Source organism: Pistacia vera, unplaced genomic scaffold (assembly GCF_008641045.1).
Source record: "Pistacia vera cultivar Batoury unplaced genomic scaffold, PisVer_v2 Contig221, whole genome shotgun sequence".
In the NCBI taxonomy this organism is placed as follows: domain Eukaryota; kingdom Viridiplantae; phylum Streptophyta; class Magnoliopsida; order Sapindales; family Anacardiaceae; genus Pistacia; species Pistacia vera.
In genome coordinates, this window is record NW_022196026.1 from 520385 (window position 1) to 592473 (window position 72089).

The 72089-nt window shown below is 37.3% G+C and overlaps 1 protein-coding gene and 1 pseudogene across 1 annotated transcript; one reads left to right on the plus strand and one right to left on the minus strand.

Moving 5' to 3' along the window:
- The first annotated feature begins 9776 nt into the window (after positions 1 to 9776).
- LOC116130464 (F-box protein CPR1-like) lies at positions 9777 to 10868 on the plus strand. Its single transcript, XM_031416208.1, has one exon. It carries the CDS (start codon positions 9777 to 9779, stop codon positions 10866 to 10868), a length of 1092 nt encoding a protein of 363 aa, XP_031272068.1.
- A 39193-nt stretch (positions 10869 to 50061) lies between these two features.
- On the minus strand, positions 50062 to 50813 carry LOC116130466 (annotated as a pseudogene).
- Between the last annotated feature and the right edge of the window lie 21276 nt (positions 50814 to 72089).

Here is a 72089-nt window from a genome sequence, read left to right on the forward strand (position 1 = left end):
CAATTTAGCACTAAGATGAAATGTGTGCAAACTGATTGGGGAGGAGAGTATAGAAGCTTGGTATCCTACTTTGAATCTCATGGCATTCTTTTTAGACATCCATGTCCTCATACTCACCAAAAAAATGGTAGAGTTGAAAGGAATTAAGCATAGGCAAATAGTTGAGCAAGGCCTAACTTTACTTGCCCAAGCCAGCAAGCCTATCAAATATTGGTGGCTTGCTTTTCAAACTACCACCTACCTCACTAACCGACTTCCCTCAACTGTTCTGTCCAATCTGTCTCCTTTTTAGGTTTTGTTTAAAAAGGTTCTCGATTATTCAGTCATTAAAGTCTTTGGATGTGTTGTGTGCTCTTTCCTTAGACCATATAATTCACACAAATTTGATTTTCATACAACAAAGTGCACTTTTGTTGGTTATAGCTTGCATCACAAGGGTTATAATGTCTTGATCCCAATGGTAGGTTGTATATTTGTCAAAGTGTGAAATTCGATGAGTCTGATTTTCCTTTTAGTTCACAATCTTTAGCTGCTACTTCATCTGATTCTAATTCTGATGACCATAGATATCATAGATCTTTACCAACTTGGCACATTCCTCATCCTGTTTTATCTTCTAATTTTGCTTCATCAAATTCAAATATGTCTTCGTTACCCTCCAATCCACTAGCACATGATCAGCTAAATTCTTCCTTGACAAAGGCTTTACAACCTTCACACTCAAATACTTCACCTTCTTCATCCAACACTTTACCATCTCCTAAGCAGTCGTATGCACCTATTCACCTCACTGTACAATTACCTTTCACCAACCCTTTTTCTCAACCCTCCAATATACATCCTATGGTTACTAGATCTAAAGCCAACATTCATAACTCCATTTTGGTACCTTCCAAACCACCCACAACTATCTCTTCATCAATACCTTCCCATCTTGACAAAACTGAACCAGTAAGTGTTAGTGAAGCACTCTCTTATCCTTCCTGGCAAGCTGAAATGAAAGCATACGATGCTCTCATGTCTAACCAAACTTGGGATCTTGTTCCTGCTAAATCATAAATGAATACAGTTGGCTGCAAATGGGTTTTCAAAATTAAGTATAATCTTGATGGATTTGTTCAGAAGTTTAAAGCCAGGTTAGTGGCTAAGGGTTTTCAGCAGACCCTTGGAGTCAACTACCTTGAAACTTTTAGTCCAGTAATCAAGTCTTCCACCATCATAGTTATTTTGAGCTTGGCAGTCACTTATGGTTGGGACATCCAGCAGGTGGATGTCAATAATGCATTCGCTAATGGGGAATTAGCTGAAATGGTCTACATGGTGCAGCCTGCAGGCTTTATTGACTCTGCCAAGCCTCATCATGTTTGTAAACTGATTAAAGCCTTGTATGGCTTAAAACAGGCTCCAAGAGCCTGGTTTGAGAAGCTCAAAAATGCTCTACTAAGTTGGGAATTTGTTAATTTAATTGCAGACTCCAACCTCTTCATTTATAGAAAACAGCAATAAGTTCTATATGTAATGGTGTATGTAGATGATATACTCATCACCGAAAGTGATGATAGTCTCATTCAAGATGTAGTTCAAAACCTCAACAATCAGTTTGCTCTTAAAACTCTTGGCTCCCTTAAATATTTTCTTGGTTTGAGGTAAGTAGAAATGAATCAAGGATGCATATGAGTCAAGAAAAATATGCTAGAGATCTACTTGTCAAACTAGTATGATAGATTCCAAACCCTGCTCTACCCCTATGGTTGTCGGCACTAAGTTAACATCTGACGACGATGAGCCCTTTGATAAACTAGCAATGTATAGAAGCACAATTGAAGCTCCACAATACCCGACCCTTTCTACACCTGACCTCTCATACTAAGTTAACAAACTAAGTCAGTTCCTAAAGCACCAACTTAACTACATTGGCAAGCATGCAAGAGACTCCTCGGGTACATTAAAGGGATACTAAATTTTGGTGTTAAATTTAGTAAGAGTCAAAGACTTAACCTGGAATGCTTTACTAATGTTGATTGGGCAACAGCATTGAGGATAGGAAGTCTACAAGTGGCTACTGTTTGTTCTTAGGGTCAAACCTAGTGCAATGGATTCCAATAAACAAAAGTTTGTTTCCTTTTCTTCCACTAAAGTTGAATATAGAGCATTAGCTCAAGGATCAACTGAAATTGCAAGGTTTCAAAGTCTTTTTTTAGAAATTAGACTATATTTGCCTGAAATTTCAGTGATATGGTGTGACAATCAGAGTGTTGGATCACTTGCCTCCAACCCTGTTTTTCATGCTCGAACCAAACATGTTGAGTTGGATGCTCATTATGTCAGAGAACAAATTGCAGCCTACCAGCTTAAAGTCTAATATGTGCCTAGTGAGCATCAAAAGGCTGACATCTTTACCAAAGCACTGTCAACCTCCAAATTTGAAGTTCTAAGAGAAAAACTCACAGTCAAAGCTTCTACTGATTAATGCTTTTTAGTGCAAGTTCAAGTTTGCATTAATTTATTTTGTGGTTTGGTTGCTGAGGTTACTAGTATTCAAGTTTGATCTAATTTAATACTGATTTAATAGTTACTATTTTTTTTTTTTTTTTTTTGGTTGATTTGATTTAGTAGCTCAGTGAAGTGCAGATCTAATGCATAAGTTTAGCGTCGCTATTGATCACTTTATTGCTATTTTTGGTTTAATCTAATGTTGCTTAGTCAAACTGATGTAAAATACTGTTTTGTCAAATTTGGTGATGCGAAGAGCTACCTTGTAAGGGTGTTGTAAAAAGGCATGTAAAGTGTTGTTTTTGGTTTCAAATTTGGTGCTGTAAAGAGCTGCCTTGTAAGACTGCTATAAAAAGCATGAAAAGTGTTGTTTTCAGTTCAAATTTTGTGCTGCAAAGTGCTACCTTGGTTACTTTGATTACTGGTTGCTACTGGTTTAAAAATTGATGATGTTGTTACTATACTACTGCTTTGATTTAAGATTTACTCTACTACTACCTTAATTTCAAATTAAGGCTGTAAAGAGCTATTTTAGTTCAAATTTGGCGCTGCAAAGCGCTGCCTTGGTTACTCTGATTACTTGTTGCCACTGGTTTAAAAATTGATGCTATGATTACTCTGTTGTTGCCTTAATTTCAAATTAAGGCTGTAAAGTGATGCTTTGGTTCACCTTGATGCTGCTATGACTAAAGTGAAATTTTGTCTTGGTTAATGTGATGCTGCTATATTTAATTACTACAATTTGATTCTGGTATTTTTAGCTCATGGGAGAATATTAGTGAAGAAAGAATTCAATCCCATTTTGTCCTAAGGGGGAATGTTAGTAAAGAAGGTAATCAACCCCAACTTAGTTTAAGGGGAAATGTTAGTAAAAAAGGTAATCAAGCCCAGCTTAGTTTAAGTGGGAATGTAAGTAAAGCAGTATATTAACCAATTCAGGTTCAAGAATGTGTAACTGTCGTTAATGTGCTAATTGCACTCTAACTGTTAACTATGAACTTTAACAATTGGTTACTGTTCATCAACCACTTTACTCTTTGTATATAAGCTCTTGTACTGTTCTAATTCAACAACAATCAATAATAACATTTCTTTCCAGATTTTTCTTTCTCTTTTGTTGTTTAATTCGATCTCCTTTCATCAATAGTTTCAAGAACATTTTTCTTATTAAGAATTATAGGAGAAGGACAACGTATGTTACCAACTAAGTGATCCTCCAGCTCATGAGCACCAACGACAAACAAAATTTGTGATTGCCATAACCGATAATTGTCTCTAGTAAGCTTAGTGTTTACTACTTGTAAGCTCGATGAAAACAGAGATGACGCAAAATTACTGGAATTGCTTAGATTGTTTAGCATCTTCTCAATGTGATGAACTTAGGAGGACCGAAATTAACTACCATTGACGTTTGTCAAGGCTCTAATACCATGTGAGGCTTTAGTGAGAAAGAGATTAGAACAAGAGAAGTGATGAGAGAAGAATCGGGAATTTCATTATATTTTTTAGTTGAATGCGTGAGAACTTTGGTTAACAACACACTTATATACAATCTATTGAAATGAGAGTAACCTAAGCTAAGTTAAGCTTCTGTAGACTCAAAGACGACATCATTTGGAGATAGGCTGAGATGGCATCATTTTGGCTTTATTGACCAATAGAACCACCATTCGCTAGCTGTGACTCGTGCATACCACCACAGTTGGGATTTTATCTAGCCAAATTAGTTTCGATTTGATAATTATTGAAATTGACTTGGTCTTTGATTGTTTGGTGCTTGTTTGGGTTTATTTTTTGGGTTGTTTCCCTTGCCAATGACGACCATTTTCTTCTCCTTTGTCGACGCACACCAAGTGCTCGATGTTTGCCCCACTTAGATTGCCCCTGTCTTAAGCACGTGACCAATGTGTGCGATCCCTTCCAACATGTAGCCACTTTGCCATCACCACACTAGATTTTTTTTCTCCTTTTGTAGCCGTCGGCGATTGAGGAGTGATTGTTGTTGGGGGGCGGGGGGGTGTGAGAGGCGTTTTGGTGGGGAGATGCTAGTGAGTTGAATGGTGGTGACAAGGTCGATTTCTAGTGCCGACATTCGGGCTAAGGCACTCAAAACTTTGATTTGCAATGCCCAACAATTAGAGGTTTATCTTTGGTGGGGGTATTTTCATCTTCACAGTGAATATTATTGAATTTAACGGAAATTATGAACGGAATATAACATTTGGGTAATAAAATTGTAATTTGAAATGTTTTTTATGAGAAAGTGTCATTAGACCATTATTTGGGTGGGAAAAGCCATTTCCTCTTTAAATAACATTGGTCCACCAAATATGGTTAATTAAAGTTTCAATGCTCCATTATTGCTGAGTACATAAATGGAATTAGTATTATTAATCAATCAAATATGGTTAATTAAAGTTGTAATCTGAATATGGTAGTAGTTAATTAAAGTTGTATCTAAATATGGGAGTAAAAAACAAATTATGATGTTCGTCCATTTATTGCACCATACCATATTTAATCCCAATTACTAAATATATCTTAGCCAAAAAATATAAAATCCAAATCTCATTCATTATCATCGTATCTCACTGTTTTAAGACAATTAATAACCATTATTTTGGTATTTACATAATTCAAATAAATCTTTGAATTAATTTTTTTTTTTTTAAATGGAGTTTTAAATTTATGATCAAGTATCTTAAACATAAAAATTTCATGTTTAACATAGTAGTGTCGAAATAATGAAATCAAAGTAGAGTCTAAATATATTAAGTTAAGATATTATTTTATACAGTAATCTATAAATGATTATTGTGTATAGCCTAATTTATGCACGTAATTGTTGATGCGAATTTTCGTACCAACTAAATCGCCGGGACGTAAACACGCGTCAACCAAAGATACTCGATTGACTCTTGGGAGAATTGGGTAAGATGGGTGCATGATTCTTGGGAATCAACGTAAGAGACGCGAATGATGGGAACGAGGTAGGAGTCGTGAGAGGATTGCGTAAACAACAGAGAGAGATTGGGAGAAAGAAAAAAAAAGAAAGAAGATTAGTGGGAGATATTGAGCAGAACTATCTACACATTATGTATCAAAAAATCATTGTAATCATTCTCTTTAGGGAAAAAAAAAAAAAAAAAAAAAAAAAAGGGATACAATGGACATAGGCTAATTGTTGTGTGGGAAAAATCTTTAGTCCGGACTGAGCAAAGAAGCCCAGATTAAGTAGATGAGCCCAAGACGCCTCCTAGCATCGACTAAGCATCAAGCCCAGAAAGGAAGACTGTTCAGTGAAGAAACGCGAGCACCCAGCATGGAAGCGCGGACGAAAGGTGTGACGAGATAAAAAAAAAAAAAAAGGGTCCACACCAGGAAAATATCTGTCCCCTTGGACAAATCAGCTTACCACATATAAGTTGCATACTCCGACTGAACGACACATGGCCATACAAGCTCCATGTGCTCTCCATGCAGCCCAGCCAAGAGGATACCTGTAAAGACACCAACTGTCAGAGGGGGGCTGAGGGGGAAAAAGGAAAAAAAAGGGATAGACAGAGAGAGATAGAGACAAAAAACATAGAGAAGAAAGCAAGAAAGCATCACTCTCTCTCTCTAATCTTAGGCCTCAATGCCAACTAGAAAGATTTTTTCATCCCCAACACCACAAAAAGAAATAATACATCAATGGACATAGGCCTCATTCGCTTTCCCAACCGAACTACTTTAAACACGTCTAGTTTTCTCATCGTCTATTGGGAGGCACTGTAAGAATAAGTCTTTGTTTAGGACTAAACGTCCAACTGTCAAAAGATGTGGACCTCTATGTAACATTATTGAAACGATGTGTTTCAGTAATGTTCCTTACTTAAGCTGATCGAGTTACACTCTTCAGCTAACACTCTCTTCATCAGTTCTCTCTCTTACTGTCACTTTACTCTTTTACTCTCTTGTAAGCTCACTATAAAATGGGCTTTTGATTGTAAAAGGTTCTGTGTTAATCAATGAAAAATTAGATTTAGTTTCTCAGATTTCTTTTCAATTGTTCTCTTTAGTTGTTATAGGCACATCACCACCTTGAGCACCACTACATGCGACATGGGTCCCTTACGCTAATTCCCAGGAATCACGGACCCATCTTACTCGGTTCTCCCAAAAGTTGACCGAGTATCTCTGGTTGGCGCATGTTTACGTCTCAACGATTTAGTCAGTACAGAAATTCGCATCAACAGTAATTAACTTTATTATAAGAATAGTAAGCGATGTAACACGTTCAAATTTTGTATACAAATTGGTTTCTATAATTTGATATAGCATTATCATTGTATTGGACATATTGTTCATTTGAGTTGTAGTTAACTCAGTCTAGACACCCATTTTATTCAGCACATACACATACAATATTAAAATTTCAGAAATGATCATTGTTATCAACTTGCAACAATTTTTTTTTTTTTTTTTGATTTTATGCTAATATATATATAAACCAATAACTTCAACCATATAAAAATTGTATACAAGTACATATTAAAGATAATATCTGGCATGGCATGTGAGATATTAATATCACATTAATTTTTCGGAACTTCTATGGAAAAATTACAGTGTGTTTGTATATTCTTACAATAAATATTTGCGTGAGGTGGACTCAGTGTTAATTATAAAACAAACTTGAGACTTAAAAATTCTTAAGAAGACAAGAAATGTTTTGGAAAGAGATGCATATATTTGCAAAATTTAAATAAGACCTCATTATATATTTATATATTTACATAAAATTGAATAAAAACTTGAGATATATCTATATTATTATTTTAAAATTATATATATCTTAGTAACTGCAGATTTGTATATTATTTTAAGTTAAAATTAATTTATTAAGTCAGAAAAAACCTTAATTTAAATTGTTTTTGTTGTTTTTTTTCCTTTTTAAGGGCATGAACCGAATAGAGACTTAATGCGTAGTTATCTAAATAAACTCACTCTCTGTACTGTAGTATCATATTTGGCAAACATGCATTAAGACAGTGTAATTTCCATTTAGTTTCCCTGTCTTTTTCTATTTCGTAACTCCTATTTCATTTGTTGTGTGGACTCCATTTTAAAAATTGGATTTATTTAAATCTTAACCCTTCTTATCTCAACCTTCTCTATTCTACTATAAAAAATTGAGACCAGCTATCCAGCCAGGTGCCTCACATCTTCCTTAGAGTTACTAAAACTCTTATCTCTTTCTCTCTATTTCTGTTTTTCCTCCCTGGAAATTGAGTTTCAGTTCTAGATCAAGTTTCAGTTTTGCTCGGCAGGTATATTTTCTTTAAATCGATCTCTCTCTCTCTCTCTCTCTCTCTCTCTCTTTAATTATTATTATTATTATTTTGTTCTATCATTTTTCTCAATTTTATCATTCCAATTGTATCATGACATTGCATGCTTTCGATAATACTAACGAAGCATTAAAATATTCCCATACTATATTCATTTTTCTTGTACTCTCTATACATTTTTATGGTTTGTACCTTATTCATGTATAATGTCTATTTTTGTGAATCATTTCTTTATTTTTGTTTCTGCCTGATCTCTTCAATTTGTTAATATGTCACTTAATTACTAAAATTATTGTGACTGGTAAGAGTGAGACGGAGTGCGTAGTTGAAACTAGATAAATAGTTATAAATATAAAGGTATTAACAGTAGAATATTATGATAATAGTTTAGTATCTATTGATTACAAAAGAGAGATATAATGAGTGGTTGAAATTAATGATTGATAAATAATTGTTATAGATATAATGGTCAATATTGTAATAACAGTTTAAAATATACTAATCAATGAAAAGTGATGAAAGAGGTGTTAAAATTAACAACTTATAAGTAGTTATAAATATAACAGTATTAACGGTAGAATATTATATAATAAAGGTTTAGTATATATCTACTAAACTTAGAAAAAAGAGTGAACAAGTAGTTGAAATTAATGATTGATAAATACTTAAAGATATAACGATATTAACGGTAGAATATTATAATAACAGTTTAAAATCTACTAACACGTAAAACAAAGATCAAAGAGTGAACAAGTTGTTAAAATTAATGACTTATAAATAGTTATAAATATAACGGTTTTAACGGTAGAATATTATAAAATTACTTTAGTATCTACTGAACATAGAAGAAAGAGTAAATGAGTGGTTAAAATTAATAATTGACAAATAATTAAAGATATAAAGATATTAACGGTATAATATGATAATAATAGTTTAATAGTTGAAATTCATTATTGATAGATAGTTATAGATATAACGGTATTTAACGGTAAACTACAATAACAATATGAATTGTACTTGTATATATCAATTTCTTTTCATATATTTATTTATAAAAGATATATTCTTATTAATTTTTATTCAATAAAGTCCTATGTTACTGATTGTTATGTGTGTAAATCAACTCTGACATAGCATATTATATTACCCCTCTTAGATAGCACATTACCATAGTTTTTCGTCCTTAAAACTAATTTAATTACTTTCTTTGCCTTGACTTATTTCTGGATTATTTTTATTTTTTATTTTGAAGATAATTTCACAAAGCTTCCTTACCAATATTCAAATTTTATCAGAGTCCTGGGAACCAAAACCATTTGCGATGGAAACTGTTAATAATTATACATTCACAAAAGCACTTCTTCAATTTATTATTATTACCCAAAGTCTATGCCTTTATATTTTTATTTTTATTTTTTCGTCAAACTTTGTAACACGTCCTTTCTTAATTATAATCCCCTTCATTTGATCTCCTCGCGCTATCTACAGTCAAATTTAGTCTCAAATAATCCTTGCTTCCAAGTTGTAGATGTGCTTGCGTTTGTACTGTTTTCTTGATGATTAAACCTAAATTTAGGATTCTGGTACTAGTTATATTTTTGGTAGTTTTGAGCGATAAAAATAAAAATAGGGTCTCTTAATATAGTCTTTTTAGTACTTAGATTTTTTTTTAGTCATATTACATATATAAACTAAGCTCATACATATAAACTGATGTACTGTAATAAGATTGGATAATCTAAAATTAAAAATAGTCTAAACAAGCTAAAATGAATAATGATTGATGTAGTTTGTATATGTAACATTAACTAGATTTTATTTATCTGTTTTGCATATGAAATGCACATACAATGTTCATCTATTTGCTTTCTTATGGTACAGAAAAAAGAAGGATAGTCCTTTCTAATCCTACTATTTAATCCAATGATGAGTAAATTGAGAAAGATAGAGATGGCAAAAATCCCGCTTGAGATCAAGTCCAACATATTTTCAAGACTTCCTGTGAAGATTATAGGCAAATGCAGGTGCGTATCCAAAGATTGGTTGGGCATATTAACTGATCCCTATTTCTTACAGCTACACCTTGAGCGAGCTCAGAAAGATCGTCAGTTGCTGTTTCTTGATCAATCCGCTGATCATGATGACGAGGAAGACAATCGGAGACAAGTTGCTCGCTTCTTCACCACAAACATGGAGGGCGTAATGCAATTCAGAGCTCGTGGACTTGTCGTTGGCTACATGTACATGATACCATCGGGCCATGGCTTGGTGTGTCTCGTTAACAGAGGGATTTTCTGTGCCTTCAATCCCAGCATGAAGAAGATTGCAAGACTCCCCAGGGCGCAACCTTCCACTTGCGGTGGAGTCGATGCAGGATTTGGCTACATTCAATCAACGAATGAATACAAGCTAGTTCATCTCTATAACATTAAAAATGAAGAACCGTTGGAGTACACCATCAAATGTGAGATCATGACTTTATCAGATGGCGGCGTAGTGAGTTCTAACTCATGGAAACAACTCGAGAATGAATGCCCTGTCATGGTTTCTGGTTGGGGCGTTTTAGTGGACAAGAAGTTTTACTGGATGGCGTGGGAAGGATGCAACCCCACAGAGTATCAATTAATCTTGTCCCTAGATTTGGAAACGGAAACGTTCGGTTTCATTCCTCATCCACATGCGACTTCTTACGTGGAAGGAAACGACATGTTTTTGGTGGAACTTCAAGGGCAGCTGTGTTTGGTGGACACTTTTGCCTATCCTCCGGTCACAAATGTGTGGATTCTGAAAGATCCAGTGAAGAAGATATGGGAGAAGGAGTACACCATTGATTTGACTAAGTTGGAAGGATTTGATGATGAACTGACACAAATCTTTATTCTTGGCTATATGAATGGAGAGCTTATTATCAATTCTCAGCAAGAAAGGCTGGATTTCTACAACATTGGAAGTCGATTCTTTAGGAGAGGTCCGAATCTGAATTTACGAAGGGATACTGGGATCTGCATTTACACAGAGACCTTCTTCTCATTGAAGGACTAGTTCAAGTTGGGTGTCTTAGTTTAATTGTTCAAGTTGGGTGCATCTGTCTTTCGTTTGCAGCTGTTGGTGTTGTCGTGTTGAAGACATAAATGGACTTGGTATTATTAATTAATAATATATGGTTAATTAAAGCTGTAATCTAAATATGGGAGTAGTTAATTAAAGCTGTAATCTAAATATGGGAGTAGTTAATTAAAGTTGTAATCTATATATGGGATTTCAAATTAAATTATGATGTTGGTGCTTTTATTGCAACATACCATGCTACGTCTCAGTTTCTAAATATAAGATTCTCTCTTTAGCCTTATCTTCTATACACATTAGTGATATTCACAGCATAATATGCCACGAAATGCTGCAAGATTAGTGTTTAACTAAATCCAGTTCTTTTATTTTTAAATTTAATAAATTAATTAATAAAAACATATATTCTGTTTTATTAAATACTTTTGTGAAATATAATTTCTCAAATATGCACATATACGATATAACTTTTAGAAAGCACACCAATTTGGAAGTAAAACTTACCCATGTTGTGTCTAATTTCCTGGCAGTCAGATTTGTGCCATGCGTCCTTAAGGTGTATCAAAGCCTGACAACCTGGATCCTCCCACATGTCGTAACATATATTCTATTTTATTAAATACTTTATTGAAATATAATTTATCAAATATTCACATATATGATATAACTTTTAGAAAGCAGACCAATTTGAAAGTAAAACTTACCCATGTTGGGTCTAATTTCCTGGCAATCAGATTTGCACCACTCATCCTTAAGGTGTATCAAAGCCTAACAACTTGGATCCTCCCACATGTCGTCCCATCAGTGCTTACCTTCTCCCACAAGGTGACAACTGGCATGGGTTAAGCTACCATTAGTATGACCTGATCTATCACAAGTATGGGGATTACTAACTCAGATCCTAATTAAGGGGGTTAAGTGTGCAAGCAACCTTGTAATATCCACTTTCAACCACTATCAAACAGACCAAGTATAAAAGGAGGCCACAACCTCTATTTTAGGTGACAGATTCCAGTTTTAGTAAAGTTCGAGAGGAAAACACACTCATGCGTGTAAAAGAACGTTAAGTGAGAGAAAGTCGCCAAAGTTAAATGTCCTCTCACGTCCATTCCCCTTGTAATTTCTCTCAATCATACAACACCTCTAAGCAATAACATAACAGTGGATGTAGGTTTGGTCTTGGTACCACCGACCACTATAAAAATCTATTTTGTTCTTTACTTGTTTACATCGTTTTATCAACCTCACTGGTTACCAATAAGCACGAGCACATCTTACTTGGCCCCTCTCGAGGTCGACTGGGTATCTTTGGTTGATATAAATTTTCACATCAACAACCAAAATTCAAATTTATTATTTCTTACCAAGTTTTCACAGGACTATAGGAGTGTAACTAATTGTTTTAAATAAGAGTAAACTATTTTTTCCCACCCAAATAATGGCCTATTGACACTTTCCAACCAAAAACATTTTAAAATGCAACTTGGCTACCCAAAGCACAATTTCATTAGTAAATTTCGTTATGAAGAAGGGCAGGATGGTAAAAAATCCATTATAAGTAAAGGTGGGATGCTACTCCCCTCCCATCGTTCACTGGCCACTGCACAATTAGGGTCTTGCTTTTCTAGCCAAATTCCAGCTGATTCTAGCAACCAAAATTCAATTTGACATCACTAGCTGAACCACCGTTCATTGGTCGTGACTAGCGCATACCACCGTGGTTGGGTTGATTTTATCCAGCTGAATTAATTTCGATTTGATAATTTTTTAAATGGACTTGGTCTTTGATTGTTTGATGCTTATTTGACTTTGTTTTTTGGGTAATTTCCCTTGCTGACGATGACCATTTGCTTTTCCTTTGTCAACACACACCAAGTGCTCAACGTTTTGCCCCACTCATATTTCCCCGACCTTAAGCACGCGACCAGTGTGTGCGATCCCTCCCGATGCACTTGAGCGCACAGTTGTTTTGCCATCACCTCACCAGATTTTGTTTTCTTCTGTTGCAACTACCAGCGATTGAGGAGTGATTTTTTTGGATAAATCTGGTAAATATATTGAGAAAAAGGAAATTACAAGGAAAGGGAGGAACCCTTAAGCTTGCAAACCCTTGAACAAACCCAAAGGGCAAAGGTAGAACACAAAACGACTAAACAATAGCCTATACTCATAGCCCAGACAAAACGACAAAACGATTGAGGAGTGATTGTGGGTGGGGGTGAGAGGATTTTGGTGGGGGGTGCCGGTGAGTTTAATGGTGGTGACGAGGTCAATTTCTGGTGTAGAAAGCAACCAAAATTTAGGCTGAGGCGCACAAAACTTTGATTTACGGTGGTTGACAATTAGGGTTTGATCTTTGATAGAATTTGAGGTGGGCCTGACTCCTCACCCAATAAGGCTTTGTTGAATAGGAGGATTACCCCCTTTTATAAACTAGCAGACTTGAGCGTGCTTCACTAGCATAAGACTCTAACACTCTCCCTCACGGTCATGCCTGTTAATGGAGGTAGTTGCTAGCTCTAACTCCTCCCCCATTGGTCAAGACTTAGCTAACTGGGCTTAGCTCTGATACCATGAAGATATTTTCACAATTTGTAATATAAAGCAAAAAGGAATAGAGAAAGAGAGAGAGAGAGTAATTCTAATGGTGGCTACGTTCACTGCTGGTGAGAATGTTTCAAAATAGTCAAGGCTAGGGGTTTATTGAAACCCCTTGGCTACTAACCTGACTTTATACTTTGGTTTGTAGAAGTTGATAGTACTAAAGAGTACTTTAGTTGCTTGTGATTGCAAGTCTTGATTGTGGTTTGCAAAAGTTGAGAGTACTGAAGTTGCTTGTGATTGGAAGTCTTGATTGTGGTCTACAGTAGTTGATGGTACTGAAGGTATAAATTTGTAGTTTTGAAAGCTGGTATGTATTGAAAAATGCGGTAATGTGTAGTGTTGAAAGCTGGTATATGTTGCAAAGTGAAAATGTATCTGGAGAAGAAATGAGTCTGTTGAGGAGATTTTTAGAATGAAGAAATGTTTTGTTTAAAGGGAAATATTAAGTAAAAGCTAAGAGTTTGTTGAGGAGACTTTCAAGATGTAGAGATGTTTTGTTTAAGGGGAAATATTAAGTAAGAGTTGGTTAGTATAAGTAATGCGAGTCTGGGTACCCTAGGATTTTTGGAGGAACTAATCGGTTCCTCAAATTAGGAACTAGATAATTATCATTGGTCCTATTACTTTACAAAATGACAAAAAACCTATAAAATTTACAAATACACCCCAATTTGATTAAATATTCTATAACAGTATAACTTTTTCCTTATTAATTAATTTCAATATTTCAAATAATTTTAATATATAGTGTAAGACTATATATTAAAATTATTCACAGCTTCTTCATATCCAAAATCCAAAATGTTTAATATAATGATATATAGTCTATGACAAACACATCAATCATTCATAGCTTCTTTATATCCAAAATCACAATGTTCCAATTCCAAGTTCCAACTTCTAAGTCCTAAAATAACAAAGTGTAAACTGCAGCAAGTTTCAGTTCAAGCGTTTCGATTCTCAGATATCAAAACTTCCTGCACTTCTCTCAAACAAATTGCAAGTGGATCAAAATCAGTTGAACAAGTTGACAAGTTGCAGCTAATATTGTTATGCAAGTTGACAGGGTTGTTACTCATTTAAAGTCGATAAGTCGTTATCCATTAGTTATGCAAGTTGGTAACGTAAATAAATCCAATGGTTAGTGTAGAAACTTAGTGATGAAGAATGGGTGGTTGAGATTCCAAAAAGCAGAGACAGCACCTAACTTACCTCTTTATAAATTGCAGAAGAAAAAGTTGAAATGTATTCAGAAAAATTTAGAAAGAGATAAATGCTTCAGTATTGATTTTTTCACTCTCTGTTTCAGAGTCTTTATATTCTGTCTTTTCTTCTTTTTTCTTTTGTACGTTTTTATGGTATCAGAGCCTTAATTGACAAACGTCAATGGCTGATCCTAAGTCATCTGCATCAACTTACATCAACACTGATGGAAATATCTCAAGCTCGGTATCATCTTTTCCTCTAGCAAATGCTCTACCAACCATCACCGTGAAACTAGGAGAGAAGAACTATGCCTACTGGAAGTCACAAGTACTCCCTGCATTGAAAGCCTACGAACTGGAAGGTTTTGTTACAGGTGATAAACTGTGTCCTTCACCTTACTTAATCTCTCAAAATGATAATTCTGGAAAAGCTGTCAACACAGAGTACGCCATCTGGAAAAAATTAGATCAATTTCTATTTGGCTGGTTGATCTCTTCCATTTATGAAACAATGTTTAGGCATGTAGCAAATTGTGAAACAAGTTTTGATGTTTGGAAAACTTTAGAAATGCATTTTCTTACTGATTCGAAAGCTAGAATACTGCATCTGCGAAATCTTCTACAAACAACCAGAAAAGAAAATTTGAGCATCAATGACTATGTACTGAAAATGAAAGAAGTTGCTGGATCTTGAACTGCCAATGGAGTAGTTGTTAATGATGAAGAGTTACTTATGTACATTCTTGATGGCTTGGGAACCGAGTATGATGCAGTTGTAGCAAATTTAACCTCACGAAGTGGAGATGTTTCTCTTCAAGAAGCACAGTTCCTATTGCACAAGCATGAGATGAGGTTGGAGAAACAACACTCAGTGTATATAGGTTTTCATGAAGCAGCAGTCTTTCTTGCAAATAAACAGACCATGAACTCTCAGCCACATCAACAAAACTCAAATGCAACAGCTCACCAATCAAACCAACTCGTGTATGGACCATCTCAAGGACAGATAGAGTCACAGAATGTCTACTCGAGTGGTCAGGACATGCATTCAATTGCTGGAAGTTTTGGAAAAGGCCGTGGCAGAGGTAGAAATTTTTATAAACGAAGAATGATATGTCAACTATGTGGGAAAACTGGACACATGGCACTTCAATGTTATCACAAATTTGATACAAATTTCCAAGGTACTCAGAATCATAGGTATCAATCTGCACCAAATTTTTCTTCTGCACAAGCTTACTTTGCTAACGCATATTCTGCTCCCTACTATAAGAACCAATCTCCTTTGATTCCCATGAACACTACAAGTAACCAATCTCCAGCACTGAAGTATCAACCAAATGCTTTCAACTCACAACAGCAGCACCCTTCAGGATCAGTTACATGCGGTCTTGAAACAGTCTTTGATAACCATCAGAATGAAAACTCTTCACAAATGGCTTCTCCTCTTATAGTCATGGATCCAAATTGGTTTATTGACTCAGGAGCAACTCATCATATCACTCTTGTCCTGCAAAATCTATCTCTCAAAAGTCAGTATAATGGTCCAGAAACTTTACAAGTTGGAAATGGACAAAGCCTTGAAATCTCACACACAGGTATGACTACTTTTCCCTCAAACTATCTACACAAATCCATTTACCTTCGAAACATACTCTTTGTACCTCATGTAACAAAAAATTTACTAAGTATCTCTAAAATTACAAAAGACAATAATGTTGTTGTTGAGTTCTCTGTTGATGGATGTATTATTAAGGACAAGTTGTCCCAGAAAACGCTACTTCAAGGAGTTCTGAATAATGGCGTATACCAGCTTACAATACCAACCATCAGGAAGACTGAAAATAAGTCTAAAGGTGACTCTCTGCACAGCTTTCTCAAGACATTTCCTTATCAGTCCACTGAAATGGTTCCTCAACCTTCTCTGCATGTTACCTCGTGTGCTCTAGCCAAGTTTCACTCTGAAAATAACGTCACCAAACTGGCAAAAGCTTCTCCAGCTAAACTGAGTGATGATACCGTGTCGTTATGGCATAGAAGATTAGGCCATCCTCATGCCTCTGTTCTTAAAACCATTGTGAAAAATATGAATGTAAAGCATCATGCTGACATAAATAAAACTCACTTTTGTGAAGCTTGTCAATATGGAAAACTTCATCTCAAAGTCCAGCCTTCAACCTCTTCCAAATCTCTTGAACCCTTCGAATTGGTGTTTGCAGATGTTTGGGGACCAGCTCCAATTGTTTCAGCTACTGGTTTTAGATACTATCTCTTGTTTATGGATGATTATACTAGATATACCTGGATTTATCCTCTGAAATTCAAATCTGAAGTTTGTGCTACTGTCACTCTTTTCATCAAGCTTGTGGAACAACAATTTGACAAGAAAGTTAGAGTTTTTCAATTTGATTGGGGCGGTGAATTCAGACCCCTAGCTGCTTATTTTTCTCAACAAGGAATTCACTTCCGTCATCCATGTCCCCATATTCACCATCAAAATGGCAAGTTCGAACGCAAGCATCACCATGTTACTGAAACAAGACTTACACTTCTAGCTCAAGCTTCATGCCACTTCGTTACTGGTGGTTTGCATTTCACATAGCAGTATATTTGATAAACAGACTACCCTCAGCCACCTTGATGCATAACAATCCTTTCCAAATGCTATTCAACAAAGCTCCTGATTACACAGCACTCAAAACCTTTGGATGTCAATGCTTCCCTTTTATCAAACCTTATCAAAAACAGAAGTTTTCTTTTCATTCGAAAGCATGCGTGTTGTTGGGTTACAGTTCACATCACAAAGGCTACCTATGTTTAAACAATCATGGCAAAGTTTACACTGCCCAGAGTGTAAAGTTCAATGAAAGTTGCTTTCCTTTTGTTCTAGGTTTCTCTGACACAAACTCTACTTTTCCAGAAGTACCACAGCCTAATTCCGCAAACACACAATCCTCTTGGCAACTACCTTTACTTCCCTCACCTATTCCAAAACCTCTTACTGACCACCACCTACAAAATTCTAATTCTTCCTCACCATTAGTTCCTTCCTCCTCACATTTTTCTCCTATCCATCTAGAGGTTGACCTTCGTCCAGAAAATTTTTCCCACCCTTTACAAACACCAACGCCTACTCCTACTACTCTGAAAATAAAAATTTTTCATCCCATGGTTACAAGAGCAAAGGTTGCTGCTCTGCTTAGTACTATTGCAACCACTACTACCCCTGCAGAACCTCTATCAGTTTCAGCAGCTTTGCAAGATCCACTTTGGCATGCAGCTATGATCTCTGAATTTGAAGCACTACAAAATAACACCACCTGGTCCCTTGTACCTTACTCTCCTGACATGACGATGGTTGGTAACAAATGGGTGTTTCGTAATAAAAATAATATTGATGGCAGCTTCCAAAGATGTAAGGCCCGACTTGTTGCAAAGGGTTTTCATCAAACCCCTGGTATAGACTATCTTGAGACCTTTTCCCCTGTTGTTAAAGCCTCCACCATCAGAGTTATTCTCACCTTGGCAGTTCACCATGGCTGGGATGTGCAGCAAGTGGATGTTAACAATGTTTTTTTAAATAGAGACCTCTCTGAATCTGTTTACATGACCCAACCAGAAGGTTTTATTGACAAACATCATCCCACTCACATTTGCAAATTACATAAAGCTTTATATGGATTAAAGCAGGCTCCTCGGGCATGGTTTGATAAACTCAAAGCTGCCCTTCAGTCTCACGATTTCCATAACTCCACCTCTGATTCTAGTTTATTCTTTTACCATCAAGGAGCAACTACACTTTATATTTTAGTCTATGTAGATGACATAGTCCTCACCGGGAATGATCCTAAGCTGCTGAACCAAATTGTTCAAGATCTTGACCACACTTTTGGTCTTAAGATACTGGGAAAACTAAACTTCTTTCTTGGCATTGCAGTTCACCATAACCCTTCTGGTTTACTATTAAATCAAAGTTCTTATGCGCACGACCTGCTAGTCAAATGTGGCATGCAAAATTGCAATCCTTGCTCCACACCAATGATACTGGGTTCTAAATTGTCTTTTGATGATAGTCCTCTATTTGATCAGCCTTCCCTTTATCAAAGTCTTATTGGCGCACTCCAATACCTTACTCTCACACGGCCTAACCTGTCTTTTGTGGTTAATAAACTTAGCCAATTCCTTAAAGCTCCAACCGTGAATCATTGGCAAGCTTGCAAACATATCCTTCTATATATTCAAGGTACTCTTCATCATGGTTTAACCTTTACCAAAAATGACACTTTGCAATTGGAAGGCTACACTGATGCTGACTGGGCAGGTAATGTTTCTGATCGCAAATCTACCACCAGATATTGCATCTTTCTTGGTTCCAACTTGGTTTAGTGATGTTCCAAAAAACAATCTGTCGTAGCTTTATCTTTCACTGAAGCTGAGTATAGAGCTCTTGCCCAAGCCGCTACTGAAATTGCTTGGCTTCAAAACTTGTTTCAAGAGCTGTGCATCTCCCTTCCTAGAATCCCTGTTCTCTGGTGTGACAACACTAGTGTGGGAGCTCTTGCTTCAAATCCCGTTTTTCACGCCTACACAAAGCACATCGAAATTGATGTCCACTTTGTTCATGAGATGGTTTGTTCCAAACGGCTTTTCGTCCAATATGTTGCCACTGCTTTTCAAGTAGCTGACATCCTGACAAAACCTCTCTCTGGTTCTCATTTCTGCACTCTACATACGTGATCAACTTCATTTAACTTCCTATGCTCCCTCTTCCTCGTTCTTACTTGATGGACGATCAGGTTCAGGGCAAGCTGCAAACTTCAAAGTGAGGGACGATCAGGAAGATAATAAATGATTACAAGAATTTTTTTTGTGAAAAAAACACGGTTGGGTTGATGCTTGAACTTCAGCTTGAGGGACGATGTAAACTGTAGCAAGTTTCAGTTCAAGCGTTTCGATTCTCAGATATCAACACTTGCTGCACTTCTCTCAAACAAACTGCAAGTGGATCAAAATCAGTTGAACAAGTTGACAAGTTGCAGCTGATATTGTTATGCAAGTTGACAGGGTTGTTACTTATTTGTTATGCAAGTTGATAAGTCGTTATCCATTAGTTATGCAAGTTGGCAAGTTGCCATGCAACTTGCATTAACGTAAATAAATCCAATGGTTAGTGTAGAAACTTAGTGATGAAGAATGGGCGGCTGAGATTCCAGAAAGCAGGGACAGCACCTGACTTACCTCTTTATAAATTGCAGACGAAAAAGTTGAAATGTATTCAGAAAAATTTAGAAAGAAATAAATGCTTCAGTACTGATTTTTTCACTCTCTGTTTCAGAGTCTTTATATTCTGTCTTTTCTTCTTTTTTCTTTTGTATGTTTTTACAAAGTAACAAACTAATTAAACTAACATAAAATTGAAATAACATAAGTACATAACACAAACACACTGCCTAGCAAGCCTACAAAAGTACAGACAAAATAATGCAAAGCAAAGTATGACAGCTCCACGCCTCCACCAAAGCACAAACCACCGAAACACCAAAGCACAATCCACCCAAAAATCACCCAATACCCTGCAGCACAAGCACAATCACACAAGTATTTATTATTTAACAAGTCAAAAAATCAGTCTTAGCTCCTCAACTCAACACAAATAACTGAATAAGGTAGAGAAAGAGAAAGAACGGAGGAGAAATTACCTGTACCTTAGCCGTGAAGAAGAAGAAGTGCAGGTTTGCAGCTCATCAATGAAGCTCTCGCTAAGTCACTGTTACGTACGTCGAAGATGCAAACAAGGTTCAATGAAAAGTGGAGATGCAGACGAAGAGAATGGAAGAGATTCAAGTAGACTTGAATGGAAGAGAATGGAGAATAAGAGAGAGAGGGTGGAGAAGCAAGAGAGAAGAGAGAAAAGACAAGTGGAGTGAAGTCGACGTAAATCTAAAATTGATTTAGGGATTTCATTGTTAGGTTTAGTTTAGGGGTAAAATTAATTAAAACCCCCCAATGTTGTATACTAATTATTTATAAACCTTGATTCTTTTCCCAGTTCCTAACATGGCACCCTATTATCGATTCCTTGCAGGGTACCCTGTTACTGATTCCTACCTGGTTCTGGTTCTGGTTCTGGTCCCGGTTCCGGTTCCGTGATTATGAGAATGAAGGAACCAAAACCTGAATCAAAACCGGAACCGAGAGGTCCCGATTCCTATTTTTTAGAACCGAAACCTACTCGATAAGGGTTGATTTTAGTTCCTACCCGGAACCAAAATCCCAGGTACCCACCAGTTCTAGGTAGAACCTATTTTCTTGCTCATCCCTAAGTATAAATATTGTAAGTGCTTGTTGTAAGCTCTTTGGGTTAAATTGTAAGAATTAGAAACCAAGGCAAAACGGTGCGTTTTGTAACTAAATTGTTTTTATATAAACAATATCATGTTATTCCAACCTATTACAAATAACAAATTCCTAAACTTTCCTGAATATATTCTCTCTCTCTCTTTGCCTTATCTTATAAGTTATGAAAATATATTCAATCTTTAGTGGGAGTATTTTCGTCTTCAAAATGAATATCATTGTATTTAGCAAGGGGTGAAAGCCTTCGCCTATAGCTTCTACTTCTACTTAGCATCCCAAATAAAGTACCCCTTTAACAAACAAGTACGCTTAAACTAGTACAAAAGTAGGTAAACCACCTTCTCATGTCTCCGGACCTTCTATGAACAGGGCTTTGAACTATAGCAAATAGCCCATTGGTTGAGCTTTGCTCTGCGTTGGATTAATTGTTCCTATGCCTATTCAAATAGGAAAGCCTAACAAGCAAATAAACCGTTAGCTCAATCCACTTATTGTCCACTTGCTTTCGCACCTCGCTTCTGCATCTACTTAGCATCCCAAATCAGCGTACCCCTACTTCCTTTAAGAGGCTAGTACACAAGCTACTAAAGCTAATGGAAATTATAAACGGATTATAACATTTGGATAGTAAAATTTTATTTTGAAACGTTTTGGGTAGAAAAGTGTCATTAGAGCATTATTTGGGTGGAAAAAGTCGTTTACTCTTTAAATAACACTGGTCCACCAAAGTTTTGCTTAAACAATGAAGGCAAAAGTTTCAATGCTCCATTATTACTGAATACATAAATGGAATTGATATTATTAATTAATCAAATATGGTTAATTAAAGTCGTAATCTGAATATGGTAGTAGTTAATTAAAGTTGTATCTAAATATGGGAGTAAAAACAAATTATGATGTCCGTCCATCTGTTCCACCCTACCATATTCAATCCCAATTACTAAATACATCTTAGCCAAAAAATATAAAATCCAAATCTCATTCACCTTACCATCGTATATCATTGTTTTAAGATAATTAATAACCATTATTTTGCTATTTACCTAATTCAAATAAATCTTTGAATTAATATTTTTTAAATGGAGATTTAAAATATATGATCAGTATTTTAAACATAGAAATTTTACGTTTAACATAGTACTGTCGCCAGTGGCAGATCTAGGATTTTTGCCCATGGGGGGCCTCCGCGGTTCTGTTATTATTTTCCAAACAACTAGTGAAAACTTTAAAAAATGTAAAACCTTAAACAAAGAAAATAATAAAATATCAAGAACCTAAGAAAAAAGAACGCAATAATACAACATTTTCCTACTTGAATAAATCTATAAGAAACAAAATTTTGAGTAAATGTGTTGAGTAAACATTGAGCAAGACCTTCTTTTATTTATTTATTTTTATATGTGGCTTCCAAAGATTATAATATAAATTTTCATGACTTTGATCAGACTTAACCTAAGCTAAGTCAACCAAAACTTAGGAAAAATCAGTGTTGCATTGACTTTTAATATAAGTTAATAATAAAATTGGGAATTTTCTTGGTATAAACATAGATAGTAACTCAAATTTCTTTAATAATTTTGAGACTCCAAATGGTGACATTTAAAATGTAGGAAAGTGGTGGGTGAATGTTAACCATGTTACCATGCAACGCAAGCTGCAACTTTAAGAAAACTCATGCAGGTCTTTTTGTCTTTTTACAATAAAATTAGTTAGAGCAAGTTGGCTTTAGCGCCAGTTTTTCAGTTCAGCACGTTATGTGTTTTCCAACAAAATGCAAGTGGGAGCTCAAGTGGCAGAGCAAGTTGTTGATCTAATGGTGGAAGATTGCAGCTGAAGAATAAGTTCAACGGAGAAGATTGGTTGAAAGATCAAGTGGCTGTGTATAAATTGTAGTCATTGTCAAGATTCATGTACGAAAAATTTTTCTGTTATGAAAGCATTATAAACACATATTCTTCATACTCTGCTTTTCTGCATTTTTTTCTGCTGCTTCCTTTTTTCTCATGGTATCAGAGCTAACGACAGACGTCAATGGCAGATCCTAAGGCATCTTCTTCTTCAGCTTCAGTTGTAGACGAAATGACAACAACCTCCATGTCAACCTCACTGATAAGAGTGTAATTTATATATTTTTATTCCTTTCATATTATGTTTTTTGTTACGTTTTATGCCTATTTGAGTTGATTAGAGTTTATTTTGTGAGTTTGGCATAGTTGGATAGACTTTAGGAAATAAGTGATAAAAGATTAGGAAATTCCAGAATTTTTGTTATTCTGACCAGTGCTGCGTTTTTCAGGTTTTTCATGGAGTTAGATTTCTCGATTGCAAAAGTGTTCTTCAGAGAAATTAAAGTAAACGAATCAAGCTTTTCAAGAAGGTATTATGGATGAGAATCTGAGTTCGTTTGTGTCTTCATTAGTTGTTGCAAATCCGGACCTGGAATCCTAGTCGCGGAAGGATTTCCTGGCCGAGTATTGAATCTTCGAATGGGCCTAACTAGAGCGTCAGATATCGAAAGTGGGTGATTCAAAAGCCCAGATTCATCTACACATCTGGGACTACAATTTTTATGAAGGGACCGAGCCCAGAAAGATCTTTTACAGTGCAAGAATCCTGGTGCAAGCTGGAGACGAATTCTGTTTTCCATATCTGATAAGATTTTGACAAATCTGGAAGTCTATCTTTTAGGAAACGTCTAGGAAAGTAATTTCCATGATTCCTGTGGCAGAATTAAGGAAAACACATGTTATTTATTGATGAGTTGTTAGGTTAAAAAGGGGGGAGAAGAGAACAGCAGTAGTTTTTAGTTTTTTCAGTTTTCTTTTACTTTCGACGTCAAGAGGTGAGGCTGATCTTTCTTCTTCAGTTCAAGGGGATTTTGAAGCCTAAATTCATGTCATTGGTGTAACCTAACTTCAGTAACATTATTCTTAATCTCATTTTTTTTGGAATTGTTTATGTTATTTTGTTTTAATTGTTTATAATTTTCTGTTTGGGTGATTTAGTAATGGCCTGCTGAATTATTTTATCGGAATTTTATCTATTAGAATTAGGAATTGTGATCCGTAATTATCCTTTTTCTATTCAATGGGTAACACATGATGATAGATGATTATGGACAAGTTTTCATTCTGTCATCTTGAATAACATAACCTAAGTTAAATAATCCGAGCTTGTGTGATTGTTGCTTAGATTGATCTATTTTTCTAATTCTTAAGGCTGTCATTGAATTAAACTTAGAGAGCTTATTCTAGGTTGTTTGAGGGTTAGGATCTACTTGAAGAGCTTATTTCAATAGTGACGATTAAGGGAGAATTCGGGTAACAGAGCTTGTTGTTTCCTAGGGTCAGTAGTTCCATAATAACAAGATAGAATAGTGTTACGGTTAGTTCGTGTCCAATGCATGTTTAGGTGGAGAACTGATTGTTTTTAATCTGATTTTTTCTTCCATTAGAGACTTCTTTGTTTTACTTTAGTTTGCCTTGATTACAAACCCCTTTCATTACTCTGTTGTGTTGTCCTATTCACTGTTTAGGGTTTTATTGTGTTATTTTCATTGTGGCTATTGGCATAGAATATAGGATTTAATCGAATCATTCCCTGTAGGATCGACCCTTGCTCACCCTATATACAATTTAGTAGTTAGGTTAGTAAGGTTAATTAATTTGGTGCATTTGGCACGCTACCACTCACCTTTAAGCAATACGCTTCCAACTATTTCTGTAAAACTAGGAGAAAGAAATTATGCATACTGGAAATCTCAGGTGCTTCCAGCCTTGAAAGCTTATGATCTAGAAGGTTTTGTAACAGGTGAAAAATCATGTCCCTCATCTTTTAGTCTTGTTGATGAATCCAAAAGAGAAGTAAATTCTGAATATAACGTGGAAGAAAGTTGATCAGTTCTTGTTTGGTTGGTTAAATTCATCAATTTCTAAAACAATGTTCCGGCATGTAGCAAACTGTAATACTGCGTATGATACATGGCATACTTTAGAGATGCATTTTCTTACTGATTCTAAGGCTAGAGTGCTGCATTTAAGAAATCAATTACAAACAACTAGGAAGGATAACTCAAGTATAAACGACTATGTACTAAAGATGAAAGAAATTGCTGGCTTCTTAACTAGTGGTGTAACTATTAGTGATGAAGAGCTACTGCTTTACATTCTTGATGGTCTTGGTTCTGAATATGATGCCATGGTTGCCACCTTAACGTCAAGAAGCAGTGAAGTATCCCTACAGGAAGCACAGTTTCTATTGCACAAACACGAGATGAGGTCAGAAAAGCAACATTCAGCTTACTTAGGTTTTCATGAAGCTACAGCATTTCTTGCTCACAAACAGTCGTCTTCTCCACCCCAAAATATGCAAATGAACAACAATACAAATGAACAAATATCACAAGACTCACAAACTCTACCTTCACCTCAAGAGGAATACAAGAATATCTATAACAGCACTCAGCAATTTCAATCTTTCAATCTAGCCTATGGCAAGGGCAGAGGTAGAGGACGAAATTTTTACAAGCCACAACTGATTTGCCAGTTATGTGGAAAGCCAGGTCATATCGCTCTTCAGTGTTATCATCAGTTTGACACAAACTTTCAAGGACATCAAAATAACCGACCTCAGTTTAGCATGCACTATGGCAATCCACAACAGTCCACACAACACGTAGGTCCTGCACAGGCTTATTTCGCAAATACAACTAGCTCATATGCTCCTTATGGCCTGCCACAGACTTTCCCTCTGATTTCACCAGTGATTCCTCATCAAATGCAGTTTCAGAATACCTCACATCTGAATCAGTCTTCTTCTCTTAACCCGAATCAATCTTCTGCAATAACCTCTCCTGCTGGTAATCACAAAACTTCAACCGCAACACCACTTATAGTGACTGATCCTACCTGGTTCATTGACTCTGGAGCTACTCACCATATTACATCAGATCCTCAACATCTTCCTTATAAAAATCAGTATATAGGATCAGACTCTCTTCAGGTTGGCAACAGTCAATGCCTTGACATTTCACACACAGGTTTGGCATTTATCCATTCTTCTTGCGTAAATAAATCACTGCAACTAAGAAATATACTCTGTGTTCCTCAAGTTACCAAGAATCTACTTAGTATTTCCAAAATTACAAAAGAAAATCATGTGGTAGTTGAATTCTCTGCTGATGAATGTGTTGTTAAGGACAAGCTAACTCAGGAGGTTCTACTTAGAGGAACTATGCGCAATGGTCTCTACCAACTTACCATTCCTTTAGATTCTGCCGCCAGTAAACAAGTCACAAGTTCAGCACTAACTTCTGCTCAATCTTCAAACTCAACGAATAAACATGCTATGGTGTCTTCTTTGCATCAGTCCGTGGATCATGACTTCTCAACAACCTATGTTACACCTTCTGATTGTTCTAGTATTTTACCTTCAGATGCTGATATTGTGTATAATCCAACAAGTTGCTTGGTCACTTGTACTCCACCTAGTATACCTGCAAATAATGTTGAACAAACTGGTCCTACACATGATGGAGATTTGTGGCACCGCAGACTTGGTCACCCTCATGTAGCTGCTCTCAAATCTCTTGTTACACTTTTGAATGTAAAGGATCAATCTATTAATAAAGTTCAGTTCTGTACAGCATGTCAGTATGGTAAACTTTGCCAGAATTCTTTTCCTCCATCAGCTTCTCAATCAAGCCAACCTTTTGAACTTGTTTTTGCGGATGTATGGGACCCCGCACCTGTTACCTCAGCAACTGGTTTCAAGTATTATTTATTATTTGTTGATGACTTCACACGCTACTCTTAGATTTATCCTCTAAAACTGAAATCTGAGGTGCACAATATTGTTCAACAGTTTGTTGCACTAGTGACTCAACAGTTTGATGGCAAGATTAAGACCTTCCAATCAGATTGGGGAGGTGAATTTCGTCCTCTTGCTGAATATTTTGCTCGGCAGGGTATTCATTTCAGACATCCCTGCCCTTATATTCATCAACAAAACGAAAAGGTTGAGCGGAAACACCGTCATGTGACAGAAGTTGGATTAACATTGTTAGCTCAAGCCTCTATGCCGCTTGAGTACTGGTGGTTTGCCTTCCACACTACCGTGTATCTAATAAATCGTATTCCCTCTGCAGTTATATCCCACATCTCACCTTTTAAAAAGCTTTTCCATAAAGTTCCGGATTATAAAGCTATTCGCATTTTTGGTTGTCAATGTTTTCCCTTCCTTAGGCCTTATCAGCAACATAAATTCTCTTTTCACTCCAAACAGTGTGTCTTTTTGGGTTATAGTTCTCATCACAAGGGTTATCTCTGTCTCAATGCTCAAGAAAAAGTTTACACAGTTCAAACTGTCAAGTTCAATGAACAAATATTCCCTTTTGCAAATGGTTTTTCACTAACCAATTCTGATGTGTCTACAAGTACTGACTCTTATTTTTCATCTCAGGCCTGGAAAATTCCTCATACATCATTGATTCATTAGCCTTTGTCTCAAACTACGCAAACTGCTTTAGCTCCTTCAACCTCTTTAACCGATGTTGAGCCATCTGACCATAATATTCCCATTATACCTTCACCTACTCCAAAACCACCTGTACCATGTTTGGAAGTTGATCTCTGAGCCTATAACATTTCCTCTCAGCCCTCCCATTTTCCTCCACTCAATGTCCATCCTATGCTAACCTGCAGGAAAGCTGCTGCCCTTATCTCTGAATACACAAACCCAGTTCCTGATCCCTCCTTTTCCTCTGAGATTCATTAAGAACCCTCATCTGTCACTACTGCATTACAAAATCCTCTTTGGGTCCAGGCCATGGCTGCTGAGTTTACTGCACTACAAAAAAATCACACCTGGACGTTAATCCCTTATACTGATACTATGACTCTAGTTGGTCATAAATGGGTTTTCAAAGTCAAGTTAAATGCTGATGGCAGTCTCCAGCGTTACAAAGCACGTCTTGTGGCTAAGGGTTTTCATCAAACCCAGTATTGATTTTTTAGAAGCATTCTCTCCGGTTGTTAAGGCTTCCACCATTAAAGTCATCTTATGCTTAGTCGTGCACAATGGGTGGGAGATTCAACAAGTAGACGTCAATAACGCATTCCTAAATGGTGACCTTACTGAAGATGTTTTCATGACACAACCTGAGGGATTTATTGATCAATCTAAACCTCATCATGTTTGCCGGTTGCACAAAGCTTTATACGGCTTAAAACAGGCTCCCAAGGCCTGGTTTGATAAACTTAAAACTGTGTTGCTGAGCAAAGGTTTTCGGAACTGTACTTCTGATTCAAGTCTTTTCTATCTTATTCAGGATGCCATGATTATTTATCTTTTGGTTTACGTTGATGATATACTATTGACTGGCAATAATTCCTCTTTTATTCACTCCATCATGTCAGCTTTGGATACTGAATTTGGTCTAAAGATTCTTGGTTCTGTTCATTTTTTTTTTTTTTTGGGCATCTCTGTTGTTCATACTTCTTATGGATTACAGCTTAATCAAGCAAAATATGCTCAAGAAATTCTCTCCAAATTTGGCATGACAGACGGCAACCCGTGTGCCACTCCTCTGATTCTTGGATCCAAGCTCCATTTTGAGGATGGTCCTCTCTTTGAACAACCTTCACTCTATAGAAGTCTCATTGGTGCTCTACAATACCTTACCATGACTAGGCCTGATCTCTCTTTTGTTGTAAATAAACTCAGCCAATTTCTCAAAGCTCCCACTATCACCCATTAGCAAGCCTGCAAGAGGGTTCTCCGGTATGTTCAAGGTACACTCACTCATGGTCTAACCTTTCACCGCAGTTCCACACTTCATCTTGAGGGCTATATGGACGCCGACCGGGCTAGCAATCTATCTGACCGAAAGTCTACCAATGGGTACTGTATTTTTCTTGGTTCCAATTTAATACAGTGGGGTTCTAAAAAGCAACAAGTCGTTGCTTTATCTTCCACTAAGGCCGAATACAAAGCCTTAGCTCAGGCCTCTACTGAAGTTGCTTGGCTTCAAAATCTGTTCCAGGAGCTTCAAATTTCTATTCCAAGTTTGCCTGTCCTCTAGTGTGACAACACCAATGCCGATACTCTTGCTTCCAATCAGGTCTTCCATGCTCATACAAAGCACATCGAAATAGATGTCCATTTTGTACGCAAAATGGTTTAGTCTAAATGACTAATGGTGCAATATGTTGCTTCTCAATTTCAGGTTACAGACATTCTTACCAAGCCTCTCTCTAGTTCTCGGTTTCAGACACTTCATGAGCATCTTCATGTGTTTAGCTCTTCCTCTGTTCTTTATATTAGAGTAGATGCCCTAGAGCCAATCAATTATTGTAGAATTGATTCTTTGTAATAATGTTCATTAATCAATAATAAAAGGCATTTTATTCTATATCGCGTAAATCATTATTATTGCAATATGTATTGATATATGTCCTTAGAATGGTAGAACCGTGACGAGGGTGTCAAGTGTTTCAAATCTTGATAGTGAGAACCCTATGAGCACATATGGTGGCCATTCTAGAAGCGTCCGTAGCCCTAGTATTATTCTGAAGAAAGGGCACAGATAATACGGTAAGGCTATCATAGTGTTGAACGACCCTGTCGAAAGGCAGTGACTGATCTCACTTGTCAAGGTTTTTTTGTGACAACCTGGTGCAACACATAGGTGCTTGTTGTAGGCGGATATACCACAGCAAGTTCACTGGACTGACCCACCAGAGGATTCCATATGGATGGTAACCCCAGTTTCTATGAAACAAATCCTCTAACGAATGGTGGTGCATGTGACCTTAGACTTGAGATCACCAGAGCGCCTTGTGCATCGATTGGTACAGTTTGATACTAGCCTAACGCAGTTCTATTCAGAGCTGTCAGTACGGTGGTGATTGGCTATATCAAGGAGTGTATCAAGACTATGGTGGATTGACAAAGGATTCATCACTCCCGGGTACGGGAGAAGTTATCTCACGGCGCAATTCAGTATATGGCAATGACACTAAAACTGTGGCCACAGTGGGATTGAGTTGTTGCTCTATCCAGATTATAATACGGGTCATTGGTCCAGAAACTGAATATATAATATCGAGAGTAACCGAAGGTTGACACTATTTCTATGCCTTCGTCTCGTCGAGATAACGTATGATGAAAGGATCGTATTGTACGGTAACCATATCGTTGACAGGTAGCTACTTTGCTGAATCCGAATCTATCGGGTGGCCATGATGCCTTGCTAGGGGCCAATCTTGGTCTGTGTATTAGTGAGACGATTAATTGGTGTTAATCACGATACTATATACTGCTGGTATGATGAGGAGCTTATGGGTCACACACATAGAAGATAATTTAATAGCCAAGAAGAAAGAAGGGCTGTTTCGTCTTTTTGGGCGAAAATGTATTGGTAATTTCACAGTGCAATAAATTTGCTGAGGTCGTAGCCTTTTATTTAATTTGTTAGAAAATAAATAAGTGAAATTACGGTTAAATGTGTGTTCGCATATTTAATTAAATCACATTATTGTTAAATGTAATTAAATATAATTGATTTAATTGAGATAATGATGAATTAAATTAAAATCTAAGGGAGTGTTGGCAAATTTGGGGGTGTTTGGGTTGGAGCCCAAGCCATTCCATATGGGAATAGGGCAACTAAAATAAGAATATAAAGAAAAGGTTTTAGTTGGAAAAAGGTAGTGTGTTATTTTATTATTTCATTTTCATTGAAAAGGGAAAACCCTTAAGCCCAAATACTCTCCACGCCCCTTTACTGTTTGATTGAAAATCAAACACTTTCTTTGTTTTCTTCTTGATTTCTGAAGGCCAAGGAGAAATTAGCAAATCCCTCTTGGTTCTTGTTGATTGTCTTCATGTGGACCGACGGTTCGATCCTACACTTGGATCGGTAGCAAACACGTTAGAGACAATACTGGTGGAGCCTCCAAAGTGGGTATGGTTTCTTAAACCTTGAACTATTTTCTACAGATTGATTATTTATATAAACTGTAATTTTTGTACCGGATCTTGGTTCTAAGGAACGATCCATAGAGTTTATGTTTTTGTTCCGTGCGTAACTGGGTCATTCACTAACACTTTAGCTTGAGGGAAGATCTCAGGGACAAGCTTCAGCACAGCTCGCTAAAGGGGCTGTGAGAGCAAAATTTAAAGACGATGAAGGTGACGACGAAGTTTTTTTTTGTTTTTGAGTTCTTAGCTTGAGGGACGATGTTCAAGCGGCAAAACTCAGCAAAAATATGAAATAGTTTCTTCTTGAAGAATGACATGCAGTTTTTTTTAAGAAGAACGACATGCAAGTTTTCCAGAATTTTGTTTTTGCTTAAAGTCTCGCTTGAGGGACGATGTTAACCATGTTACCATGCAAAGCAAGCTGCAACTTTAAGAAAACTCATGCAGGTCTTTTTGTCTTTTTACAATAAAATTAGTTAGAGCAAGTTGGCTTTTAGCGCCAGTTTTTCAGTTCAGCACGTTATGTGTTTTCCAACAAAATGCAAGTGGGAGCTCAAGTGGCAGAGCAAGTTGTTGATCTAATGATGGAAGATTGCGGCTGAAGAATAAGTTCAACAGAGAAGATTGCTTGAAAGATCAAGTGGCTGTGTATAAATTGTAGTCACTGTCAAGATTCATGTATGAAAAATTTTTCTGTTATGAAAGAATTATAAACACATATTCTTCATACTCTGCTTTTCTGCATTTTTTCTGTTACTTCCTTTTTTCTCAGTGAAGGGTGAAGAATAACGTCTTTTAAAATATAGTTAATCTTTTAATTTGGGAAAGCAGATTCATTCTTAGACATAAAATACAAACTCTTAAAATCTCTGTCTTTTTCCTTCAAATTAGAATTAAAAAAAAATTCAAAAAAAAAAAAAACATAATTCAACCCTAAAATAAACTAAATTGAAAGGAGTAATATATATACTTAAAACTGATAAAATAGACAACAGAGCTAATGTGGTACCTTGAGTAGTGAAAGCTTTAACAATTTCAGTCTTCAAAAGTTTTAAGAGTGAATAGCATGAGAATGAGAGAGTAATAAATTTTTGGGATAAAATCATATCAAACAAGTGGAACCGTGGAGAAAAAGTGGAGAGAATTTTAAACTTTTAATATACTGTGGACTTGGAATATATATATATATATAATAGTTCTCTGTTTTTTTAAGTCGGGGGTGAGCTTAGGTATATATATTAGTAGCAATTTTTTGTGGGCTTATATATTAGTAATTTATTTTTAAATATGAGGTCTACCCTCAAAGAGGCTGGATCCACACCTGAGTGTCGCAATAATGAAATCAAAAGAGAGCCTAAATATATTAAGCTAAGATATTATTTTATCTGGTAATCTATAAATGTTTATTGTGCATGGCCTATTTTATGCACGTAATTAACTTTATTATAAGAATAATAAGCGATGTAACACATGCAAAATTTGTGTACAGATTGTTTTCTATAATTTGATATAGCATTATCATTTTATTAGACATATCATATTTTTTATTTTTTTATGGGTAAAAAGTTAATATTATTGGACATATTATTCATTTGAGTTATAATTAACTCAATCTAGACACCCATTTTATTCAGCACATATACATATAATATTAAAATTTCAGAAATGAATTTTTTTTTAGTTGTATTTTTTTTAAATTATGCTTTATTTTTATTTTTTTATTTATGCTAATTATAATTTTTTTTCTAATGCAATTTATAACTTCGCCATATAAAAATTATATACAAGTACATATTAAGAATAATATTTGGCATGGAATATGAATATTAATATCACATTAATTTGCCAGAACTTTTACGGAAATATTACAGTGTGTTTGAATATTATTACCATAAATATTGCATGAGGTGGATTCGGTGTTAATTATGAATCAAACTTGACACTTAAAACATGCTCAAGAAGACAAGAAAATGTTATGTATTTGAGAAAGAGATGCATATATTTGCAAATTTTAATTAAAACCTCATTATATATTTATATAATGAGACTAAAAAGGAATTTTTTCATAATAGCTAGTTCAGGTTCTTATGACTCCAAATGTTGCAAATTCGTAATTATTCGTAAAGTTAATTCACTGATTAAGAGTTGTTAAGTTTATATAACATTACTTCTTCTTTTACTTATATTTTTTTGACTTTTTTTTTCTTATTTAAAAGTGCCTAAGTTTATACCGAAGATGTAATCAACTACTGTACTTCTTTTAGTACATAAAATTGAATAAAAAATTGAGATATATCTATATAACTAATTTAAATTAATATATATATTAGTAACTGTAGATTTGTATATTATTTTAAGTTAAAATTAAATTATTAAGTCAGAAAAACCCTTAATTTAAATTGTTCTTGTTGTCTTTTCCTTTTTAAGGGCATGAACCAAATAAAGACTTAATGCGTAGTTATCTAAATAAACTCACTCTCTGTACTGTAGTATCATACTTGGCAAACATGCATTAAGACAGTGTAATTTCCATTTAGATTCCCTGTCTTTTTCTATTTCATAACTCCTATTTCANGTTACCATGCAAAGCAAGCTGCAACATTAAGCAAATTCATGCAGGTTTTTAAGTCTTTTTACAATAAATTAGTTAGAGCAAGTTGGCTTTTGGCGCCATATTTCAATTCAACATGTTATGTGTTTTCTAACAAAATGCAAGTGGCAACTCAAGTGGCAGAGCAAGTTGCAGATCTAATGGTAGAAGATGACAGCTGAAGAATAAGTTCAATGGAGAAGATTGTGTGAAAGATCAAGTGGTTGTGTATAAATTATAGTCATTGTCAAGGTTAATGCATGGAAAAAATTTCTGATATAAAGAAATATAAACACGTATTTTTCATGCTCTGTTTTTTCTACATTTACGCTTTTCTTTACTCTTACTCTTATCTTCACATGGTATCAGAGTTGCCGACAGACGTCAATGGCAAATCCTAAGGCATCTTCTTCTTCAGCTTCAGTTGTAGACGAAATGACAACAATCTCCATGTCAACCTCACCACTAAGCAATACACTTCCAACTGTTTCTGTAAAAGTAGGAGAAAGAAACTATGCATACTAGAAATCTCAAGTACTTCTAGCCTTGAAAGCTTATGATCTGGAAGGTTTCGTAACAGGTGAAAAATCTTGTCCCTCATCCTTTATTCTTGTTGATAAATCCAAAAGAGAAGTAAATTTTGAATATATAATGTGGAAGAAAGTTGATCAGTTCTTGTTTGGTTGGTTAAATTCATCAATATCCGAAACAATGTTCTGGCATGTAGCAAACTGTAATACTGCGTATGATATATGGCATACCTTAGAGATGCATTTTCTTACTGATTCTAAGGCTAGAGTGTTGCATTTACGAAATTTATTACAAACAACTAGGAAGGATAACTCAAGTATAAACGACTATGTGTTAAAGATGAAAGAAATTGCTGGCTTCTTAACCACCAGTGGCATAACTGTTAGTGATGAAGAGCTACTGCTTTACATTCTTGATGGTCTTGGCTCTGAAAATTATGCCATGGTTGCCACCTTAACGTCAAGAAGCAATGAAGTATCTCTATAGGAAGCGCAGTTTTTATTACACAAACACGAAATGAGGCTAAAAAAGCAACATTCAGCTTATTTAGGCTTTCATGAAGCTGCAACATTTCTTGCTCACAAACAATCGTCTTCTCCACCCCAAAATGTGCTAATGAACAACAATACAGATCAACAAATACCACAAGACTCACAAACTCTACCTTCACATCAAGATGAATACAAGAATACCTATAACAACACTCAGTAGTTTCAAACCTTCAATCCAGCCATTGGCAAGGGCAGAGGTAGAGGATGAAATTTTTACAAGCTGCGACTGATTTGCCAGTTATGTGGAAAGCCAGGTCATATGCCTCTTCAATGCTATCATCGGTTCAACACAAATTTTCAAGGACATTAAAATCACCGACCTTAGTTTAGCATGCACTATAGCAATCCACAACAGTCCACACAACACGTAGGTCCTGCACAGGCCTACTTTGCAAATACAACAAGCTCGTATGCTCCTTATGGCACATCATAGCCCTTCCCTCTGATTTCACCAGTGACTCCTCATCAAGTGTAGTTTCAAAATACCTCACATCTAAATCAGTCTTCTCCTCTTAACCCGAATCAATCTTCTGCAATAACCTCTCCTGTTGGAAATAAAAAATTCAACCGCAAAACCACTTACAATGACTGATCCTACCTGCATTGACTGTAACGCCCACATGGAGGTACATAATTTAATTTATGCTCTTATACCTTTAGTTGATTTTTGCTAAAGTTATTTTGAGAAAATGTGAAGAAAATGCCTCAAACTTGCATTAAGGGTAAAATGGTATTTTCACTCAAAATTAGTTGAAATTGTGGGTAGTGAAAAGAGATAGAATTTCATGTAGAATGTAATAAAAATGAGGGCATTATGGTAATAAGGGACATAGGTGGAATTTTAAAGAAAGTGCAAGGGCAAAATGGGAAACTAATATATAATTTTATGTTATATCAAGGATTGAAGAGTGGAACCCTAGCCATTCTTCAACCCATTTTCACGCCACCTTCTCCTCCAAATCCTCTCAATTTCTTCACTTCTTTTTCAAAAGAAATTCATAGATTTTGGGTATTTTTTAGTGGATTTTCAATCCCAAGCATCTTTAGGTAAGATCCTTGCACTAAGAAGTGATTTTAACTTTTAAAGTATTGAATTTTGATGGTTTGTGCTCATAGGATTTAAGAGGAAGAGAGTTTGATCAAAGGAGATTCTTAAATGGTTGAATTGCTCATATCAAAGGTAAGTAAATCCTACCCTAAGTATGATTTAAGTTATGTTGTGTAGAGAATTTTCTTTATGCATATATATGTGTTATATGTAGAATCGTTGATGGATTTGGTGTTGAATGATGATTAGAACCTATCCATGAGAAGTTGTGTTGGTGTATTTGATACTTGATGAATGTTTGGTTGAAATTTGGAAGAATTGAAGTGGAAATTTTGGAGTGTGTATTTTGGGCAGATTTGGCGTTAGTTATAGAGGGTTTTATTCCAAATTTTTGGTGGCCTAGAAGAGAGATAAAAGTGTAGCCAAATTAGTGTTGATTTGTGCACATGAATTGTTTGTTGAAATGTCAAAAAGAAGTGCATGTATGAGTATGATTATGTGTTACTTTGGGATGACTTTGTAGATGGTAGAGAATGACATGTTTGCATTCCATAATGCATAATTGCATTTAAACATGTGAATTTAGAAAGAATTATAAGCATAAAACCATCTACATGCATACATATCATAAGAGTATGAGAAAGCACTAAAATATGTTAAAGAGAAAATAGAAAGAAATGAGAATATTAAAGATATTCAAATCTGAATTTTTAGTTAAAGAAGTGTAAAAAGATAAAAAGAAGAAAAGGTTGGTGTGATGGGGAGCCTGTGAGTAACATAGCCCTCCATGCATGCCGCCTTTAGTAAGCGGACTCAGAATTCAGAAAGAAGAATTGTACAGTCCATTAGAAGTGCGTGTGGATGAGACTGTACCTAGAATTAGAGAATTCACTCACACGGCCAGGGCTCCAAATCCATGCCTCAACCGAGTCCGGTCAGAAAGAAAAGAAAGAATAGAAAAGAAAGAAAGAAAAGAAAGAATAGAAAGAAAGAAAGAAAGAAAGAATAAAAAGAAAAGAAAGAATAGAAAAGAAAGAAAGAAAAGAAATAAAGAAAAGAAAGAATAGAAAGAAAGAAAGAAGAAAAAGAAAAGAAAGAATAGAAAAGAAAGAAAGAAAAAGAAACAGAAAACAAAATAAAATAAAAAAGAAAAGAAAATGCATAATCTATGCATTTGTGCATTTGCATTATTGATGAGAATGCAAAATGTCATATTTACCCCCCTTAATGTCTAGTCTTTTATACTTATTTGTTACCTAAATGTACTCATTATTATTCTATTTTGATTTAGGGTGCAAATGGAGGCGTTAAATGCAAAACGGAACTAATTAGGTGAATTCGGATAGTTTTGACATTGCTTCGTAATCTGGGCATAACTCTCTCATCCAAGCTCCGATTGAGATGATTCAAAATTTTGTAGAACCCTAAGAAAGAGATCTACAACTTTCATGTTTTGAATTTGGAGAGATACTTGTTGCATCAAGGTTGTAATCAGGCTTGAAGTTGATACACTTGCACTGCTGATGTTCTAGAACATTCTGCCCTATCATGCAAGTCAATTAGGCAATTTATTATTGGAAGTTTTGAAGACATGTTGCATGCAAGTTACAGCTGGAAACACCACTTTCCTATTTTACAGTAGGACTTTATTTTATTTTCAATTAATCAGATTAGGATAAATGTTATTTTAGGATATTAGAATATTTTTAGGAGATTGAGTATAATTCAAATTCTTGAATTGGATATTCTTAAAAAGGGGGGAGAGATCAGATTACAGGAGATTACACATGCCTCTCCTTCTTCTCTTCTGCAATCTTTCTTTTGAGTTTTGATTATGGTCATGAGCGGCTAAAACTTTTATAACTTGGTCAAAGGAAACGGAGGCCTCGAAATCAATAAACTGTGAGATCTAATCTGTTTTTTTCTAGTGTTCAATATATGTTTTGAGTATTGGATGTTATTCTATGCCTATTTTCATGATTGTTTCATTTAATTACTAGAAGGCCTACTAGTTTATTATTTGTTGCAATCTAATGCTAAGTTAGATATCAAATCCGTAATTGTTTGATCCTTCTAACTTGTGAGTAATTAGGGTTTAAGAATTTGTTGCGTCAGGAATTATTAAATCTTAAGAAGAACATTCAACTAAATTAAATACAACCGCTTGTGTTTGTGTTGTTCAGTTTCATCGATTTCTCTAGCCCTTAAGGCTGCTACTAGATTAAACCTTTAGCGCTTGTCTAGGGTTGTTTAGTAGTAAGATTAATTAGATCGCTTGTTTTTTCTAATTAACTACAACTAAGGAGAGATAGGAAAATAGTTCTAACGGTGAATACTCAAAGTATGAATTGACATATATTTGCATCGATGATCAGTTGTTAAATTCCAATGATGGATGTTGACTTAGACCAAGGTTTGTTATTTTGATTGATTAATCTGAATTGTTTTTTTTCTGAAATTGTTTCCGTTTTACTCAAACCCCCCCAGCCTTGTTCACGTAACATAAGACTCGGCTAGACACTCTCGTGGAAAGGATCCTTACTCACACTACTACATGTGTTGTTAGGTTTTAATTTTGGTTGCCTGCGACAGCACACCAATTATGAATATGCATAATACCATGCTCATTATCGTGAGTAGTGAAAAATTAGAAAATTTAGAGAAAAACAGAGAGCAAAACAAAGAAAGAATGAGAAAGAATAGACAAAGAACAGAGAGAAGAATAGAGAAAGAACAGAGAGAAGAACAGAGGAAGAATAGAGAATAATCAGGAAATGAGATGTAAGGAAAAGAAAATTCATAATTTAAGTAACGGAGAGAGAATGGTAGCATAGCGGGTTTACTTACTGAGCAATTAGTGCTCACTCTGTTGTTTTTAATGTTTTTGCAGGTAATAGGTGAGTTGCGGTTGCTCGGAACATCACACGATGAAAGGGTTGGGCTACACTGTCAAGTTGCTATTTTGAGTATATTTGTATATAAAGAAAAATTAAATATGGGCCCATACTTTATTACTCGTTTATATGTGTATTTTCTTATATATATTTTTAATGAGTTTTACTGATTATTTTATGAGTATACTAGCTAGAAAGAAAGTAAGTATTACATTGACTTTGGAGCCACTCACCATATTACATCAGATCCTCAACGTCTTCCTTATAAAATCAGTATACAGGTTCAGACTCTCTTCAGGTTGGCAACGGTCAATGCCTTGACATTTCACACACAGGTTTGGCATTTATCCATTCTTCTTGTGTAAATAAATCCTTGCAACTTAGAAATATACTATGTGTTCCTCAAGTTACCAAGAATCTCCTTATTATTTCCAAAATTACAAGAGATAATCATGTGGTAGTTGAATTCTCTACTGATGAATGTGTTGTTACAGACAAGCTAACCCAGGAGGTCCAGCTTAGAGGAACAATGGTCTCTACCAACTTACCATTCCTTTTGATTCTGCCGACAATAAACAAGTCACAAGTTCAGCATTGGCTTCTGCTCAAACTTCAAATTCAACAAGTAAACATGCTATGGTTTCTTCTCTGCATCAGTCCGTGGATCATGACTCCTCAGCAACCTATGTTACTCCTTCTGGATGTTCTAGTGTTTTACCTTCAGATTCTAATATTGTGTATAATCCAACAAGTTGTTTGGTCACTTGTACTTCACCTAGTATACCTGCAAATAATGTTGAACAAACTGGTCCTGCACAAGACAGAGATTTGTGGCACTGCAGACTTGGTCACCCTCATATAGCTGCTCTCAATTCTCTTGTTTCACATTTGAATATAAAGGATCACTCTATTAATAAAGTTCAGTTTTGTACAGAGTGTCAGTATGGTAAACTTCGCCAGAATCCTTTTCCTCCATCAGCTTCTCAATCAAGCCAACCTTTTGAACTTGTTTTTGCGGATGTATGGGGCCCTGCACCTGTTACCTCAGCCACTGGCTTCAAGTATTATTTACTAGTTGTTGATGATTTCACACACTACTCTTGGATTTATCCTCTAAAACTGAAATCTGAGGTACACAATATTGTTCAATAGTTTGTTGCATTAGTGACTCAGCAGTTTGATGGCAAGATCAAGACCTTCCAGTCAGATTAGGGAGGTGAATTTAGTCCTCTTGTTGAGTATTTTGCCAAGCAGGGTATTCATTTCAGACATCCCTGCCCTTATATTCATCAACAAAATGGAAAAGTTGAGTAGAAACACCGTCATGTGACAGAAGTTGGATTAACGTTGTTAGCTCAAGCCTCTATGTTGCTTAAGTACTGGTGGTTTGCCTTCCACACTGCTGTGTATCTAATAAATCGTCTTCCCTTTGCAGTTATATCTTATATCTCACCTTTTCAAAAGCTTTTTCATAAAGTTCCAGACTATAAAGCTATTCGTACTTTTGGATGTCAATGTTTTCCTTTCCTTAGACCTTATCAACAACATAAATTTTCCTTTCACTCAGAACAGTGTGTTCTTTTGGGTTATAGTTCTCATCACAAGGGTTGCTCATGGCAAAGTTTACATGGTTCAAACTATCAAGTTTAATGAGCAAATATTACCTTTTGCCAATGGTTTTTCACTTACCAATTCTGATGTATCTACAAATGCTGACTCTTGTTTTTCGTCTCAGGCTTGGAAAATTCCTCATATATCATTTATTCATCAGCCTTTGTCTCAAACTACTTCAGCTCCTTCAACCTCCTTGTTCGATGTTGAGCCATCTGCCCATAACACTCCCATTATACCTTCACCTACTTTCTCTCCTCCAAAACCACTTGTACCATGTTTGGAAATTGATTTCCGAGCCTATAACTCTCCTTCTCAGCCCTCCCATATTTCTACACTAAATGTCTATCCTATGCTCAGCCCGCAAGAAAGCTGTTGCCCTTATCTCTGAATGCACAACCATAATCCCTATTCCCTCCTCTGAGATTCATAAAGAACCCTCATCTGTTACTACAGCATTACACAATCCTCTTTGGGTTCAGGCCATGGATGCTGAGTTTACTACACTACAAAATAATCACACTTGGACTTTAGTCCCTTACACTGATAATATGACTTTAATCGGTCATAAATGGGTTTTCAAAGTCAAGTTAAATGCTGATGGCAGTCTCCAACGTTGCAAATCACGCCTTGTGGCTAAGGGTTTTCATCAAACTCCCGGAGTTGATTTTTCAGAAACATTTTCTCCGGTTGTTAAGGCATCCACCATTAGAGTCATCTTATGCTTAGTCATGCACAATGGGTGGGAGGTTCAACAAGTAGATGTAAATGACGCATTCCTAAATGGCGACCTTACTGAAGCTGTTTTCATGACACAATCTGAGGGATTTATTGATCAATCTAAACCTTATCATGTTTTTCGGTTGCACAAAGCTTTATACGACTTAAAACAAGCTCCCAGGGCTTGGTTTGATAAGCTTAAAACTGTGTTGCTAAGCAAAAGTTTTCAAACTTCCACCTCTGATTCTAGTCTCTTTTATCTTATTCAAGATGCCATGATTATTTATATTCTTGTTTACGTTGATGATATACTATCGACTAGCAATAAGCCCTCTTTCATTCACTCCATCATGTCAGCTTTGGATACTGAATTTGGTCTAAAAATTCTTGGTTCTGTTCATTATTTCTTGGGCATCTCTGTTGTTCATACTTCATATGGGTTACAACTTAATCAGGCAAAATATGCTTAAGAAATTCTCTCCAAGTTTGGCATGACAGACTGTAACCTGTGTGCCACTCCTATGGTTCTTGGTTCCAAGTTACACTTTGAGGATGGTCCTCTCTTCGAACAGCTTTTCCTCTACAGAAGTCTTATTGGTGCTCTACAATATCTTACCATGACCAGGCTTGACCTTTCTTTTGCTGTAAATAAACTCAGCCAATTTCTCAAAGCTCCCACTATCACTCATTGGCAAGCTTGCAAGAGGGTTCTCCGGTATGTTCAAGGTACACTCACACATGGTCTAACCTTTCACCGCAGTTCCACACTTCATCTTGAGGGTTATATGGACGCCGACTGGGCTAGCAATCTGTCTGACCACAAGTCTACCAGTGGGTAATGCCTTTTCCTTGGTTCTAACTTGATACAGTGGGGCTCTAAAAAGCAACAAGTCGTTGCTTTATCTTCCACTGAGGCTGAATACAGAGCTTTAGCTCAGGTCTCTACTGAAGTTGCTTGGCTTAAAAACTTGCTCCAAGAGCTTCAAATTTCTATTCCAAGTTTGCCTGTCCTTTAGTGCGACAACACCAGTGTCGGTGCTCTTGCTTCAAATCCGGTCTTCCATGCTCGTACAAAGCACATCAAAATAGATGTCCATTTTGTACGCAAAATGGTTCAGTCTAAATGACTTATGGTGCAGTATGTCGCTTCTCAATTTCAGGTTGTAGACGTTCTTACCAAGCGTCTCTCTGGTCCTCGGTTTCAGACTCTTCGTGATCATCTTCATGTGTTTAGCTCTTCCTCTATTCTTCAGCTTGAGGGACGATCTCAGGGACAAGTTTCACCACCTAAGGAAACTCTAAACACAGATGATAAAAGCACACACTAGTTTCTTCTTGAAGGACGACATGCAAGTTTTTTTTACAGAAGAATTTTTTTTTTTTTGCTTAAAGTTTTGCTTGAGGGACGATGTTAACGATGTTACCATGCAAAGCAAGCTGCAACATTAAGCAAATTCATGCAGGTTTTTAAGTCTTTTTACAATAAATTAGTTAGAGCAAGTTGGCTTTTGGCGCCAGTATTTCAATTCAACACGTTATGTGTTTTCTAACAAAATGCAAGTGGCAGCTCAAGTGGTAGAGCAAGTTGCAAATCTAATGGTGGAAGATGACAACTGAAGAATAAGTTCAACGGAGAAGATTGTGTGAAAGATCAAATGGTTGTGTATAAATTGTAGTCATTGTCAAGGTTCATGCATGGAAAAATTTTCTGATATAAAGAAATATAAACACGTATTTTTCATGCTCTGTTTTTTCTGCATTTACAATTTTCTTTACTATTACTCTTATCTTCACACTCAACAATCATGGACTTGCTTGGTTTCTCGCTTTCTTATGCGAGTTATGGTTTGCGCAGTGGGCGCTAGGTGGGGTTTTTTGTCGAACGGGTGGTGGGCGACTTGGCAAGGTAACTATGTGAAGGGGTTTGATATAGCAGAAATCATCAAAATCTTCCTCAAAGTAGAAATAAAAAACACAACACTTCAAAACCAAATCCAACTCCACAAAATCAACAAAACAATCCACTTTCCACCATCAAACACAAATTTCTACAAACAGTGGTGACAAAGGCAGAGGTAGGGGTGTGAGATGATGGGGAGCGACCGATGGGGGACAATGAGGCAGATGGAGGTGGTGGCAGATGGTAGGGGGGCTAGAATCTGGATGCGGCTGCTTGTAGTTACAGGGTGTTGCGACTACGAAGGAGAAAGGAGAAAGGAGGTCTTTAAGGCGGCGGCTCGTTGGAGAGGTCAGTAGAATGGGTTTGAGGCAATGAAGAGTTGGTGAGGGAGGCGGGCAAAGTCCGACGGCGAGAGAGGCCGACTCGTGCTGAAGCTTGTGACGCCGCCAACCCAGTTGGCGGTTACAGGTTACGCCGGCGTCACAACCTCCAGCGTAGAAGAAGGAGATGATGGCAAAGAAAAGATAATAAAAAAAGAAAGAACGAAAGAAAGAAAGAAAAGGAAAGGAAAATAAAATAAAATAAAAGAGAAAGGAAAAAGCTACCCGACTGAGATTTTAATTTTAAAATTTGGATTTACGAGGCTTTTAAGTAAATTCACCATCTTACCCTTCTTAAGAACGAATATTTCTAATGAGTAATGCTATAGTTACCGAAGGATGCAAACCGAATTCGTGCACCGAATGACGTAGCGCAATCCTAACCGTTGATTCATTATAAGTTAATATTAATGAACGATCAGGATTTTATCACGTCATTTGGTGCATAGATTCGATGTGTAATTTTCGGTAACTCTATCATTTTCCATTTCTAATAGAATATAATGGTGGGTGGGAAAGTATTGTTTTGAAACTTGATGGGTGGCAAAGTGTTGTTCCGCCATACCTTGGGTGGGAAAATGTCGTTCTCCCTTTTTAAAACACTCGTAAAGGTTATGCCCCACAAGATGAAAGTAGAGTTGATTAACACATGAAATTTCACACTTCTGTTCATAAAAATCACCTATTTCTTTTTTGATGAATATTTGTATGACACGTACATAAATGAATATTAAACAGTTTTAAAAATTTTAGATTCATTTTCCACAACTTTCTTTTTCTAGTAAAACGTATAACACTTGTTCACAAAAAGTTGCTTTATGAAAACCATTTTCTACCCTTACACTTTTATCAATACAACAAAATATTATTCATTTTAAAAACAAAAACTTAAAATACGTAAATGAACACCACCTAATTTTTCTACTTTTAATCAAACTTCCCCATGAATTATTAAAAATCCATCACTAACTATTGTAAACCCTAACTCCATTAGATTTTTGTTAATGTAAAGGGTAATATTGTCTTTCACTTTCTTTGAGCTTATTTGATTGAGCTTATGGCAGCTAGTTTGAGCTTATAAGCATTTAAAATTTAAGCAGTTACGTGTTTAGTTAAAGTACTTATAAGTGGTTAATAAGTAGTTGACACATTTGATAAAATATGGCTTATAAATACATTTTATTATTAAAATGACTAAAAATGGTAATACATTATTAAAAATAAGGGTATAGGATGAAATTTTAAAATTAAAAAAGAGGTAATATAGTAATATATTTTGTCAAAGTAACTTATAAGTAAAGTGCTTATAACCAAAAAATTAAAAAAATAAAAGTACCTTCCCCCCAACTTATTTCTTTTGGCTTATAAACCTAATTTATAAGCTTAAAAAAGTTATAAACAAACATGTCAACTTAATTTTAAAGCTTATAAGCTAGTTTGACCAGCTTATAAGCTCAAAAAAATACCCCCTATATTAGAGTTATTAATTAAATTGGAGAAAAATAAATAAAGACCTCGTTGTCCTAACATCCCCACTTCTCCTTATAACCCACCATTGCTACCCCCCTTTTGCGTACAGCCTAGCACCACTACACCTTTTCCTCCCCTTCCCTTTATCACGACCTTATTTTGCAACGTCATAACAAGAGCAGCAAGTGTGAAGAGCGTACGAGGTGGAAGGGTTTCACGAAACATTCACATGGGGTGTAACAATTGAGACGTCAAGTGTGTTTCCTCTTGGCACATCGGTAATGCTTCATAAGATCCTTTAGAAGGAAGGTGTTCCATGAAAGGGGAGTACAAAAGATGTTATGAATTCTTCTTCATGGTCGCCGATGAAGAAGGGATTAGGCCATCCCTACACAAACTAGTCGGGAGTTGAAGCTGCTTCCCTAATGAGTCCATGGTGGGATGAAACCAATAGACCTCAAGCCAACGAATGATGTACGTGTAGGTTGTCCTCTCAAGTGTGATGTTGGGGTGCCGCATGGGTCATTCCCTTGCGTTTGAAACTCTATGCCCGTGACACCTTGCTCTGTCCAAACACTACTGCAACACCCACTCCCACCCCACACACGCAACCTAGCACCACTTAACCGTGGCACCTTTTAGCCTTTTTCAAATCATAATTTGATTGTGACTTGGCTAAAAAAATAATCATTTTCAAACTTATTTTTGATTGAATCAAGCCTCTTAAAGAGTTCCATCGTCCCAACCACCATTTTCCTTTCAATTTTCTTTTTTCTTTTTTCTTTTAATTAATTTTTGGCTTGGTTCGCGTTGGGGTTGATTTGTTTGTTGAGAGACAAAGGGGTAGGGCGATTGTGGTGGTGGTTTGGGATGATGTGAGTTTGGATTTTGGCATGATAGGGGACTATTGTGGTTCTTTCAACGCAATGGGGGCGGTTTGATGGCATGGGGACAGGGATGAAGGACGTTTGACGACTTAGGGAATGAAGGGCTGGCGTGGAGGTGGGCATGGGAGATGGTGTCAAGGTTCAGATTTAGTCTTTTCTGAAGTGGTTTTATTTTTCAATTTAACTCATTTGTTTTTAATTTGATTAATTTTTTATTTTATTTTAGTTAGTGTTTAATTTTAGAAAACAATAGCAAATAAATCAATTTATAGAAATTCATCAATTGAAGTCTAACAGAGTTAATGGTTTGGGATAGTAAATGATTGATTGTTGAAATAGCCAGGTATTGGGCATTCCGATTTTGCCGGTGCTGGTTTAGAAAATTCAGGAACCATTACTATGTCTATGCAGCTTCGCTACCGGTTCCACCACTTTACAAACCAGAACCAACCCGAGATTTAGGGGTACTTGTAATTTCAGCAAAAATTGGTGACTATTTTGTACTTTTCGGGTTCTATAAATTACGAATTCGAGTTCATTTGCTTATGTTCTTCGTCTTCCTTTCACAGTCTCACTTCTCTTCTCACATTCGCAAATTGCATGTTGTAAAGCGGACTTCTCTCTCGATTCTATGCCATTCTCGTTGTTCTCATTCCCATTCCGTTATTTCTATACAAAGGTTGGTGGTGCATGCAAGTTCTCCCACGAAGGTTCTTACTTTGAAATTAGGGTTTTCAAATTTATCCTTCTTTCGCGATCTTTACTTAATAATGACTCATATTTTTTACAAAATCTTTGATTTCTTTCTTTTTGCTTTAATCAAGTTTTGTTGTTGGAAGATGATGAAATCTGATTATCATTAAATTGTGAATGTGGTTCAATGTTAATGGGTTTAGATTCCAGAGTGGGGTTTAGTTTTAAAATCAATGATTGATCCTCAAGATTTGTTGATTTAGGTTTTGATTCGAAGAAGAAGAAGAATAAGAACAATAGATAGCTTGAGGATAAAAAAAACAAAAAAACTTTTGTAATATTAGTCCTTTTCGCATAGTGTATTGCATGGGATTAATATGTGGATAGATTGGAATGAATAAGAACGAATAAGATTAAAGTGTTACTATTTCTAGATCCACGTAAACTCACATTATGTTTTTAAAAATTAAAATTATAATGTATATCAATAATCTTTAACAAGTAAACATCTATTTATTTATTTTAATTATAATTTACTTTTCCAATTTAATTACTAAATTATTCGTGTAAACTTTCTATAACTTTTAAGAAACAATTGCAAATTCTTTACCTATGCTTCATCTTTGTCGTCTATAATATTTGGCTCAAAGCCTCAAATATTACATTTGGATTTGCTTTCTTATTTCATTCAATTACAATAATTTTATGTCAATTATTTGGCTAAATGGAACGAAGAAAAATGGATTGGTTTAAACATGTCCGTATAGGTATAGCAACGTATAAATAATGTGACAATTATACTGTGTTCAGATTGTGCACTTTAACAGCGCGTCAAAGAAGATCAATACAGCGCCCCATTGCACATATACAGTCCAAGGCAGTTTTTTGGATTGGTCTCCAAAATAGTTTAGTTCCGAGTTTTTTAAACCCCCATCAATTAATAAATCGTACCTACTTTTATTTTTTTTAATAAATTTAACAGTAATAAAATTTCAAAAAGTACATAATAATTTCTAAATACCCTCATAATCCTTATATTTATATTTATATTTTTAACTTTTTCTTATATAACCTTAACTCTTAATTTTCTAAATCATTATCATTTTTTTATTCCCAATATTTCTTTTTTTGATGAAAATATATTTTAAAACTTAAAAAATAATAATAATAAACACCCGACGAGATGAATCTGAACTGAAGAATAAACAATAATTTGAAATTTGAATAAAAAATAATAATGTAAACAAAAAACTTAATTAAGTTTGAAAATTTGGGAAAAATAGTATAAACAGAAAACCTAATTAAATTTGAATTTGAGAAAAATGATATATATATATAATCAAATTTGATATTGAGGAAAAGGATGTAAACAGAAAAACCTAACTAAACCTAATTATATAGGGCATTTTCTGATATTAAATAAGATTTAAAGAGCTTTTTTAAATATAATAAATGTGTATGTAACCTTAGGGTACTCACAATCTGATGAGACTAAAAATCACTTCCCTAAAATTCTGTGAACACCTTCATTCTCCCACAGCACTAAAAGATCTCCAAATGTCACTATTGATTCTAAATAGCTGGGTTTCCACTATTCAAAACCCCTAATGTCAGTTAAAAGATATCTCAGAACTAAGGTTTTTCTGTCAGGGGATACTGTATATTCTCCAAGTGAATCTCAAACTTGCAAGTTTAAAAGTACATTAAAATTGACAAATCATTCAATAGTAATCCCAACAAGATGCCAACATATATGTATCACCAAATCGGTCAAAATACTTTACATTGAGATTCAATTTGTTAGAAGACTCAATTCTATGCAATCGATCTGTATTTTGTGATAGAATTACTTGTTTAGCAAAATTAGATAGCTTTTAGCTGTTCCATGACCATGAGCCATGATTCAGGTAACACTCAATGGTATCCGGTATCAATCATGAAGAATTACAAGCCACATTACGAAATTACTGTTCTAATAATTTTCTCCGTAACTCTTACCAGCTGCAGAAAACCGTACACATATTCATCCCTATTACATTCCAAGCGACCAACAAATTATTTGCAGATACTTGTTCCATTAGAGTTGAATTCAGCTTTGACATATGCCGAACTTTAGCACATTATTTTCATCAAAGGGAATTTCAAGTGATATGGGTGCTTAATAAGGGCTGTCTAAAGGAGCTTCGTATCCACTTAGGGTGTTAAAAGATCAAAGTGGAAAGAGATAATGTAGAGTGGGACTAACAGAAGTTATATCTACGAAATCTAACCAGTAAAAAGTACATCATGGAGGCACCATTTCAGGAGAAATTGGAAGGTAACTAGTCGGGAGGGGGGGTTTTGGAATGTGAAAACATAATATGATATGATAATAATATAGTTACAACATGGTTGGAAGATGATCACACAAATATTTCATAACCACAAAAAAGATCACAGTGCAACAATCCAAATGCTGTACGAGGATTCCCGGCTTGGAATTGTAAGCTAACAGATTTATGAGTTTAACATGGGCTCATTGAGCAGTTACATCCTGATCTACCCCTAAATTGAATTCCATATTACAGACCACAAAACAAAGGAAACTAAAATTGATGTTAAATTCAAAGATAGAGCATAAATGATCAGAAAAACCAATGAGACCATATTAAGTTATAAACATTGGTCACTCAAAACATTCCATAATTCCTATATACTAATAATATCCAAAATAAATGTCCTCTTTGAAAATCCATCATTACATCTTCAGACTTTGTATCTCACCGTCAAGCAGAATAAGTGAAAGGGCATCGTACCCATTTTTCTAATTCATCTTCTTTTGTTCTTTCTGTTTTCTTTTTTCATTTTTTGGTTACGGCCCTACTCCATCATAATAACAAACTACAAATATCAAAACTTTATACTATTTTTATTTCGGTATAAAGCTCGCTAATAACTAACATCACAACTTGCCGAGCTCGAACCCAAATATAGAAACACAAAACTTCAAGCCAACATTGCAACATTAATATACCCAAATCCTCCGTATTTGCCCAAACAAAACTCATCGTTCTGTCAAATTTTCAAATAAATATTTACAAATATTCAAAGGGTATATATCATTGTATCCATCCTCAAGATATGAAATTTGTTAAGTAACCCATAACTTCATAATTGAATCACTGACTGATAAACTGTTTTATAATAAACATCAAACTAAATAATAATTCTCCTGAAAGGTCTTTGTTTTACCCCTTCTTGCTCACTTACTTGAAGAATCAATAATTGCATATATAACAAAATCTTTTCACTATCTTTGGTCAATAATTGCACATTAAAAGAAAATCTTTAGATTTTACTCAAAGCAATAAAATCATAACTATCCATGCTTCTAATGTGAAACACTGGAATAAAATCTCTTTTACAATAACACCAAACTGATGGTGAAATTGTCTTTATCTTCTATCTCACCACTGATGGAGAAAATTGTATTATTTTACCCTTCTATCTCACCACAAGCTTCACAATCAAATCAGTGGACTGATATCCCTTTTACAATAACATCAAACTAATCTCTTTTACAATAAACAACTAAATGATCGAAAGAATTGTCTTTATTTTATCCACTATCTCCCAGCAAATAAATAATGGATATAAACAAAATCTTCTCACTGTCTATAATCATATCAATAATTGCACATATAAAAAATTAAAAAAAAAACTTCATAATTTACTCAAGAAGGAATAAAATCAGAACTAACCCATCTCCTAATGCCTCTTCACACACAATGCCTCCGCCGCCGCGGAAAAATCCGCATACTCCTCCGCCTCTTCCGTACAAAACTCTCCATCATCATCCGGCAATCCCTCCACCAAAGCGTCCACCGAATGAACCACGTACCGAGCCGGCAAACCTGGATACGAATTCGAACTCCCCTCCTCCACCTCTTATTATACGACCCGGGAACGATTCTCACAGTGTTCCCATCAAAACCCAACTCTCTTTCACCGCACGAACCACGGCCTCTTCGTGGGTTTCATTCGCCTTCATCTTCTCCCCAAGGGCCGCCACCGGTTCCTCACACTACCGTCGGACAATTCTTGCGGGATTCAACCAGAATTTGATTGTTCTTCCCGAGAATCCGTACAGTAACCACGTTACTGTGCGAATTGGAGGCTGGAATCGGCGAGACGGTCTCGCCCTCGGAAATTCGAGCCGAGGTTGTGGATGTTCTTAGTGCCAGGTTTCACCCCCAGGAGGCAAAGGAATCGGAAGGCAAGCGAGGCTTGAGCCAATCGGAGAGAGACTGAGGGGTGGCGAAAGAGTGGAGATTGGATTGTGAGTGGGAGAAGGACATGATGGGTATTTTGCGAACGCGACGAGGGTATTTTGGGAAGGAAAGAAAAGGGAATTTAAAGGGTTTGGGAGAAGTAAAAAGGTAGAGAAGAGAGAGAGCTGCGAGGAAGAAATCGGGAGGAGAGTTGAAGTTTGAGAGTGGTTTGTGTTGAGGTGGTGCCATGTCAATGGTTAATTGTTGAAGAATGGGTTTTGTTATGCACAAGTTGTCTGTTTCGTTTTTGAGTAAGAGAGTCCATACTCCCAAACCAGAAAGGAGGTAATGGTTTGGAAAGAAGAGGTGTTGAGGATCTGGATCATATTTATTTATCGGTTTCGGGTTGTTGGTTGAAAATCTCAGCCAAATGATTAATCATAGGGAGGAATACAGCATATAAAGATAATCTTTACTTTTTATTTTTATGATTTTTTTCTCTTTTTTATTTTTTAATTTTTATGATTTTTCTCTCTTTTTTAATTTTTATTTATTTTTTCTTCTTAATAATGTTATTTTATAACCTTTTTATATGAGTCTTTATAAGGGTAACATTTTTCATGATTAAATGAATGAAAATCAAAATTACATGACACAAATATTAGAAAACACAATAATAATTATAAACGAATGATTAAAATATGTTTGTGTGATTAATCTTATTGATATTAAAAAAAAAAAAATGAAACAACGTGTCTATAAATAAAATATATGTATATAATTATACAAATAAAAAAATAAAGCAATGTATATTAAAAAATTAAAATAAAAATATAAAGTATAGTTTTAAAAAAGAATTTCCTTAGTTGTTCTATTATTTCTCTTTCTTTTTATTGATATGTTCTGATTTATTTTTATTTTGACATGTGATATGTTTTTTCTTCAAATTATTGTAGTTTAAAAAAACTTATTTTATCTGAAACTCCATAAAATTACATTTATACCATAAATAAGGTTAAAATTAATAATTTTGAACTGTTAAGTATTCTCTTATTGTTTTTGATATCCTATAATTATAAATTCCTGATAAAATATCCTTATAATAACCCTAACAAAATTACATTAACATTTAATCCTCGTGAAGTCAATAAAAATAAAAACAATAAAGGTTAATTGTATTATAAGTAAGGATAAATAAATTGTATAATAATAAAACAAATGAGTGATGGCACATTAATTAATTAAAAGAATTATGCTTAAGTCAATTCATGATTTTTAACATTTGTAATAATATAAGTTTCTTCTTACAACTCATAATTATGAATTTTCGTAACAACAAATTTTACTAGAAAATAATATTTTTTTTATTTATTAAATACAATAACATAATGCTACATACAATTAATTTAATATTTAATAATTTATGATAATAATTTTAAATTATAGAGTTATTTTTGTCTAATTAATTTGTAATAGATTTAACTGTGTGAAATATACATATATGATCATTTAAACTTGAGGATTATTTTGTTCAAAATTACAAAATTTATTTTGTTTTATTACTGTTCATTATTTCAAGTAAACAACATAATTGTATTCCATCCCCATCCCCATCCCCATCCAATTCACACAATAAACACCATTCAAGTTATTAAAAATAAGAGTAATGTTATATATAATAATCATGTATATTAGACATATAATCTCATTTAATTATTTAATTTAAAACCCTTTAATCACGTCAGTTCATATAATAAAATTTGTACGTGAAGCATTATCTTAAAAGTAGAGACCTAATGTTGTGTTCACTTCATTTTTTGCTTAGGGGAATCAATGATGGAAAGAAATTCCTTTGTTTTCTTTTCAGACTTGGGCAAGGGAATGACATTCCAAAGGAATGCCTATTCACCCAAAATAGGGTAATGCAATACCCATTCCAAGGGTATTTTGGAGGTGTAAATAACTAATTTGCCCCTATAACAATTTATTTATTTTTTAATGAACTAATATATTAAATATTAAATTATTATTCACCTCACCAATGTGACAGTCGATAGTTTATCGTCATCATTGTCGCTCCGTCGTCACCATCATCGGAGCTATCTTTTTTCACCACCACCTACACATGAAGCCCCAATTACAGGCAATATATGGACCTCGGTGGTTGCTGATCGTCGAAAATCGCCGATGAAACATTATGTGCAATGGTCGAAAATACAATACCGTGCGTGACATTGTTTTGGCGATCTTCAACGGTTGGGACATGCCCATATCCATAGATCACCAACAAGTGGTCCATCACATGCCAATAGTGACAACGACAGCATGGCGATGATTCACTAGTGCTTTGTGTTTTAATTTAGGTTAAGTTTTTAAATTCCTTCAAGGCAAAAACTATAAATTATTATAGGCTGACCCTGCAATTAATCAATACTTCACTCTTCATTTGCCTTTAAGATTGGAGTATTATCATAAAGAGTAATGCTATACTTCCGCACGAACCTACTAACCGTCTTACTCACCTTTGTTAAAATTACATATGATACCCATACTATACTTTACATTTACACACGTTAGTAAGATCGTTAGTAAACATAGTATTATTGTATTATAAATTATTCATTTAAATATCATATCTAAATTAGACTAATCAAGAGAGTATCATTGTGGCATTTTGCTTCAGCCACATTAGAAGGCCTCTAAATAAAACCTGGTAGGTTTCTTTGCATAAAACTTTTGTTCAGTATAAGCTTTAGCACAAATCAAATAACAGCCAAAAATTGATATAGAAACACACTACTCTTCGTAAAACATAAAACAAATATCTAAAAGGTTGCAACGACAATCTAACATTACTGTAGATGTAAAAATCTACCTATATGGAAGGGGGGTCTGATCCCGTGAGGTTGAGGTCACCAGCGATCCGCTGCACCTGCACACGTAGAGAAACACACGCGTGAAGCGAATGGGAAACACCAGGGTGGTGTTTGCCATAGGCATTCCGACGCTCAAGTCAGCAAGGCTGAGAGAGGCTAATATAATGAGGGCTAGGGAGTAAAAGGTTATCGGAAGTCTAGTCGGGGACTATGACTACGGCAGTGATGTGAAGCTCTCAAGTCAGAGCTTTCAGTGTGAAGGTCCAATGTAATCTCCCTTATGAGAGGGCTGGCCTCTGCTTATATAGTGACTGTCTAGTCTTCCAATCCTGGCAGAAGTAGGAGTCCTAGTGTGACTCTAATGCAAACCCTAGAAGAATTAGGGCCGTGGTAAGCTGTCTTACTCGTGTCCGGATAGGAAGGTGATTCTAATTAGGAGATTGACTCCGAATAGGAAAGCGATCAGAAATAGGAAGGCGACCTTGAATAGGAGATTGATTAGGAGTAGGAAAGTATTCTGAGGGGGCTGTGGGCTCTAGATTCGCCCATGGACCTAGGAAATGGATTGGGATTAAGAGGCTCGCACCCACGTGGTTTGGGCCGGCTATATTTTGTACCGAAAGGGCCTAATCCAGTTGGATCATATCAGGATTGGGCCTGGCTTGTTCTTCAGTGTCGGGCCCGTTTTCCTATTTAGGCCAAGGACGATTTTTGGCCCTAACAGTTTGCCTCCCACTCTCTGAGTTAAGAGTTTCTTAAGCCAGAGAGTAGGAAGTGATCGATAGGCGCTCGGTCATCCTTCCGGGATGACCGGTTGTTGGTGTAGCTGATCCGCAGACGATCCGTGTCTTGGGGTCATTCGGTCTCCATTCCCGATCCGATGCGGGCTATCATTGCAAAATGATGCAGTTGATCAGTATGGGGGGCCGGAGGAAAAGAGAAACAGGCTTCGAAGACTCACTAGCTCGTTCGGTACGTCCGACCGACCAGCGAACTAAGCTGCAATTCTATAGCCTGGGTGTTTGTTCGGCATGTCGGGTCAACCGAATCAGATATATTGAACCGAAGGTTCACTCGATCGAGGTATATGGGTGGTCGAATGAGTGTAAAATGCGGGTCTCGACCAGTGAGTGACTACTCGTTCGCTACAGAAGAACGAATGAGCGAGGCATCCTGGTTTGGTCGCCTAGAGAACGTGTAGGCCAGGCAACTCGAAGCTTCTCGGTCGACCGGGAGGACCTCATGGGCCCGTGCAGGTTGGATGTGTGTTGGGTGCAATCTGGCTTTCGTGTACTGGCTCGGTCGGGGTACTCGGGCGATCTAACGCATCCTCCGTATGACACTCTAGTTTCCTAGGTTACTTGGATTCTTGCCACGCGTACGATGCTGATCCATCTTCGTTCCGAGGGCGGTAAACGAGGGGTCTCTCTGATCCAAGGCCACTCTTGGGTCGCCACGTGTCGGCCTACGTCAGATCCCTTTTATGAAAACTAGTTTACAGACTCTTCATCTTCCATTCCCATTTTCTGTGTTTCGAAAATTTTCTTCTCTTTCTTTCTTCTTTTCATTTCGATTTCCTGAAGCGGTGGTGGCTTTCTCTCTGCAGTGTGTCACTTTACGGTAAATCTTCTTTTCCTTTGGACTGATTTTTGGTTTGTTTCCGTTGTTTGCTGGGTTTTTGGATGATAGGGTGAAGTTTTTGGGGATTTGAGTAGTTTTGACTGGTTTTGAGGAGTTTTAAAAGTGTTGGCATTTTGGTTTTCTAGAATAGGCTCAGATTTTTGGATTTTCGGTGTGTTTCCGGCAAGTTGGCTATTATTTTTGGTGTTTTTCCCAGCGTTTTGGGTAAAATCTGGAAGTCGAAGTCGACTTAGGCATTGTTTAGTTCGGTCGGTACGTCTGATCGAGTGGTGAGGGGGCGTGTGGCATGGACTGAATAGGCGATCGGTCATCCAGGGCGAGTGGGAGTTTTTAGGTTGGTGGATTGGTGAGCAGGGCGAGTAGGTAACTAGGTTTGAGCTTGGAGGTGGGTCGGTCGTCTTGGGCGAGCGAATTAGTGCTCTACTGAACCTGGTTCCAAGGTCGATCTGTTGGAGGGGTCGACCAAGGGTAGGGTGCGATCTCATTGTCGGACAGGTCGACTGGTAGCGAGCCTCTTCCTTCCGTCGGTCGGTCGGTTAGGTGGGGCGACTGACTGTCTAAGGTTCCATATCTCTCGATAGGACGGGTTGACTGAGATTGAAGAGGCTGATTTTCGAGGATGTTGGACGGTGTTGAAGGGCGACCGATAGCTAGGTTGATACTTTGAGTGGTTCTTTCAGTTGGGAGTTCCATAATAAGAAACGAGTCGGTCGGTTGGGATGGGCGAGCGATCCGATATGTCGGACGATACATCAGCAGATTCAAGTCGAGATGTGGTGGATGTTGGGGATGAGTATGAGCATGCCCCGACTATTGTGATGATGCCTGAAGGGAGCGTCCCGGTGGGCGGACCGACTGGAGTTAGTGTAGCCGCTCCAAGGGCGAGTCAGGTTGGGCCGAGTGGCTTGGGCAGGCATGGGAGGAATGAGGAAGACTCCGGAGGGGCCGACAGTCCATCCTCGTCCAGCAGTAGCTCCGAGGAAGAGCCGAGCCAACAGGGCAGTGGGATTCCGACCAGGGATTATCCGCCCGTGCTGAAGGATAGTGACGTGTGGCACATCCGTACATTGTATCATATCCCTAGTTCGGTCAATATCCGGACCCTGCGGTCGTATGAGCAGGTTGATTGGGAAGCTGAGGGATGGGTCTGTGTTTATGAGAAGTGGTTTCATGACGGGTTGAGGTTGCCTGTGCCTCGCCTCGTCTGGGAGGTGCTGAACCACTTCATGATTGCCCCTTCCCAGCTTATGCCGAACGCTTGGAGATTGTTGATGGCCTGGAGGATCTGTGTGCTCGGCACCAAGTTGTGTTCGGGTTGCACGAGTTGCTGTACTCGTACTTCCTGAAGGAGAACGATAAGGAGAAGGGCCGATATTTGCTGAACTTGAGGCACGACCGGTCTCACCTGGTGACCAACCTGCGGTCCAGTGATAAGAACTAGAAAGACCGCTACTTCTTCCTAAGGGGTCAGGCCGTTTTCGGAGAGAGGGGCCCGGGCGAGATCCCGATCGGCTGGCGAGCTACTGGTGAGAACTTGTTTCTTTCGTTCTTTTGATTACTAAATCTTGATTGTGTTTTTTGTTTGCAGAGCTTGAGTTCAATCGGGCTGGGCAGAGCGAAGACGGCTTGGACGTAGCAACTCAGAGAGTATTAGCCATCCTATTGGAGCAGAGGGATTGGTGGGTAGTGCTAGCGGAGTCCAACTTGAGGACCAACATTCTTTGGGCTGGAGTAGAGGCGATACAGAGAGGTACTCCCTTCCCCTCGCTGAAGCAGACTTGGGATGTTCTCCTAAGTCGATACTGCAATCAGCTAATTTTTGGTGAGTCCGGGCTGAACCCACTAACCGTTGGAGAGTTTGCACTTGCAGAGCCACTTATGAAGAAGTTGAGCGTCCCAAGTGCAAGCAAGTCCATCGCCAGGCATCGAGAGAAAAGGAGGAGGGAGTCGTTGGCTAGGGCGGACGTGAGGGTTAAGGACATATTAACGACGCCTCCCAGTCAGCAGCCGTCAAGCCAGCAGCCTTCAGCAGGAGCCAGGTCATCCCAGGCTGCTGTTGTGGATGAGGAGGCTGGGACTATTACTATCACGATTTCGGCTACTGCATCGACTTATTCCAATGCGACATCTATGAGTAAGCTGGTCGACTCTTTCTTGTTCCCGACGGACGAGGCGCGCCTGAACTAGATGGGTGCAGTTGCTGCTGCCGATTGGGGTGTATCCCACGTCGTTCAGGTATGGCAGTACTTGTTCATTTTTCCTGTTTTTGACTTTGTTCTCATTCCTGAGTTTTGTTGTATAGGTACTTACTAGCAGTCTTCATTTGAGGAAGTCTGTCGTGGCACAGGAGAAGCGGATACATGATGTATCCAAGGCCAACACTGGTTTACGCTAGAGGGAGGCAGTGTCCTGGAAGGCTGAACAGGAGAGTCAGCAGCGCCTCAAGGATAGTGAGGCCGAGGTCGAGAGGTTACAACGCGACTTGGCCGAGAGGACCATGGAGGTCGAGTCCCTTAGGGAGCAGTGCATCTCCATTGCTGATGAAGCCATCATTAAGGCCCGAGGCGAGCTCATGCTGGAGTTTAAGGAATGGCGGACCTCTCATTGGGATCCGGATGAAGACATTCTGGCTCATGCAGGAGTTGTTGGAAGAAGGAACTGGTCATCCGGGGGGTAGGGCGAGGAGCAGGCGCCTGACCTTAGTAAGTCGGGGCAGTCGGGTGTTGGGGACATGAGCGACCAGGCTGCGGGGCCGAGCACTAGCGGTGCAGACATGGCGATTGATTTGGTGATGGAGGATGAGGGTCGTGTTGAGGATGTTTAGCGCTTTCTTTTATTTTTGTATTTTGGGGCCTGTGATGCCCTTTTGTCTGGCATCTGTGCCATTTTTGTATTCTGAACTGGGGCGCTTGATGCCATATATACCACATTTGACTGTTCTGATTTCTAATGTTGTCTCCTTGGATGAATGAACTGTTCTTTTATTTCTCTTCTTATAGGTGCGTTATGTTTGTGTATGTTACCTTAGCGTGGCCCAATGGCTAAGGCATGTAGGCCTTATGTTGGGCTGGGTTGGTGCTTTGCTTGTCAATGGTGTAGGAATCATTCATTCGGTCTAGCCGACCGAGTGTGTAGTCCCCTGGATGAATGACGTTGCATCTTTAGTTCAGTTCTTGGGTCGAATGGGGCTGGTTCTAAGGTGCCAAGTCTTGGATCGGGTAGGGCCAATCTGAAGGTGTCATCGTGAGTCGAGCGGGATCGATTCGAAGGTGTGAGTAATTCATCGACCGGGGTCGATTTGAAAGGTGTACGTATGTATCGGGCAGGGCCGATTTGAAGGTGTCCGTACGTTTATCGGGCAGGGTCAATTGAAGGTGCCCGTACGTTTTATCGAGTAGGGCCGATTAAAGGTGTCCGTATGTTTTATCAGGCAAGGCCAATTTGAAGGTGTCTGTATGTTTATCAGGCAGGGCCGAATTGAAGGTGTGTTCATTTATCAGACGGGGTCGATTTGAAAGTGTCCGTACGTTTATCAGGTAGGGTCGATTTCAAGGTGTTCGTACGTTATCGGGCAGGGCTGATTTGAAGGTGTCTGTACATTTATCGGGCAAGACCGATTTGAAGGTGTTCGTACCTTTATCGGGTAGGGCCGATTTGAAGGTGTCCGTACGTTCATCGGGCAGGGCCGATTTGAAGGTGTCCGTACGTTCATCGGGCAGGGCCGATTTGAAGGTGTCCGTACATTTATCGGGCAAGGCGATTTGAAGGTGTCCGTTCGTTTATCGGGCAGAGCCGATTTGAAGATGTCCGTACGTTTATCAGGCAGGGCCGATTCGATTATGTAAGCAATTCGTCGACCGGGGTCGATTTGAAAATGAGAACTTCTGAATAATACTTCATTAAATATTTGGCCATGAGGCCGACTATCTAGGAGGAGGTGGATGGGCCCACTCATCCTTTTAAAAATGAAAAGAAACGAAAAACAAATCCTCAAAAAAGACAAGGTTCACCTAGAAGTAGTAGCGTTTGAGGTGAACGGCATTCCAACTGTTGTTGATGTCTTTGCCCTCAGGGGTCTGGAGTTTGTAGGCACCCTTCCCTGCTTCTTTGGTGACCTTGTAGGGCCTACAATCGATCTGAGCTCTGGCCTCCTGTCGTTCTGCATTTAGTCATACCTGGTGTGAATTGTCTGATTCATCTCATCTTCCTCCCACCTTATTTGAATCGTTGCTCTGGCCAAGGCGTCTTCCATCGTGGTGCAACCTAGCTTCGTCAATTCTTTGTATAGTTCACCATCCGAGAGGAGACCTTGTTTGAAGGCGTCTACGGCTGTCTCAGTGTTAGAGTAGATGCCCTAGAGCCAATCAATTATTGTAGAATTGACTCTTTGTAATAATGTTCATTAATCAATAATAAAAGGCATTTTATTCTATATCGCGTAAATCATTATTATTGCAATATGTATTGATATATGTCCTTAGAATGGTAGAGCCGTGACGAGGGTATCAAGTGTTTCAAATCTTGATAGTGAGAACCCTATGAGCACATATGGTGGCCATTCTAGAAACGTCCGTAGCCCCAGTATTATTCTGAACTAAGGGCACAGATAATACGGTAAGGCTATCATAGTGTTGAACGACCCTGTCGAAAGGCAGTGACTGATCTCACTTGTCAAGGTTGTTTGGTGACAACCTGGTGCAACACATGGGTGTTTGTTGTAGGCGATTACACCACAGCAAGTTCACTGGACTGACCCACCAGAGGATTCCATATGGATGGTAACCCCAGTGTCTATGGAACAAATCCTCTAACGAATGGTGGTGCATGTGATCCTTAGACTTGAGATCACCGGAGCGCCTTGTGCACCGATTGGTGTAGTTTGACACTAGCCTAACGCAGTTCTTTTCAGAGCTGTCAATACGGTGGTGATTGGCTGCATCAAGGAGTGTATCAAGACTATGGTGGATTGACAGAGGATTTATCACTCCCGGGTACGGGAGAAAGTTATCTCACGGCGCAATTCAGTATATGGCAATGACACTAAAACTGTGGCCACAGTGGGATTGAGTTGTTGCTCTATCCAGTTTATAATACGGGTCATTGGTCCAGAAACTGAATAAATAATATCGAGAGTAACCGAAGGTTGACACTATTTCTATGCCTTCGTCTCGTCGAGATAACGTATGATGAAAGGATCGAATTGCACGGTAACCATATCGTTGACAGGTAGCTACTTTGCTGAATCCGAATCTATCGGGTGGCCATGATGCCTTGCTAGGGGCCAATCTTGGTCTGTGTATTAGTGAGACGATTAATTGGTGTTAATCGCGATACTATACACTGCCGATATGATGAGGAGCCTATGGGTCACACACATAGAAGATAATTTAAGATCCAAGAAGAAAGAAGGGCGTTTTCGTCTTTTAAGGCGAAAGGGTATTTTGGTAATTTCACAGTGCAATTAAATTTGCTGAGGTCGTAGCCTTTATTTAATTTGTTAGAAAAATTAAATAAGTGAAATTACGTTTAAATATGTGTTCGCATATATTTAAATAAATTATCATTATTGTTAAATGTTAATATATATATTAATTGATTTTAATTGAGATAATGATGAATTAAATTAAAATATCTAAATGGGAGTGTTTGGCAAATTTTGGGGTGTTTGGGTTGGAGCCCAAGCCCATTCCATATGGGAATAGGGCAACTAAAATAACAACTATAAAACAAAAAGGTTTTAGTTGAAAAGGTGGATGTGTGTTATTTTATTATTTTCATTCTTCATTTGAAAAGAGAGAAACCTCCAGCCTCAAAACTCTCCCACGCCACTTTTACTGTTCCATTGAAAAACAAACACCTTTTGTTTTTCTTCTTGATTTCTTAAGGCCAAGGAGGATCTAGCAAATCCCTCCTTGGTTCTTGTTGATTGTCTTCGTGTGGACCTCTACGGTTCGATCCTACACTTGGATCGGTAGCAAACACGTTCAGAGACAATATTGGTGGAGCCTCCAAACGTGGGTATGGTTTCTTAAACCTTGAACTGATTTTTGCATATTTGATTATTTTATATAAACTATGATTTTTTTACCCGGATCTTGGTTCTAAGGAACGATCCATAGAGTTTATGTTTTTGTTTTCTACTGCGTAACTGGGTCGTTCACTAACAGTGGTATCAGAGCCTCAGGTATCAAATTTTACAGTTTGTTGTATGATTTATAACATGTATTTGGTTGATAACATGTTGTTTTTGAAAAATCTGCAAAATCTGTTTATGGATGAATGATTCAAACGATAAACTGGTTTAATAATGTGTCGATGATTGATATATTGGTTGGTTAATATCCTGGTTGAACGTATGTGCGTTTGATTTGGTTTAGATTCGTGTTTATACACAAAAACTGCAAAAAACGCGAACTGTACGAATTAGGGATTTCCAGGTCTAAAGCTTCGCCGCGGCGAGGAGCCTCTGGAAAGTTTCGCCGCGGCGAAGTACATACTGTATACCTCGCCGCGGCGAAGATAAAACCTTCACCACGGCAAAGTCTGTGCTTCCTTGCCGCGGCGAAGTCTGTAGCTTTCCCAATTCTGTATTTTTTTGCGAAGGGTCTAATCTGCAGTTTTTAATAACCTGTAAAGCCAATGTACATTCTGTACATTTAAGAGGGTAATTTATTAATAAACCCACCCAATTCAAAAATTGATTATTTTTTAAATGTATGTTTTGTACTTGTTTGTATATTGCATGGTGCCCGGTACATGAGCCTTAGACCTAAGGGTGAATGTTTTAAATCATTTTGGGTATGTATGGTTGTAATATTTTTTTTTAAATAAGGCCTGCGTGTCCTGCCTTCTCTCCTCTTCTTGATGTACATTCTTTTCTCATCTCATTCCCCTCGAATGTAAATCGAGGTTTCTAAATTTGTTGATGTAAAATTAGTTTAATATTAATTTTATTGTAAATTTAGAATGATGTTTTTGAAATGTACTTGGAGTCGGAGCAAAGGACGTGGCAACCATACTTGAGGACTCAAGATGTTTATTACAGGACCCCTAAGTGACCCATTGATTCCTCTAGGCTCGAGGAGATTGGTTTTAGTTAGGCCATGTACCGGCATGTTTAATATTTTGTTCAGAATGCATGATAAGGTTGAATGTTGAATAACATGCCAAACAATGTCATTCTAACAAAGATAATAATCTGATGAGACATTAAATATCAAACCCTCAATTAAAGTATATTAAGTCACAAATGCCTTCCATCACCATGGTTTTTAATCAAACCACTGTTCGTCGAAACCTTGTTCGCCAAAGCGAAGGGTACACTTCTACCAGTGGGAGGTTAAAATTCATTGGAGTTTTCCTTGATGGTGATGGGTCGACTTAAAATGACGGTTTTGCTTGTTCGCCAAAACGAAGGTTGATAAACATGTCATAGGGAAAGTAGAGCAGTACACATATTATGTGTATGTGGTGACATGTAGTGTCTACTCTACTGATACTGAGAATCACACTTGAGGATAATGGTTGGAGCCATTGGATTGTGTGATTGGCTTGTTGGCTTTTTCACATTTGAGGTTGATAGTGGGAGCTATCAACTGGTGTGGATTAAGTTTGTTGGCCTACCTAATCAACTCATTTTGGCTTGTTCGCCAAAGCGAAGGTTTGAAATGGGCAGGATGGGATCTCGGTCCACTAGGAAAGTCAAAGGGCTTTCCCGAGTTAATAGTGGGGCTATTGGCGTGTAAGTAAAATAGTGGGAGCATCGTTTAATAAAGACCACATTAAATAATAATGAATGATAATAACTTATCTTTTCTGCAATTGTGATACAATTCCTAAAAATGAGCATTTGAAAACCTGCGACCGATAATCGAAAAAGAAAACAGGTTGGATGGATCCAATTTCTCGACTGTATCTAATCTTTGGATTATACTCAAGTCAGAAAAGAAATTGTATATCCTTGAAAAGCCATACATGTCTGAGCCTGATCCTGATCTTGATGCCACTCAGAAAGTTAATGATACTTGTCAAAAGTTCCTGATGATGTTGATAGCGTACAATGCTTGATGTTAGCATCAATGACACCTATGCTACAAAAGCAGCATGAGAATATGGATGTTTCTTCCATTATTCTACACCTCAAGGATCTTTACGAAACAAATGCTCGACATGAGAGGTACAAGGTGTCGAAAGCACTGGTTGGGAGTCATCTGACTGAGGGTGCCCAAATGGTCCTCTGAGCTCAAGATGATCGAGCACATAGAGAGGCTTGAGAGTTGGGATGTGGTGGATGCAGAATTACAAATGGATTTAATTCTGCAATCCTTGCCGACTCTTAGCTCGTTCATAGTGAATTTCAATATGAACATGATGGAGAAAACCCTATCAGAACTTTTGAACAATGTTGAGGACTGTGGAGCAGGACTTGAAAAAGTCCAAACCTATTTTTACTGGTTGATGCCAGTAAAGGTAAGGGTAAAGGTAAGGGTAAGGCCAAGGCCAAACCAAAAACCAAGCCCAAAGGACAGGTTGCTCTTGGTCTTGAGAGTGGCATAGGAAAGGGTAAGGTAACCTGCTTCTTTTGTGGCAAGCCTAGCCACTGGGGAGGAACACTGCAAGGCTTTCCTCGCAAGCAAGAAGAAGTCAGAGGTACGACTTCAGGCAATTTCATGATTGAGATTAACTTCTCTCCCTCAACATCTTGGGTCATGGACACAGGATGTGGTACTCACATTTGTACTGATGTGCGGGACTAAGGCCAGTAGAGTGTCATGTAATAGCCACTTTCTACTCACATACTCATAATGAAAACATATAAAATAATATAAGAAATTGGGCCCAAAATTTTTTTATTAAATATATATATATTCTTTACAAACATATACATTACACAAACTTATAATGATACAAAAGATATTAAAACATGGTGGACGTGTAAACGCTTCCCTCGCGTGTCGACGTCCATCTGACGCGTCCTCACCTGGATCCTGTAAAACATAGGAAAATAACGGGGTGAGTATTAAAATAATGCTCAATAAGTAAATCATCTACTCATCTATCCCCGGAACTCTCTCTCTCTAATTCTTCCTTACTACTTCTCATTCAATTCTCTTGGTACTTCCTCTCTATCTCTTTTCTTTCTTAGAATTTTCTATTACTCTCTTTAGTAAGTCACGCACCCATCTTACCGGGGCATGGCAGGGACTGCTACCCCCACCTCGTGACCTCACTCATTCTAGCCGATCGGACTGTTATGCATGGATTCGGAACCCGGCCATATGAGTGTTAATCTCTCTCTCGGGTACTGGGTATAGCCCTCATACATGCATCTCACGGGCTACACCACTTCTCTATCTCATACTCATGCCGCTCTCTAATGCGGCTACATGCGGGAATACTCTACCCATTACTCACGGGTTCCCATCGCACAACTACTCTATTCTCTTCTCTTAAATCTTAAAGTAGCTTATACTCAAATTCTTACTATGTCTCAAGCTACCTCTTAAGTGTATAAAAATTGTGTATAGCTAGCTCATACTCACTAATGCACTTATGAAATGCCAAATACAAGATTTCCTCAAACAGTCATTCTGCACAAGTCACACTAAAAAGGCCATAACTTGTGTATACACCTCGGATTGCTACGGTTTGGTCTCGTTTCAATATTAGAAACAGGGCTATAACTTCTATGTCTTGGTCTCAACCCAGGTCAATCGTAAGATGCCCAAAAATTACTTAGAAAGTCACGGCAGTGACAGGGCAGATTTCACTTAGGCATTTCATCAAAAAACTCATGTGCATATACACAATCTACTAAAATTACTACTATACTTCATTTCTAGCCATCCAAAATGGAGAAAACTCCCTATATAACCATAATCCCTGTCAAGAAAAGCACTTCCAAAAAGGTTTACACAACATCCCTCAAACCATTTCTCATCACACCTAAAAAAACACTTCTCATAATTTAATCATACCTACAACAAGGACTAAGCACACATCTATCTCAATTTCAGTAGGTATAACACTAACATACATGGAAAAAATCTTACTCAAAGCTTATTCAAAAATCAACTGGTTGGATTTACTTACCTTGTGAAAAGGTGACTTCTTTAGCACTTTTCCTTTCCTTTGTTGTCTTGTCTCTTCTCTACAACTTAGGATGCTTTAGATGAAATCTCTACTCAAAATTACTCAAAAGTCTCCTAAAAACCCTTAGAAATCTTGGAAGATGGATGGAGAAATTGAGAGAAATAGGCAAATGGAGAGGCGGTGGAATGGATGGACTAAAAGGTTTCTTACACTTAACTCTTTTTTAGCTATTATAAGCATCATTTCCCATTTTGCCCTTGCCCTTCCTTAGAAATTCCATCTACATCCTTTGATTCTTTTCAAATACACCCCCATCCAAACACAATCTCACTCAATTTCCTTACATTTTACTCCCCACTTTCCTACTAATTAGGGGTAGAATGGTCATTATGCCCCAAAGAAGAATTCTCTAGAAAACTCAAGAAACTTTGTATTAGGCTCATCGCCGCGGCGAAGCACTTTCGTCGCCCGGCGAAAACAGGGCAGAACTACCCGGGGTGCAACTCCTCCTCGCCGCGGCGAAGCTTCTTCTTCGCCCCGGCGAAGATTGGATTTCCAAACTTCACCAAAATTCAACCAATTTCAAGGCAACCTTCAATCAACTCAACATGACAACAAAAAATTCAATTGAAACTGAAACAGTAAACTTTTAACTAATACAGCAAATCTTAGTACGTACCTCAAGTGGGATATTACAGCTCACCAGGGAGAGGTGGACACTACGGTTGGAAATGGAGCACAGTGGCTACATTAGCTGTAGGACTTATTGTTTATCTTTGCCTACGGGCTTGTATTAGAACTACATAACTGTTATCACATACCTTCTATTTCTAGAAATATTATTTCAGTATCCGTTTTGGATAATATGGGGTATCATTTTGATATCTAATGGATTGTTGTCCTTTAGTTGAATGGTATTCTATTTGGAATTGCAAGGTTATATAATGGATTATATGTTCTTGATTTAAACAATAAAGATATTCTCAATATTGAAACCAAGAAAGCTAAGCATAGCGATCAAAACGAAAACATATCTCTGGCATTGTAGATTGTGTCATGTTAATAAGACTCGCATGCAAAACTTCAAAGGGATGGAGTTTTGGCCCCTTTTGACTTCCAGTCATTGAGGTATGCGAGTCATGCCTTTTAGGCAAGATGCCAAGTCTCCTTTCAGAGACAAAGTGAAAGGGCTACTGACAATGTTAGGCATCATCCATAGTGATGTATGTGGTCCACTAACAGTTGAAGCAGAGGTGGATATTCATACTTCATCACATTTACTGATGATTTCAGTAGATATGGTTATGTCTACCTTATGAGACATAAATCTGAAGCCTTTGATAAATTCAAGGAACAGGAATGAAGTATAGAATATGTTAGGTAAAAGTATTAAAGCTTCAGTCGGATCGAGGAGGTGAATACTTAAGCTCAGGGTTTTCAGAGTACCGAAGGAATGTGGGATAGTATCACAACTCACCCTCCTATACCACCAACACAATGGAGTGTCAGAAGAGGAATAGGACCTTACTTGACATGGTTAGGTCCATGATGAGTTTAGTGATTTACCTGCATGTTCTGGGGTTATGCCCTAGAGACTGCGACTCACTTTTGAATCGTGCGTCCAAGTCTTAGATAAGACTCCATATGAGCTATGGGTGGGAAAGCCCAACTTGTCTATCTAAGGATTTGGGGTGTGAAGCTTATGTTAAGAAATTGACTTCGAACAAGCTGGGCCCAAAATCCTGTAAATGTATATTTGGGGTATCCAAGGAGACCAAAGGATATTTTACACACCAGAGAGCGAAAAATTTGTTGCTCGATCTGTGTCTTCCTAGAAAAGGAATATTTTCTAAGAAGTACTAGTGGGAGAAAAGTAGAACTCGATGAAGTTCTAGAACCACAAGATATACTAGACAAGGACGGGATGATGTGCCAAAGAAGTGGTTGAGCATCATGAGGAGGTTACTCCACAACTTGTGGATCAAAGTAACCACCTCAGGTAGCACAGAGCTACGTAGATCTGGGAGAGTAAGCCATGAGCCGAGCAGATACGGTTATCTATGACTCAACATGGTGATGTACTAGTCTACCAAACGAGAACCCAGAACCTACGAAGACGCTATATGGATCCAGATTCCGTTAATGCTTGAAGCCATGAAATCTGAATGGACTCCATGTACCAGAACCAGTGTGGTCTCTGGTGGAACCACCGAAGGGGTAAAACCCATAGGGTGTAAATGGTCTTCAAGAAGAAGACTGACATGGATGGCAAGCATACTATAAGCACGACTGGTTGCCAACGGTTTCAAACAAATTCATGGCATTGACTATGAAGAAACCTTTTCGCCGGTTGCCATGATTAAATCCATCGGATTATGTTGCAATTCTGCATATCATGACTATGAGATTTGGCAAATGGATGTAAAAATGCTTTTCTGAATGGAAACCTTGAGGAGATGTGTATATGACACAACCTGATGGTTTCGTTCTTGATAGTCAAGCTAATAAGGTATGCAAGTTGCAGAGATCCATTTATGGACTCAAGCAAGCTTCAAGGATGGAACATTCGTTTTGATGAGCCATAAAAGAATTCGTTTTATCAAAAAGAAGATGAGCCCTGTGTTTACAAGAAAGTGAGTGGGAGCGCATAGCATTCCTAGGTTGTATGCGATGACATACTTCTGAGGAATGACATACCGAACTTGCAGTCGGTAAAGACTTGGTTATCCAAGTGCTTCTCCATGAAGGACTTAGGGGAAGCACCTACATCCTTGGTATAAAGATCTATTGATAGATCGCGTGTTGCTTGGCCTAAGTAGAGTGCATAATTGACAAAGTACTGAACGATTAGTATGGAAGAATCCAAGAAAGGATTTCTTCCATGTACATGGTGTTATCTCTCTAAGGAATTGTGTCCTAAAACACAAGATGAGAGAGATAGGATGAAGAGGATCCCATATGCATCAACAATTGATCATATGTATGCCATGCTATGTACTCGGATTGATGTCTCATTGCTTGAGCACTGTAGTAGATATCAATCGGATCCAGGTGAGCATCACTGGATGGCTGTCAAGAATATTCAAGTACTGAAGAGGACTAAGGATATGTTCTTGGTTTATGGAGGGAAAATGAGCTCACTGTAAGAGGATACAGTGATGCTAGTTTCCAAACGGACAAAGATGATTATCGATCTCAATCAGGGTTTGTATTTTGTCTCAATGGCGGTGAGTGAGCTGGAAGAGCTCCAAGAAAAGCACTGTAGCGGACTCTACAATGAGGTGAGTATATTGCATTGTCAGATGCCGCCAAGGAGGCAGTCTGGAAAAGAGTTCGTCACTGAACTTGGTGTGGTTCCACGATTGTTGATCCTATAGACTATTGTGACAACATTGGAGCAATTGCTCAAGCTAGGGACCACGGTCTCATCAGAAGTCAGACAACAACTCAGATGATTCCATCTCATCAGAGAGATAGTGAGAGGAAAGACGTGCAGATAGTAAAGTGCTAATGACGACAATCTCGCAGATCCACTAACAAAGCCTCTGTCGTAGCAGAAGCATGAAAGACACTGAGATCATTTGGTATTAAATACATGAATGATTGGCTATAGTGCAATGAGCTGAGACGGGAGTGGAGATTGAGAGTAAATGCCCTAGAGCCAATCAATTATGTAGAATTGACTCTTTGTAATAATGTTCATTGATCAATAAAAAAGGCATTTTATTCTATATCGCGTAAATCATTATTATTGCCATATGTATTGATATATGTCCTTAGAATGGTAGAACCGTGACGAGGGTATCAAGTGTTTCAAATCTTGATAGTGAACCCTATGAGCACATGTGTGGCCATTCTGAAACATCTGTAGCCCTATTATTTTCTGAAGTAAGGGCACAATAATACGGTAAGGCTATCATAGTGTTAACGACCCTGTCGAAAGGTAGGACTGATCTCCTTGTCAAGGTTGTTGGTGACATCGGTGAACACATAGGTGCTTGTTGTAGGCGATATACTGCAAAAGTCACTGGACTGACCCACCAGAGGATTCCATATGGATGGTAACTCCAGTGTCTATGGAACAAATCCTCTAACGAATGGTGGTTCATGTGTTTAGACTTGAGATCACCGAAGCGCCTTGTGCACCGATTGGTACAGTTTGACATAGCCTAACACAGTTCTATTCAGAGCTGTCAGTACGGTGGTGATTGGCTGATCAAGGAGTGTATCAAGACTATGGTGGATTGACAGAGGATTCATCACTCCTGAGTAGGGGAGAGTTTCTCACGACGCAATTCAGTATATGGCAATGACACTAAAACTGTGGCCACAGCGGGATTGAGTTGTTGTCTATCGAGATTATAATATAGGTCATTGGTCCAGAAACTGAATACATAATATCGAGAGTAACCGAAGGTTTATGACTATTTCTATGCCTTGTCTCGTTGAGATAACGTATGATGAAGGATCGAATTGTACGGTAACCATATCATTGACAGATAGCTACTTTGCTGAATCCGAATCTATCGGTTGCCATGATGCCCTGCTAGGGGCCAATCTTGGTCTGTGATAGTGAGACAATTAATTGGTGTTAATCGCGATACTATACACTACCGGTATGATGAGGAGCCTATGGGTCACACACATAGAAGATAATTTAAGAGCCAAGAAGAAAGAAGGGCGTTTTCGTCTTTTAGGTGAAAGGGTATTTTGGTAATTTCACTGCAATTAAATTTGCCGAGGTCGTAGCCTTTTATTTAATTTGTTAGAAAAATAAATAAGTGAAATTACGGTTAAATGTGTGTTTGCACATTTTAATTAAATCATCATTATTGTTAAATGTTAATTAAATATTTAATTATGATTTTAATTGAGATAATGATGAATTAAATTAAAATATCTAATGGGAGTGTGGCAAATTTGGGGGTGTTTGGGTTGGAGCCCAAGCCATTCCATATGGGAATAAGGCAACTAAATAAGATTATAAAAGAAAAGGTTTTAGTTGGAAAAAGGTGTGTGTTATTTTATTATTTTCATTCTTCATTTGAAAAGATAGAAACCTCCAGCCTCAAAACTCTCCCACGCCACTTTTACTGTTCCATTACAAACTAAACACTTTTTGTTTTCTTCTTGATTTCTTAAGGCCAAGGAGGATCTAGCAAATCCCTCCTTGGTTCTTGTTGATTGTCTTCGTGTGGACCTCTACGGTTCGATCCTACACTTGGATCGGTAGCAAACACGTTCAGAGACAATATTGGTGGAGCCTCCAAACATAGGTATGTTTTCTTAAAACTTGAACTGATTTTTGTAGATTTGATTATTTTAATGTAAACTGTGATTTTTGTACCCGTATCTTGGTTCTAAGGAACGATCCATAAAGTTTATGTTTTTGTTTTCCGCTGCATAACTGGGTCATTCACTAACACTCTCGGTCCTATATTTCCGAGTAAATGGATCCCCTCTTGACCATCGTTCGTTTCCGCATATGAACAACGCATGACCAAATAGGCTTTATTATACGAAACATGATTAGTCTCGTACTTATACACCGTATGAACCATATTTATCCTTATCTTATCTGACTACAATGTCTCAAGTCAAAGGACTACATCGTGCACTGATATAACCAAACGATAAATCATTGACTACATGCTTTTCCAAGTGATTTGTCGTTATTCGTTCATGTTTGAAAAACAGTTTACCAACTGCTAATCCATACCAATGCCCCAGTGACATGACTATCATCATCATCTGTACTTATATCAACTCATGATATCTTTCGAAAGCATCCGATATGCCTACTGTGCAATATAGTTACCCAAATTATATTGCTTCCATAGGGAACCCTTTTTGATAATTCATTTACCGATTAAATGAATCATCTGGACAATTCATATGCATACTTTATTTTAAATGCATGACTGAATAAAGGAATCAATTTATATATATGAATTGAAGAACTCTTTCTTCTATTATTTATGATATATAGATACAAGACAAAATGCTCTAAAACCGACAACACGAATTGTTTCTAGGGCATACACTAATGTACACTAACAAATAGCATCTAAAAGTGGAATATTTACCTCTCATCTATGAAAAGTCTCATAAAAATTTCTGTTTTGCTCATCTTTTCTAGATTCTGCCAAAGTTTGAGGAAAATGAGGTATTGGTTTATAATCGGACAGAGGCAGAAACTTACGCTTAGGAACACCATCGTCGTTGGGAACATTCCTGTCTACAATAATGTTTTTCTCCTTTTCTTCCTTCGATGATGCAGAGGCTGCCTTTACTGGAATCTCAACCTCTTTACCACTCCTCAAGACAATCGCACTTACATTTTCTCTTGGATTCACCACCGTTTGATAGGGTAATTTCCCCGAACTTTGTGCCTCCAGCTTACTTATTGCGGTTGCCATCTGGCCCATCTGATTCTGCAAACTTTGAACACTGGCCCTCGTCTCCTGTTGAAATTGCAAAGCATTAGTGGCAAGAGACTTAACAATATCTTCTAAAGACATACCAGAATTAGAAGTTTGGCCTGGTTGTTGTCTAGAGGGATATGGCTGCTTATATTGCTGGTAACTTGGGTGGTTTTGAGTCACGGGTTGATTCACTTGTGGATTCCCATAGCTAAGATTGGGGTGATCCCTCCATCCCAAGTCGTATGTACTCGAATAGGGGTCATACTTCCTTTGCGGTTGTCCAGGAAAACCACCTGCTACATTCACTTGCTCAATGGGCTTCTCTTGAAAAGTTAGGCATATATCAGTTGGATGCCCTACTGCCGAACAAATCCTGTAAGCCTTCACAGTTTGCATATTACCTACAGCCATTTGACGAACAAGAGAAGTTAGACTCACAATTTGTTGTTCAAGGGAGGAAATATTTACCTCATTATCATGCTTAGATGGAA

Bases quoted from the DNA above. Each gene is read 5' to 3' on its own strand.
- LOC116130464 (XM_031416208.1), top strand. From the start codon at position 9,777: ATGGCAAAAATCCCGCTTGAGATCAAGTCCAACATATTTTCAAGACTT.